Here is a 71,412-nt window from a genome sequence, read left to right on the forward strand (position 1 = left end):
TTGCTAAATAGATTATCATTCAGTATCGAAGCCACTGTCGCCAGTAGGTTTGGAGTCAAAATGCTGAAATTTAAGTTTTCCAAATGCAAATTGTTCATTGGCTGTTCAGCCATTGAATGTTTGACACCGCAGGTGGCCGATGCCTCCCGTCCAGCATCTTAAGGCGTCGTCTGAAATATGTGCTTGGTTCAGAATTGGTCATGTAGTTTCTAGTAAAATGTGACACTTCATTCTACTTTGAAGAAAATATCACTTCATTGCCTTTTAACTCAAGTACAGTGGAAAAAAAAAACTAATTCAGCCAGGTTTAAAGGCCCACAGGTGCTCTTTTAGCTCCAAAAAGCCTTACTTAATAGAAACAGTCTTGTCCTAACCATCTCCAGACCTCAAAATGTAGCTGTATTTTAAGCCTCCCTTATCTTTTTTAGCAGACCCTCTGGCCTTCAGCCAGCAGTGACTTCGAGGTCCTGTGATCCTGTCGGTGTGAAATGACGGTGACCTCTGAGAAAAGAAGACTTGGGTTAAGATCCAAACACTCAGCTGTATTGGTGCTGTGTTTTAAAGCTCATGCTTCAGTGTGCATGAGTGAAATAAACCTGTTTTCTTAAAATAAGTCCTACAGATGCTGGGTCATGCACTGCTTTCTGAAGAAACTACAGCTTTGACCCCCTGCTGGGCTGTGTGTGTGTGTGAGTTTCGGTGTTGCTGCTGCATATTTCTCAACAATCGCTCTTTCAAACAACTTTGCACAACGCTGCAATAGACCTGCCGAGCGTGGAGTGGATTTCATGGGCGGTGGTCTAGAAACTTGAGGGAAAGTCACAAACACAGACGGAGGCTTCTTACATGCTACTTGTCTTAAAACGTTTTAATTCCAGTTAATTGAAACAGTACAATGATCATTAGGGAAATACATGTTGCAGGTGGGTTTTTTTCTATCCTATGTTTGCATATGTATTTTTAGATGCAGCCATGTGTCATAGTATAGTTATTGCTACTGAATTGCCTTTGCTCTCAGTTGTCTGGCCAGCAGTGCTGCCGGCGGTCACAAAGGTTTTCTCCAGCGCAGCAACATTCACACACTGAGCTGCTGAGGCAGCAAGCTTTAGGGTTGGTTTGTCCAGATGGAGAGACAGAAAACCAGACAGAAACCTGTCTTCAATGTAAGTTACAGAGCAGCAAAACGAGATAAACAAGTATTTACCGTGATATTTAGGAGTTGGCGGCATTAAAATGTTTGGTGAATGCAGAAGTATGTGTTTTTTCAGTCAATAATCAAGCGCAATTACGGTCCTGGGGATAGTTTTACAATTTTCTTTTACTTGCATATACTTATTTTAGGAAGGAATTGGTCCTGTTTCATGTTCTCTACCTGAGTTTTATCAAAAAATATGAGAAAAGTACTCGGGGGGGGGGGCAACAACACTCTTGCTAACTGAATCTTGACAGTGGTATTTCTTTGATATATCTTTTAATATAAGTATACAACATTGTTCATGTTGGTACATTTGTGAGGAAACATCTGAAGAGAATGTGCACTTGATGCCTTAAATCATTCCCAACCAGATTTGAAAAAAAAAGACCACTTTTGTCCAGGCGGGCTGTTGAGGCGGAAGAGATAAGAGCCACGCCGAGGCCTTTGAACCTCAGAGCTTCAATGACGATGTGATGTCCAACTGACCTTTTATTTCCCTTTTTTTTTGCATAGAAAGCGCCCATCCTTTTATTTCCTATAGCAACCAATCAGTCCACTCCTAATTTATAGGGATTTCTTTGAGTTGTGTGTGTGATGTTCCGCCTTAGCGCTGGTCTGATGTTCCAGCTTTTTGTTTCTCTGCATCCTAACCCGTCGCTGCAGCATCACACTCGGGTCCATTTGCATCGCAGCCCTTTACGGGGCCAGCTGCCGCTGCCCTTTTCTTTCTTCCTGCTGAATTCTAATGATTAATTTCAAAGGAAAGCCGTCTCCAAAGCTCCTTTATCAAGTGTTTGTACTGGGAGGAGGCGAGCCCGCCGTCCAGCTCCCACTCAGGCTTCTCTTCTTCTTCACACTTGTGTTCTGCAAGCGGGAGCTTTCTGCCAGAAGTGAGCTGCCTTTTCAAGTTTGGAGGAACATAACTTATGGAAGAAGAAGGTAAGCATCAGCAGCAGCAGTAGAAAGAATTATGGAAATTGAGATTATACTTGCAGTTGAAGGGTTGAAGTGAAAAACAAGACTAGTAATAGAATAAGTACATTGCATTCTTAGAAATTGATGCCTTTGTTGTGAAGCATGTTAAGATTAATTATTACAGTTCTCATGCTCTTATCTTTCTGTTTATTGACTCTCATTTCTCCAAGTGTATTTAATTCACTCATCTATTTTTAGCCGAGCTTCAGGAGTGACACATAATACACATCATGTATATCAGGTGTCATGCGTGTTGCATCAGGGTGAATCTGTTATGAATTTAATATTATACAAGTATAATATTTAAGCGTGTTCTTCGTTTTCGAGCCTTTTTCACTGTTCACATTGGTCAGTAAAAAATGACGTCCTCTCTTAAACGTTTATAGAAAATAATTTAAGACTGTGAAACAATTAAACAAAAATAATTTGAAATGATGAATTTATTTTCTCCAAAATATAATGTTTAAAACTGGTAAGTGATCATTCTTTGAGATGTCCATGTCCAGTTTGCTCAGAGGGGAACCACATCTGCTTTTGACATGTTTTCACATTCATAAGCAGCTGAACACAATCTGAGAGAAAAGCAAATCATTGCTTTTACAACAGTGATCATTTTGGTTGAATAAAAACTCCTTATGCAAACAAGCGTGTGTGTTATTAGTCAAATGACTGACTGTTATATTCACAATGTAGTGACTAAGATCTTTATTTCTAAAGCAAAATAACTTGTGTTTCTATGTCTGTGAAAACATCATGAGGTCCTTAAAGTTTAAGATGTTTCTCTGCTGCTTCGTCCATTGCAGCATACGTGTTGCAGCCTTTATACTTATAGCTCATGTATGTTTGTGGCAAACAAAGAAGAAGAAAGCATGAAGTGATGGACACTGTGTGCACATCGCTTAACATCCTGCATTGTATTCAGGACATTTGCTCCATGTCATCTTCATCGTTCTCGTCTTCCTTCTTTCTCAGTTACATGTAAAATATATATATATACATATATTTGAGTGTGATCTCATTTCAGCTCTGCAGTGATGCCATGAGGTTGATTCTGGTTAAACCCACCAACGCAACGCGACGTCTTGACTCAACAGGTGAAGTCTTCCGCGATGGGGACCACAACCGTTGCACTTCAGGAGGGCCGACAAAAGCTCCCGAGGGGGCGCGCGATCGATGCTCAGGTACCTCCGTGGAAGCGTCTTCTTCCCTACAGGAAAGCAGCCCGTGCTGCGTGTCGTCCTCGCCCCATGAGAGGTCTAACGGCGTCAGTCCGCCGAGAGATTCGGTCCAGATGTCGCCAATGAAAACCAGAAACCTCACCCTATCCCAGCTGAGCGATCAGGACTGGCTGCTGCTCTGCGGCCAGGTCAGCGAGGATTCACCGAAAGCCGGCTCCAGCGCGGGACATCCAAACCAGGGTGAGCGGTGTGGTTGCTCCTGTCCTGATGCGCACCAACCTCCAAAGGCTTCTGGCTTTCATCCTCAACCAAAGCAGGGCGCCATCCAGCAGCAACACTGTCTCTCCAGGGTTTCAAACAAGAGAAGCCTTTCATCCTCACCACACACTCAGCCTTTCCCCCAAAGCACCCAGGCCCTGACCACTTGCCAGGTTTTACCGCAGCAAACAAACCAGAGGGATCTTTTGAAACCTTCCACGACCCATCCGCAGGATGATTTCCTGCTCCGCTGCAGTGACCGAGGAGCTCAAAAGGAGCAATCGCAGCAACCGCCGTGCAACCATTTTCAAGTTAAAGACAGCAGCCAAGCAACTTTATTCAACATTCCTCTGAACTCCATTGAGTGTGTTGAGACAAATCAGAAGCTGTACCAGCGCCCTCAGCCCGCCGTCTCCGCAGACTTCAACTGGAAAGAGCTTTTGGGCAAAGAACCACTGTTAGTTCAGCAACGTCCGAAACGAGACTCCGACTGCTCGACGAGCCGCGATCAGACCTGCGAGTCATCCGTAGATCCCTCCGTCGCCCTCAAGTGTCGACACCTCCCTTGCAACCCGTTGACCGGCACGGCGCGGGTGCAGAGGTCGTCTCCTCCGGCCGGTAACGACAGTGTCCGATCCTTCTCCAGCAGCCAGTACAGCTCACTGGAGAACCAGGATGTAGTGGCAAAGAGAGCCAGACAGCGACAGAGTCAGGTACATGGAGCTTCCTTAAAATGCTGTTGCCTTCTGACTTTGTGGAGGAGGACATCTTACCCCAAAATGTATTAAATATCATGGACATGTTAAAAAAAACAAAAAACTTTAAAATATATGTAATATATACTATACATATATATATATATATATATATATATATATATATATATATATATATATATATATATATATATATATATATATGTATATATATATATATATATATATATATATATATATATATATATATTTTCTTTATTTAATTTAAGGTCATTTCTTATATTTATATTTATTTAATTATATATATTTTTAAGGTAATTTTTATATATATTTTTTTCTTCTTTTTTAATATATATATAAATATATATATATATATATATATATAAATATATATATATATATATATATATATATATATATATATATACATATATATATATATATATATATACATATATATATATATATATATATATATATATATATTATTTTTAAATTCATGAAGTTTAGTTACAATGCTGTCATTTTACAAAAATATCTCCATGAGATTTAATACATTTTGGGGTAAAATTACAAAACATATTTTCTTATTTTCTCAGACTTCCGTCTCTCAGCGTTCTCGGTTCTGACCGTCTGACTTTCTTTTGCAGACAAACCCTCAGCAGCTCACTGGATCAAGACTCTCGCTCCCTAAACATCCGCCTCCACCTTCCTCCACCTCAGACACCGGCGACGTCGCCAACGGGGACGCGGTGCGACCAGCGAGCGGCCATGGCCACTCAGGGTCCAGTCTGGCAGATCTCTACTCGGGTCAACAGCCGGTTCAGCTTCTGCACAGCGCCGTGCTGGAGGACGCCTTCTCCAAGGTCATCAGAGAAGATTCCAGTAAGGCCAACAGTGAGAATCGGACCCGAGGAGAAGGCGGTGCACCACCGAAGAAGACCAAGGACATCAGCTACCGGCTGGGTCAGAGGAAAGCTCTCTTTGGGAAGCGCAAGCAGTTGAGCGACTACGCCTTGGTCTGTGGGATGTTTGGCATCATCGTGATGGTGATCGAGACTGAGCTGTCGAGGGGATTTTACAGCAAGGTACTGTCGTCCTCTTCAGAAATACTGTTATAGAAATTATAGAACCTTAAGTTGTCAAAACAGAATCTTAACAACAACTTTCTTCACTTTGAGGACATCGCCTTCTTTTATTGCTTCAGTCTGTCTTCGTGTCGTTAAAACCGGCTCCACTCCTCATGTTCATGTTTTTGTCTCCGTTATTTATAGGAATCCATGTGTTCATATGTCCTGAAAGGCCTGATAAGCATCTCCACCGCTATTCTTCTTGGACTCATCGTAATGTACCATGCAAGGGAAATCCAGGTACGTGCATACACATGAAGGGAACTGCATGCATACCTGTAGTCATCGGTTCCCTTGGTTAACCTTGTTTCCATCCAGGAGGAATAATACCAGGGTATTCTTAGTATTCTGACTGGGAAAACTTGCCACGGTCGGGTTAATTTAATATGCAGAACTCCTCACCTTGAGCTCCCTCTGCAGCTCTTCATGGTGGACAACGGAGCAGACGATTGGAGGATTGCGATGACCTTGGAGCGGATTCTCTTCGTCACATTTGAGCTCCTGATCTGTGCCGTCCATCCGATCCCGGGCCAGTACGTGTTCGCCTGGACGGCTCGACTGGCCTTCAGCTACACGGCCTCGGTGGCGGACGCCGACATCGACATCATCCTCTCCGTGCCGATGTTCCTGCGCCTCTACCTCATCGGCCGGGTGATGCTGCTGCACAGCAAGCTGTTCACGGACGCGTCCTCCTGCAGCATCGGGGCGCTCAACAAGATCAGCTTCGACACGCGTTTCGTCATGAAGACGCTGATGACCATCTGCCCCGGCACCGTCCTGCTGGTGTTCAGTGTGTCCTGTTGGATCATCGCAGCGTGGACCGTGCGTGTGTGTGAGAGGTATCCGAATCAGAATCAGCTTTCATGGTGCATGTACATTTTCACATACATGGAGTTTGACGCCGGATTCTGTGCTTCGTACTTCTTTACAATGCAAAAGATAAATATTTTTTAAAAACAGAAAAACAGTAAACAATGGCCAATATTCTTATTCTTCCTTTTCTTCCCTTAGTACCCGGCCATGGTGGAAAGTAACTAAGTACATACATTTACTTAAGTATTGTACTTTACTTGAGTATTTCCATTTTCTGCTACTTTATACTTCAACCCCAGTACATTTCAGAGGCAGACATCGTCGTACCTCTTACCCCTAATTCCTTCAAGCATATTTAGGCACTTCTTCCTCCATTGGTAACCAATTGCATTGTTTTAATATCATAAGTTTGTGCATTTTCAATGATATTCAAATAGTGGATAACCAAAAATCAGTGGTAAAACATTGTTCTTTGTGTAACTGAGCACAGACCCAACGTCTTCCAGCTTCCAGGGTTCACGTCCAGGTGTCGTGTGTCCGCAGGTATCACGATGCAAAGGAGGTGACCAGCACCTTCCTCGGAGCAATGTGGCTGATCTCCATCACCTTCCTGTCCATCGGCTACGGCGACATGGTCCCTCACACCTACTGCGGGAAGGGAGTCTGCCTGCTGACAGGAATCATGGTGAGAGTCACACAGATCCAGTACAACCGGACATGTGGTGGAGGACTGTATTTTTAACGGTTTATTGAACACTAACACTATTTTACATAATTATCGTAGTGGCACGGTGATGAGTTTCATCTTTATTATTGAACTTCTGCTCATTGAAACTTGAATTGGTTTGACTTTCCCAACAGTGTCATTTAAATAACTTTATAATGGTGAGTGTAAAATGGTGGAGATGTGATTGTGTGTGTTTTGTGTCACAGTCACCGACACCGAGTCTCTCCACGGTCTTTCTCTCAGGGAGCCGGCTGCACGGCTTTAGTGGTCGCCGTCGTTGCAAGAAAATCAGAACTCACCAGAGCCGAGAAGCACGTCCATAACTTCATGATGGACACGCAACTCTACAAGAAGGTCACATTGATTTCTGTTTTGTTTAAATGTTTCAGTCTTTTTCTTCTTTTTTTTTTTTTTTTTTTTTACCTCAAAGAGCATTACAGAATAACCAAATCCACAAAATGATGCGATGCAGAAGACCAAAACCAAACAAAGCACACGAGACAAACATTCCTCACTTTAAGAAAATAATTCAATAAATCCATCTCCTGTATTTTATTCGCATGAATATCTATTGTCCTCAGGTGAAAAACACAGCAGCCAACGTGTTGAGGGAGACGTGGCTCATCTACAAAAACACCAAGCTGGTCAAGAAGGTCGACCGAGCCAAAGTTCGCCACCATCAGCGGAAGTTTCTGCAAGCCATCCACCAGTAAGAGCAGAAACGTGTTCTGGCATGTCTATTCTTACATTTGTCAAGGCCATGATTTAAAATGCTTTTATTTTGTTTGGCACTTAAGTGACTTTGCTTCTTATTCTCAATTTCAGACTGCGAAGAGTCAAAATGGATCAAAGGAAGCTCGCTGATCAGGCCAATACAGTTGCTGACCTCGCCAAGGTTTGATATGCAGCACCCTCGCATGCATGTGCAGAGTTAGACTGAAGGCTGGTTTCATATTCATCCACTAAAGAGAGAACGCGTCTCTGTGCTTACCTTAAATCGAGAGCTTTGCTGCTACGCTCACCCCGATGTGTCTTAAAAATGGACCACAACATCCTGTAAAGTCAGATGTACACACTCTCCTTCCTGTTGCTTTCCAGACTCAGAACATGATGTATGATCTGGTGCTAGAGCTTCAACATCGAAGCGAGGAGCTGGACAGGAGGATCGTAGCTCTGGAGGAGAAACTGGACTCCATCCTCCTCAACGTGCAGTCGCTGCCCGTCGCGCTTTCTCAAGCAATAACAAAGCTACAGAAGGATTTCCTGGACGACTTGGCCTGTCGTGTCCACTTCCTGTCATCCTCCCTGAGCTCTGAGTGCTGTTCAGTCCCCGCCAGGCAGCTCTGTCCAGGACCCACCACCCCAGAGACCCCATACAGCTCATAGGCCTGACACACTGATTTTCTCTTTAGTCTGGAACTTTGTTTCATGCTGAGAGGGATTTTCTCAACATGCACTCTTTTTTTATAAAGTAGCACTCTGCGACTCATTCATTTAGTTACACACATGCACTCCTGGGACTTACGGCTATCGTCTCATACTGAGCAGCTCTAATGAAAAGGGAAGTGCCTCAGTCAGGGATTCTAGAGGAAGGGAAGAGCACTATTCCTTTATTTCCTCTACTCACAGGTCCACAGTTCGTCCGGGGATTCGGTTTTCAGCTCCAAATTTATGCCGCTTTTTTCTCACTCCAGAGGTCCGGGGGTAAGCTTTATGGATAATTACAATGTGATTGTCAATAAAATATACGATTAAAATAGCTTATATTTTATAGTCTAATTGAGTTAATTCCTCAGCAATACATCAGAGAATATTTTCTCCCCAATTGTTTCAGGGAAGAAATGCGCTCACAGATTTCATCAGGATAAGCTTTTCTTGTTTTTACCCACCGATCTTGCAATAATAATTTGTGAAGAAATACTCTGCCTTTGTAGACCTAGAAAATGGTTCTTGGAATATAATGATAGATTTTGAATACAATTGAAACCTCTCAGAAGTGGGCTTGACACCGGCTGGTTATGAAAAGGATCAGAAAGGCTTGCCATACATCTAAAAGTTGTTTTTGTTAGTGCCAAATGCCAGCTTAAAGCAGGAAAGAAACCTCAACTTAAGTTGTAAAACATTAATTTAACAATGCAACTTGTTCACTTCTTTACTCACATCTTTGCTTTTTTGTTCTGCTCATTTGAGATCTAATTTCTGTATGGCAATTGGCTGCTTCTTGTGTCATTTTTCTGTTTAGGTATAGTTAAGTTGTAAACTTGAAAATTGTGCAATAGAAATAAAGTGAATAAATTATGTAGAGCTCAGAAATCTTGCTTTGTGTTTTGCTAGCCTCAGCATGCACACCATTAATATGGCATGTACTTTCAAAAGCAGGTAATAGCAATTTTGCAAGGAATATATATATATATATATATATATATATATATATATATATATATATATATATATATATATATATATATATATATATATATATATATATATATAGCATCCATATACCTACATATAGATCCTCCTTTCACACATACACCCGCTTATTTCCAACGCTCCAGTTTTAACTAACTAGTAAACTAGTAGTTTTTAAAAGGGGATGCACTTTTACATCATTATTAAGCAGCGTTAATAAGCCAATCATACACGTTTAACACATTTTGACGGTACGTTTGAACAAGTAAAGTAATCGTATAACCAAATACCGAAACAGTCGCACATCAGACATGATAAACAGCTTTGCCAGTGAGGTTGTTTACAAGAACTACCATCTGCCTCCCCAAGTTACCGGGAGCTGGGGCCCTTTATAATCTCGCGATAAGTGTCCGCGGGCGAGCTGCACCCACGAGAACGTCGTTTCGCGCGCTGAGGCTAAACTCCAGTCACATTTCAAACTGACGGCTCTCTTAGCCAATGAACTCGATTTGCTCGGAGGAATTCCTCCAATGGCGAAGCTGTATTCTTAGAGCAGGCGGGGTATGAAAGTCTTGAAGAATAACTCATTGATCAATCTCCAACAAGCCATAGAGTTGGTCGCGCAAACCTCACTAAGAAGTTATTTGCGGAAAACCTGTGCGGTACTCCGTTAACGTCAATTTCGTGTTTTCACTTGGACGAACAAACAGGTACAACTCTTTTTTTCACTTATGTTTTATCAACTTTAAAAATTGTTACTCATTGATATTTTGAATCAGTTGCTAGCTCACTACTGTTAGCTAACTTGACAAAGTCCTACCTCGTTTATATTTGGGTTAACGTTACTGCACCAAGTTTTCCAGCCAGTCAAACGGACAAAACCAAATTAATCAACTATATTTAGTATTCGGGACAGTTTTTCGTGATGTTAAACGTACTGATTTCTTTTAGCTAACAAAACGTTCGCAGAAAAGCTGTGTAACAATAAGTTGTAACGTGGTTTGCTCTGGCGTTAAGCATTGATGGGGGCTGAAGAACTTGACTACCATGAGCTGTTATCTTGTGTTGTTGATCTGTAGTGTGGCCACATAACGTGGACCACATGGTGGAAAGTACAATTTAGCTTTGGCACATCGCCGCTTCATATGAAACAAAACAAACACGCTAACCTCAAACGCGTAGCTTTTCTTCTTTTTTTTTTCTTTCTTCATTTTGGCTCGTGTTTTTCGTATATATTTTAAGAAAAAAATGAATGGCGTTGCTGAATGAAAACCGCTGGGGTGGGAGGAAGTAGTTTTGTTTTCGGTGTTATTACTCGTGCTCACTGGTGTTGGGTTTATTTGGGGCAAGCGGAGCGAACAACACCTCAGCTGAGAGCGTAGAAGTAAAAAGACGAGCGGTCATCGAGCTCGCGGCTCAATCCTCAAGAGGAACAAAGCGCGGTCTTTGTGGGCCAAAGGAGTGTTTTTAGTTGTTTGTAATAATCGATTGAAAACTACATGCGAGGGAGCTTTCGGTGTGTTTTATTGTCGGAGAGCGAAGGCACATTGTTTGCTAGTGCTCCCTCCCCTCCGGATGTGCTTGCTTTTAAAAGAACTGGGAGTGGCCTGCAGCTCAGTTTCCCGCACTGTATTTAAATCAGCTTGTTCCCTCCCTTTCTGATGTTCTGATGCAGTGACAGCCCAGTACAGTACGTCCACAATGCACCGGTCAAGGACTGGCTTATTCATATTCGCCGCTGGGATCAATTTAGATAGATGGATAGATATACACGTTATTAATCCCCAAGGAAAAATTTGACTAAAATATATTTATTTTATACCATTATAAAATAACTTCATGGTTGACTGTCTACAAAATGCTCTAAAAGAGAAACTATCACAATTTGCAGGTTCCTTATCAGTAAATCTGTATTGTACGTTATGAAGATATAAGGAAATGTGTCTTTGATACGGTTCACATGAAAACAATATACTATTATATAATAATATTGATTTTTTTTAAACATCAAAATAAAGATGGCTACCTGATAGCATTGCCTGAACAGCCTCAGATAATATCACCATTCAGTTATTGCATGTAAATACATTGGGAATCTTGGCTAAATCCTTATTAGGGTAAACAATAATCATCTGTGGTTTTAATAAAACTTAAAATAAATTGTGCAATATCAGGCCAGCAGAAAATGCAAAAACCAAAATAATTTGGATTAAGAGACTAGACCATATGTTATCAGAAAAGGCCATAGTGGTTATTTATCAAGAGTTGTCACAGTTTATGCATTTAAACACAAATTAATAACAATTGCATCCTGTTGCTGCTCAGCGTGTTGGAGTTTAACAATACTGGCTGGTTTGTGTGCATGCTACCTGCTGGAGGCGACAAAATGAGATGATCCATTACATAAGACTGATTGCTTAAAGGTTCATGCTTTGGCTGTTGACACAGGGCAGCTGCAATGTGGATTCAGGTGCGCACTATGGATGGGAAGGAAACCCACCGGGTTGATTCCCTGTCGAAACTCACCAAGGTGGATGACCTGCGTCTCAAAGTCGCAGAGCTCTTCAAGGTGGAGCCAGAAAGGCAGAGGCTCTTCTACCGTGGCAAGCAGGTGAGGCGGCATGGTTCAAATTTAGACCAGAGATGTCCTTGATGCTGATCCTGGTATTTGTGTCCCAATTCTGAAAAATATTAGACTTTAAAAAATTAACAGTAGAGGATGTATGTGGAGGATGGTCATAGCTTATTCATGATATCTTCTTGGTTCCTCATGAACAAAGCAAAGAATGCATAAATAACAACCTATTCTTTTAATTAAAAGCATGTGATGAATAAAAGGTTCCTGTTATGACAAAGTATATTTCATATGAGTAAGCAGAAACCAGAAGAAAAAAACAAAATGTGTAGTGCTGCCTTTCTCTGTTTTTAACTGTCATATTTTTGTTTATCAGATGGAGGATGGCCATACCATATTCGACTACAACGTTGGTCTCAATGACATAGTGCAGCTGCTTGTTAGGCCGAAAATGTCTGCCGTTGATGTCATCAAAAGCAAAGACAAGGAAGCCGAGCTTTCTGACTCTGATTCTGGTTGTGGCTCAACCCAAAGTGAGTCTGACAAGAACTCAACTCACGGGGAGGTAGAAGTCCAGGCCGCCGGCAGCTCCACCCAGACAAACACCACAGAGCTCGTCGACCCAGGGTTCGGATATTACAAGGTTTGTTTTAACGGTGTTAGTTGGGAGTAAATTTAGTGTTTTTTTAAAAAATATTTTGTGTTTGCAGGTTGCTTTTGCTTTGTGGGGAAGAGGGCAGTATCTGCAAAAAAAAGTTGTTTTTAAAAAGACAAACATTTTTTCATCCACCAGCTGCTTTACTAGAAAAAAAGACATGTTTCCTAAACTGCAACAAACTGTTGCACACTGCATGACCACAATATTAAATGTAAAGTCTCAAAACACAACTACTATTTCTGTAAACTTGCTGCTGGTTAGCTTCATTGGTGAACTTTTGCATGGATATACAAATGCAAGTGATTTGTATAAAGTGGGGGTATAGTTGCTGCAATGAGTTTGAGCCTGTCTCCTTTTCTTCACCCACATTCTTATAGACATTGGGAACAAGTATAGTTTTACATGTTTATTAGTTCTGTAAATGTAAGGATAAAGCCAAGAGTTGAGTTCAGACAAGCCATTTTGCAAAAACTATCTGAACGATCACATTTTTTGAACACTTCATGAGATTATTTTTGTTTGTGTTACCAAATACACTGAAAACAAGAAGTACATTGTCTCTGAAGATCTTTGTTTTCTTTTTCTTTAAGATCAATGAGCTGGTGGACGCAAGGGACTTGAACATGGGCGCTTGGTTTGAGGCCCAAATCGTGAATGTTACTAAGACAACAAAGACTCCCAAAGAGGAGGCCGCTGAGGCGCAGTCAGCAGAAGAGATCCTGTACCACGTTAAATATGAAGAGTAAGGTTTCTTTGATTTGTTTCCGCATGGTCAAGGATGTCTCTATGAAATTTGTATGTATGTGATTATAGTTTTAAACTGTAGTTTGACGTTAAGTGTTTTGTATGTATTTATTCATAGTATACTTTAAACAGTTCATTTCAAATAGTGTGTGAATATAAACAAATAAAAGGCTAGCTGGAAGCATTTTAAATAAGAAGCCACCGTACTAATTTAAACTAACACACCCGATCATTACCTAAGTAACATGACTTGTGTGCTTTCATTTGAGTTAAAATAAGTTTCTGTTTCTTTGCCCTATCTGAAAAGTGTTTCTGTGTTGTAAGTATGTTGTTTGGGGAACATTCCTCTGAGTGCACCAGTAGTTGCTCCTCACCATTCAAACATTTTGATTCACTGCGCTGCACTCCCATGCAGCGCTGTGTAGGAAGCACCTGTGTGTTTGTGTGTGTTTGTGTGTGTGTGTGTGGCTTGCCTCTGAACTGCAAACTGACATGGTTTCACATTTGCTTATCGCAGTTACCCAGAGAATGGAGTCATTCAGTTGCTGGTTAAGGATGTTCGCCCGCGGGCCCGCACGGTGTACCAGTGGCACCAGCTGGAGCCCGGGATGGTCCTAATGGTCAACTACAACCCGGACGACCCCAAGGAGCGGGGTTATTGGTACGACGCTGAGATCCAGAAGAAGAAGGAGACGCGCACCGTGCGGGAGATCTATGCCAAGATTATCCTCGGGTAAGAACTTTGCATGTAAAGCTTTGGTTACTGCGCTCTATTGTAGGTAACTGCCACCAGTCTCATATCGCCTCAACCTGCTGAATGTGACTGACAGTTGGTTTCTTTTTTGCAGTGATGCTGGTGACTCTCTTAATGATTGCCGGATCATGTTCCTGACTGAAATCTATAAAATCGAGCAGCCCGGTTCTCTGGACGAGACTCCAGCTGGATCTGACAGTCCTTTAAAAAGTAGGTTGAAGATAAACATATTAAAGTATGAAAATGTGCGTTAGTGCCGTTTGACGGTGAATCTTCAGGGTTTTGAGTATTGTATTTGTCAACAGTTGATGTTTGATTTTACATATGAAACTTGCCCCTCCTTATTGAAAATGCAGATCAATGATTATAGTATAAATAATTAATGAAATATCTGTATTCTCCAGGATCAAATGGACCAGAGTGCAAGCACTGTAAGGATGATCTCAAGAAAAACTGCCAGTGGTGTAACTGCCATATCTGCGGCATCAAGCAGGATCCAGACAAACAGTTGCTGTGTGATGAATGTGACATGGCCTTTCACACGTACTGCCTGAACCCTCCACTCACCACCATCCCTGAAGATGAGGACTGGTCAGTAGGATCCAATGCAAAACAATCAATTCATATTCATACGTCTAGATATCCTAACATTTAACGTTTTGCAAATACTGCGTTTGAAAGTTTTCAAGTACTTTAAAATCTCTATTTAACATCTTTCTGCAGCTGTTAAACGATTTATTTTGTGACATGGTGTCATTCTTTTGGTCTTCACTTGTGTTGTTATTTGTTAAGCTCGATCTTCACTCTGCATGTCATACTCTCTCAGGTATTGCCCAGGTTGCCGTAATGATGCCAGTGAAGTTGTATTGGCTGGAGAGAAGCTGAAGGAGAGCAAGAAGAAATCTAAGATGGCTTCTGCCAGCTCCTCCAGCCAGAGGGACTGGGGCAAGGTGAGTGTTGGCAGACAGAGAATATTGCGTAGATGTGCAAATAATACGTGAGACATTTATAATTTGGATAAGTCAAGTATCTACCAGATCTGTCTAGGTTTGAAAAATAACATTAACAAACAGCGTTTGTACAGTATATTGTGAGAAATGCGCTTGGAGCTTAAATGCTCTATATACCATTGTAGGCAACTACCTACGATACTCTACTCTTCTAACTATTTACTCATTCCTCTCCAGGGAATGGCCTGCGTTGGTCGAACCAAGCAGTGCACAATCGTCCCGTCCAACCATTATGGACCGATCCCGGGCGTCCCCGTCGGCTCCCTGTGGAAATTCAGAGTGCAGGTCGGTCGCTCAACTGGAGTTGAATTGATGCTGTTATATGTTTGCAACATACGCCAAGTACAAACCATACTGAGGTTTTGTGATAATTGCTTCCAGTGGCCACCAATTTTTTAATTCTTATGCTTTTCTAGGTCAGTGAATCCGGTGTCCACAGGCCTCATGTAGCTGGGATTCACGGCAGGAGCAATGATGGAGCCTTCTCTCTGGTGCTGGCAGGAGGATATGAGGATGACGTGGTATGCTTTTTTTTGTTTTGTTAAAATGTTCCAAATATTAGGGCTTGTGTGATATCAGAAAAGTCCGTGCGATATGAAATCTATACGTTTCAAATTTAATTTGGCTGCTAAACATTTTGTAGTTTTTTAGTGTGTGTAATGTGATGCGTCTTGTGTTGTAGGATGATGGTAATGAGTTCACTTACACTGGCTCTGGGGGACGAGATCTTTCTGGAAACAAGAGGACTGCTGAGCAATCGTGTGATCAGACACTTACTCACATGAACCGGTATGACACGACATGACATCATGTATTTTAACTTCCTTTTTTAACTAACAGGTTTTGTAAATGGTCAAATTTTCCACCTCTTAATTGTTTACTCTGGGCCTCACCAGGGCGGTGGCTCTCAACTGTAACGTCCCTGTCAACGACAAAAATGGAGCGGAGTCCAAGAGCTGGAAGCAAGGAAAACCAGTAAGGGTTGTGCGCAGCTGCAAGGGCCGCAAGCACAGTAAATACTCCCCTGAGGAAGGCAACAGATATGATGGGATCTATAAGGTATGAGGGAACAGTGGACATGTTTCTGAAGTTATCAAACTGAATGATGCACACAACAATCATGCAAACTGTTTTTCATGGGGCGTTAAAATGTAATAAATGGATGAAATTGGTTTGCATCATCAGAACTGAAACACCGTTAGCTCACCATGTGTAATACATAACCTTGTGACTTTGAGTATATATTTTGATTGAGAGTACTTTTGTGTAATTTTCAGGTGGCAAAGTACTGGCCGGCGAAGGGAAAGTCTGGCTTCTTGGTCTGGCGGTATCTGCTGAGACGTGATGACGATGAGCCGGCTCCATGGACCAGAGATGGCAAGGAACGCATCAAGAAGCTCGGTCTCACCATGCAGGTAGAGATGATCTTTCAGGCTACATTGTACCAGAGGGTTTTTTTATATTCAAAAATTCCAAGTTTATTTGGGATGTATATGCATGCATGAGATGTGATCAGCTCTCAATTGAAATAGAATAAACTTGACAGCAGAAAGTTCCTTTTCATTTACTTTATTTAAGCACAATATTTGTAAAAAAAAAATCAACTTTGTCATGTTTCATCAGTTTACTTAAATTTGTGTCTAGACTGCTACAATGATTTGTTAAATAAATAATGGCCTCGTTTTACAAGCAAATCCTCAACTCCTCATAATTATAAAAGTATAAAAGTGTCTAAAAGCCACATATGTATTTATTTTTTGGAGTATGACTTTATTTGAATATACAACATTTTATTCTAGTATCCTGCTGGCTATCAGAAAGAAAAGGAGAACAAAAATGAAGTGGAGGAAGAGGCGGCGACACCCAGCAAGGCAAAGAGAAAGAGGAAATCTCAGGACAGCGGTAAGTCCTGTGGGTGTTTTTTTGTGTTTTAGTTTTTACTTCTGTATAATCTGCCATTGCAATACCCCCACAGCCATGCATTGGTAGACTGTATCACTGGTGGCATGCAGAAAGAGATTTTCAGTAGAAGTGATTTATAATGTCATATTTCAGATGGCAATAATGTTTCACTCAATTATCCTCGGTTACCTTTTCATACTCCACAGCTTTGTAGTGATTTTTCTATTTCCTGAACACAGATACCTCAAAAACCCCTCCAGGCAAGACTCCGAAGAAGAGTAAGGTAGAATTATACAAACTTACCCAGGAGCAGAAATCCCTCATCAAGGATGACAAGACGAACAAGAAGGTGTGGGACGAAGCCATGGAGTCACTGTCTCTTGGACCGGTGAGTGTGGCTGTGTATTTGGTGAAGTCATCAGCTGGATTTCTGAATGCTTTTTTTGGGGGGGAAAATGTTATTTCCAGTACAGTCCTGGCTCGTCTTGACACAGGCTGTTACACTGAGGAAATGTATGATTGATGGTGGAGAGTTGAATAAAAGAGACGGCACAACTAGTTTAAACAAAAGTTCTGTTTCTCTGTCGTATGTGAAGCGTCTTTGAGCATTTTGATAAGTGCTATATAAAATTATGAGTATTAATATCAAGGAAAAACATCACATTGGTGTGGATTCATTGCTGGACTGAAATTGGCCAGAATGAATGAAGAGTTTGGCTTGTTTGTTTAGAAGCAACAGAGGAGTTTAACTCCTCAAGCTTTTAACCTCCTGTTGGTCGAAGAGCCATTTGTAAAGCCGTTTCACATGTTTAATGTTTTCTTTCTGCAGAATTTCTTGAACAAAGTTCAAGAAATCTTCCTCTGCATTTGCTGCCAAGAAGTGGTCTATCAGCCCGTCACCACAGAGTGCCAACACAATGTTTGCAGGGTAAGAAACATCGTCTCAAACTGCTTGATAGTTTGGATCTTTTTGATTTGGTGCAGTATGTACAAGGTACTTATTCATAGTCAGTGTGTTAGTTACAGATTACAGTGGGAATACGCCAGTCTTATTGGATTTATTGCACTTAAGCAAAGCAATGTACTGCTGTGGACAAATCAGCAAACCTTTTTAAAAGGAAATTCTTGACTCGACCCACTAGGAGTGTCACGCACGGTCCGGTGGAGGTTGCATTGACTTTAATTATAATGGGTTCAAGCTCTATTCTGTAAAACCGAGTAGATGAGTTAGGTAATGGTGACTTAATGGTATGTGTTTCACCACAGGAATGCCTCCAGCGGTCCTTCAGAGCAGATGTGTACACCTGCCCGGCCTGCAGGCACGACATTGGCAAAAACTACCCCATGACCGTCAACCAGCCGCTGCAAGATATTCTAAATCAGTTTTTCCCAGGGTACAGCAGTGGGCGATGATCATTGGTTGTGCATGCTCAGTCCTTAAGGAATCGCGATGTAAACTGTAAGGGGAATTTTCAGTAGAGGCAATAAAGAATCAGTTTCTCTTAATATATTTTTATGACTATAAAACTACAATTTTTGTGGACTTCAATGCTACCGTTTTCCCCTTGGATCTGCCATGATGTGTCAGTAGAATAATTGAAAATTCCTTTGTAACTGTATCGTTTCTCCGTTAATACCTTACACCGGGAACTAGTGTTTTATTTTGTTCCATTAACTAATGTTATCCATATTGTAAAATGTTTTAATCAAATCCCTCCATGTTGAGTCTAGAGTGGTTTAGCCGTTTGCTCAACTTGTTTGGATATTCTTTTTACGGCTTTTATTAGAATCTGGATCTTATCTGTTATGCCGTTGGCTTGATTGTTGTTGGTATTTTGGTAATACAAATTCAGATTGTGTAGTCGGGGGGGTTTTAAGTGGTTTACTCGCATCTTACCTGGAGGCCTCAGCTATGGGCCTTTTGCACCGAATGCAGCTGCCGTGCTCTGAAACCCGTTATTTCCAAAGGTTTGCACAGCGACACGACACATTTTCGTGAAATGTGCGCTAGTGCACACTGCGTCCTGTGTGAAAGGGTTAATTTGCGTCTCTTGTAGGGATATAATCTTCTCTACTTGACGTTGGACAACCTATCAACATAATATAGCCTTGACAGACTTCCAGGCCAAATGTGACGTTTTCCGTTTGTCGCGATATGATAAGATGATTTGAAATTGCACCAATGTGGCAAGAGAACAAAGCTGCTCTATACGAGCTGACCTTGTTTTCCTGCTCTTGAGCGCTCTGAGAGGAAGTGTCTTTGCGTGGAGAACGGTGTTCTCAAACGTGGTTGGATTTTCTAACTAGTATATTGGTTCCTTTTTAAATATGTTCATACAGTAACTTTATACCTGTATATTAAGTTTGGCAGACTTGTTTTGAGAGTTAATTATTTGATACAACCTTGAAAGCTAAACATCATACAGCGGGGAAGATTTAAATTGTCCCTCTTTCGTAAAAGTTCACCTTTTGTTAAAGTCCAAAGAAACAAAAGTGCTTAACCAGGAGTGTAATGTCGGAATCCCATCTGTTTAGATCCTTAGACATAGTCTCTGACACCCAAAGCTAACGGAGTCTAGAAACTTTTTGTACTTTTTTCTAAAATTTAAATTTGTACTTTTTCATCTTTTTATAATCCATTACTGCCATCTTTGTGTGTGTGTGTGCGTGTGTCTCTGTCTGTGTGTCTGTGTGTGTTGGGGGAGGGGGGGTGGGGCTGTTCAGTCAAATGTTTGTCTCTTGTTGTCACTTGTAATACTTGACCTTATTTAAAAACAGGAAATGCTTGCATCGAGATACGTTAAGGAAATTCCACACACTGCTCCTGAAATTTTAAATTGAATCAACTAAATTATCTGAATTTGTTATTGACTACTTTTGCCGTTGCCTTTTGTCATTTATGAGTTTTTGGTGTTGAATTTCAACAGCAGTGTGTGACTGTCTGTCTACATGCCAGCACTTTGAGTTTTGATTGAGAGACAAATATTTCGATAGACTGGGAAATGTATATTTTCTGAAATTGTATAATTTGTAGTCCCTTTTTTTAGTTTTGATATGTAGTTTTAAAATTGCTTGCACACTTTTGGTGCAAAAAATTGTCAATACATTTTCAGTGTTATTCAATAAAAAAAGTTGAAATTCATTTTTTTTGTTTTTTTGGGGGGGGCGGTCGGCTTTGATGTAATCCTGAAGGTGTATGACCTTAAATAAACTGTTGATATACATTTGATATTGTAACAAACTGGGCTGCACGGCCATGACAAAAAAATTGGGATACCTGCAACCTTGCAAAGTGTGTGTATATAATGATGTATAGTCTAGAGACAAACAATTATTTTTTAACAACGAGCCAAATGGACCAAAGAGACCCACCAACTGAAACCAGAGAGCCTTTGACACACAAGGCCCAGGTGTTCCCACTCTTCTGATGACCCTCTGCCACGCCCACCTCCAACACCTGCAGGGACAGACAGGGTTGTCACAATACATATATGTATTCATTTTAATTATATACCTGTTGTAACTATCCATTGTAATTGTATAACTGCTAAAAAAAAAAGCAAAACACTTGTAAAGATAGAAAGTCAAACACCAAGATTCAGAACAAACTGGTTATGGATCAAATAGAGCTTGATGAACACTGTTTTGGACAAACATTTCAAAATGTTCAGGCATAACAATATTAGTTTAAATGTGTTTAATTGCCCTGAGTTTATTATTGTCCGTGGATTATTGCGTTCAGTTAACGATCTGAGGCGTGCACGTCGATTAAGTACCAACACAGAGGATGAGTAGTAACGTGCAGCTATTTTCATTGGTTGATTTGTGTGTCTATTAAACAAATAGACCAACCATATAGTTGGGTTTGTAAAGACGCAACCCATCATCTGGGTGATTCCACCAATCGCGAGGCTTAGTTTGTGAGGTGGGCGTGACTCCGAGTAGCCAGTGCTAGCTAATGCTACAGGAAAATCCATCCAGGGAAATTTTTACAAAACGAAACCAAATTGATTGATTAAAACAAGTACGGCACAAAACGTTGCAGCAGCAGGTAATATTTACCAAACGGGAAACATTTTTGTACAATTGTGAAGACTGTATTCTCGTGTAATGCTGTTGAGTGGGGGTTGTCGTCGCGTTGTTTTGTTTTTTCTAAACGAAGATATGGAAGTAGCTACTGAGCTAGTGGGCTAACCAGCGTTAGCTAAGAATACACAAACGGTGTAAATGTGAGCAGTATGGTTGATAATAACTGTTGATTTCACGCATGTGTACAATCTTGGAAGGCGGCTTTGAAGGTTGACGTGAGTTCTACATTTTCTTCGTTTTGATAGGTGCAGATAGGGTTTTTTGTTTGCTGTCTTCGATGACATGCTAACAGGTAATGCTGGTTGTGCATAGTCGCCCTGAGCAACACCATCACCAACTTCATTTGAGAACGAGCAGTGGCGTTTTACTTCGAGTCAGAGATATGAATGAACTATTGTTTGAACAAATGTTGTATATGGATATTTGCATATCATTCAGTTGCTCGGTAAGGAGGTCAGTGTGCCGCAATATTGAAACAAGTTTCAGGCCCAGATACCGTTAAAGGGGCCGTGTAGGCCATTTTTGTTGTGGTTAGACAGCTGGGGGTCATGTGGCCTGTCATGGCTCACTCTATAGATCAGCACTGGTGGGACAGAGGGCCCGACCCATGCTGGTGACACGTTACCAAATGTTGGAGCGAGTGAAGTGTTGTAAATTCTTGTTTTTATGACCACCATTTATTATGGAAGACATGTGTGTGTCGGTCACTGAGCAGGAAACCATAAGAGTAAGTGTATTGAAGTCGCTGATGTATGCTTGAAATTGAACTGTCATTCAAAGCTCACGTTTCCTGCTCAACAGTGTGTTTGTTGTTTGTGCAGATTTCGTGTTGAAATGTCTCTATTTGTGGTTTTATTTATTTATTTTTTGAGGGGGAAGTTAACATTGACAACTATCATCTTATATTGACACTTGCTGGGGCAAGCCGATTCAGGGTTTCCATAAATCTAGATCATGTTTCTGAGGTTGACATGTCATACAACAATTTTCCAATTTGTATTTATATCAAAAACATAAAATGTTTATTCCTACATGCATGTATGCAAATCTTACATTTTGCATAATTCAAACCGCTATCTTTCATGTAAATGAATTCAGGAAAACAGAGTTCTGTATTTTTTTCTGACTAAAGCTGAGCTAAACTAAAGTGTTTTATAATTTTACATTCTACCAAATCGACACATGTTTGATTTCATGAAGTAGGGGAAAAGGGTATCCAAATAGAACCATACATTATATATGCTGCTGTGTCATGTGAAAAGAAAATATTTCGAAAAGTGACCTACATATAAAATATCTGGAAAAGGAAAAAAAACAACAACACCCTGAACAATTATTAAAATAGTACACCAATGTCACACCTTCTAATTGCTTTTTTTGTTGGACCAAAACCCAAATATATGCAGTTTATTATAATACACAATCAAGAAATGTATAATTTTGATTGGATTATAGGTCAACCGACTGATTGCTACATCTCTAAGATGACATTGTCAATATTGTTGTTTGCTGTTGGGGAGTCTCTGTTCCAGAGGTAGCTCTTTCAGTTAGTGTTGGAGATATCCGGGTGGAGTTTGTTGTACTTAGGGTCACATGTTTGTCAAACCCAAACTTCAGGCCAGTTTGTTTGAAGGTCCTATTCACACAGTTAGCAAACACTTGTTGCCAGTAGTATTATTAGGACTATGGGTCAAATTGTCCTGTGACTCAGTTTGAAAGTTTTCGTCATTTGTCTAATTAGAGTGAGACAAAGCAAGAGTTTTAGTAGATGAAAGAAAGGTGAGAGTAACAACTCAAGTCATTTATCAATTCAGTGCTATTATGGTTAAGCACAGCCAGCTATGCTGCTGGATGTGGTCAGGTGTGGTTTGTTGGATCTCAATTTATTTATTTAGTAACATCACTAACATCCTGTTTATCCTGGCCGTGACTTTGTCAGCCTGATCAGCAACCCTGCACTCTGTGTAAAATAACTCTGCTCCTTGCAGTGTAAAATAAGCTGCGATGGACCGAATATGCCCTGATTGCCCATGTTTTCCCTTTCCAGGTTTACCTGCAACCCTGAAAAGACCCGATGGCTACTGACATGCCCATGGAAACGGTGCTGGTTCCTCAGCCGGCCCCAGCCTCACCCCCCGACACCGCCCCAGCTTCTCCTCCTGGTCTCGGCTCTAGCGCAGCCCAAGACCAGATTCCCACCGAGGTGCCAGCAGTTGCTGAAATCCTAGACACAGCGATGACCTCAGAACATGATGCTGCTCCAGATCTCACCCCGGCTCTTCCTACAGACCCAGACGCTGCCCCAGTCCTTGCCCCGGGTTCTGGGCTGCCCCCTAACCCTTTGCTGCCAGTCAGCGCTCAGAACCCCAGCTGCAAGATCATGACCTTCCGGCCCACCGTGGAGGAGTTCAAAGACTTCGCCAAATACATCGTCTACATGGAGACTCAAGGAGCTCACCGCGCCGGCCTCGCAAAGGTGAAGACAGCACACCTGCACTCTTTTACACATGCACTCGCATATTTTATGTCGTCCTTCACCTCTCACAGTGAGGTTTAATTATTTCAGTACATGTTAAATCCCATCAAGAGCTACCGTTCATATCCTCTTTCATCTTGCATTGCCAAGCTTCTATCTAAAATGATTTTTTTACTTCTTACCAACCAGTATTGACAAATTACTATTCCAAGTTATTAAAGCACAAAATTCCATATTTTGTTAATTAACAACCAAACTATTTTACATTATGTACTTATTTGTGTATATTCTTTTTAAATGAAGGAGCTGAATTTGGCAAATGTTTGACAATTTGTGTTATGTTGTTGCAAAATATTGTTCATTAACAGATAATGAGTATCAAAGTTAATGCAGTTGAATTAAATAAGAATTTAATGTCCTGCCCAAATACAGTCCTCTAAAGTTTGGATGAGCTATTTGAAAAATTTAGCTGTAAAAATACTGTAAAAACTAAAGAAACATATTTGAATTTTCATCATATTTCTCTTCTAAACAATTGAAAATAAACTTGAGCAACGCTTTTGAGATGACAGGAACTAAATTTAACCTTGTACATCTTCTCAAACAGTTTTGTTTGCATAGAGCAGTCAGTGTCCATGTTAAAGGCTTGTATATGTGTCCATGTTCAGGCGCTTTACAGATTTTGTTTATCTCTCTGAAGCAGTTTCTGTCCAGCTGAAGACAGAACCCAGTCTTGCACTACTCACACATGCAGGCAGGCTTTTACAGGCAGCTAGTACACTGTTTCCTCCCCAGCATGGCCTCATGCCTGTTCTTCTCCCACTGTCCTTTGTGTCCGACAGGCTCCGTACTAAAAGCGTTAAAGCACTCAATTTGAATGTCGGCGTACTGAATGTAAATATAAATGATATGTGTCGTTCACCAGGTGATTCCTCCAGAGGGCTGGAAGCCCCGGAAGTCCTACGATACCATCGAGGACATGGTCATCCCAGCTCCCATCATGCAGGTGGTGACTGGACAGTCGGGTCTATTCACCCAGTACAACATTCAGAAGAAGTCCATGACCGTGAGCGAGTACCGCAAGCTGGCCAACAGCAAGAAGTGAGTCCACACAGAGGCCTGACTTCTACATATAATTGCTCTTTTTTTATATTTGTAGGCACACTCAGCCTTGTGTTGATAAAATAAAATACGAGCATAATGTCTAAGGACCATTGGTTAAAACAGGGCTGTGAAAAGGAAAAAGGTTTAAAACATACATTTCTCAAAAGAGTCTCAAAGAGAAATTGTTCTGATTTGTATAAATGAGAGTAGATTTCTTTCTGTTGAGCAGCGTAAAAAGTGATTTAAAGTTAAAGACCATCTGAACATCAGAAGACACTGAAAAGCCTTGTTACTTGTTCCTGTAGGTTTGTTTTGGTGTCTCGTCACTAGAGGGCAGAAAAGAGTTTAGTGGTCATACAATGTCTAAATGAACTTAAATGAAGGCAGAAGTAAAACCATATCTATATTTATTTTGGGTTTTGTGTAGGGATGCCATGTATAATAATATAAAATGATAATATTGATCTATTATAAAAACATTGTCGACATGATTTTAATTTGGGTGTTTGTTGCAAAATCTAAAAATGTCTGTATGGCTGTATGACTTCCTTTATTTAAGAGGAAAATTGGCCCCTAATGAAGAAGCTAACATGTTCGTGATTGAACTGCTCATATTGCTGGATGCTTGTTGACTCACAATATAACTCCTGTGCCGTGTTTTTCAAGGTACTGCACACCCCGGCATAAAGATTTTGACGACCTGGAGAGGAAGTACTGGAAGAACCTGACATTTGTGTCACCCATCTATGGTGCTGATGTCAGTGGCTCCATCTATGACGAGGTGAGGGTTTTGTGTGTGTTTCTAAGAAGTGTGTAAGTGCTGGGGCTAATATGTTAACAGTGTTTTTGCTATATGCTTTGATCAGGGTTATTAATTCGGTCTGTTATTCAGTGAGTTGAGGACAACAGTGTACTTTTTTTATTGGATGACCTGGTTACTAAAGTAAAAAAACACTACATTGTGATTAATTAACGCACCATAGTGAAGCACATCTTAATTCATATTTTCTCCTAAAAAAAATGTCCGTTGGCTCCGTTCAGGACATTCAAGAGTGGAATATTGGCCATCTCAACACACTGCTGGATATGGTGGAGCAGGAGTGCGGCATCGTCATCGAGGGTGTCAACACTCCCTACCTGTACTTCGGCATGTGGAAGACCACGTTTGCCTGGCACACTGAGGACATGGACCTCTACAGCATCAACTACCTGCATTTTGGACAGTCAAAGTCCTGGTCAGTCACTTTTTTAATTACAATATTACTTCAATTCTGTTCCAACAATGGCGGCTATACTTTTAGATATCAGCAGGAAGGTTCTGCATGTGACTCAGTGGAGGCTTCAGTATAGGATGGACCAATCTGCTAATTATATCCCATCGGTTGTTAGATTTTTAAATTGTATATTTAAAAAAAACATATTTTTAAAAATGATAAAATAGCTGTAATTTATCTTAGAAGGCCTTGAAGTGTAATGCTGAGGTTTTTAAAAAAAGAGTAACTTCTACATACTAAGAGTGGGTCAGAATAAAGATGGATAGATACAGCAATGTCTTGTTTTATTTTCCCAAATACTGATATTTTATAAAAACATGTCTGCTCTAAACGGCTGCGTTGGGTTGTCCGTCGGTCATCCTCGTCCGTCCTCTTGAATGGGATATTTTGGGTATTCCTGTTGGAAATTTCTTACATTTTTGGTCCGTCTAGAACTCAACGATGAACTCATTAGATTTTAGAGGTCAAGGTCACTGTGACCTCACGTCTGTCCCATTCTTACAGCGCGATATCTCATGAACGCTTTGAGGAAATGTCCTTACATCTGGCACCAACGTCCACTTTCATTGGATGAATTCTTACTAGAACTTAGTAGATAAAAGTCACGGTAACCAATTTCACACAAATGTCACACTGGATAAAATAATGAAATGATGATATTTTGGACAAACACGGATGTAAACTGCAACTTGACTGGTTGGCGGAGGCAAATGACTGAGGCGGTAATTCTTACATTTTTTAGGAGTAGCAAGCCTTAGATCCTCTGCTTTAGACTCTATTACAACGCGTTGTGCTAGTTTGAATCGGCCTTGTTGTGCTCACAGTATTGATTGGTTATTTCACCTTCTGAGGATTCCTTATTAGGCAAATAACAAAAGTTTCAGATGTGATTGCACTCGACATGCTTTTGCTTTCAAATAGATTTTGACCTTTTCGAAATTAAATTTGTTCATCCTCTTCTATCATTTCCAGCTTTTTTTCAATGTTTTCCTCTCTGTTTTACTATCAAACCACTTTGATTTGTTCTCTGAATGTTGAACAAAAGAAAAACTCCATATCATGACCTGAGTTTTGTGTGTTGTGAAATTCGTCTCTTGTGCCCGGGCAAGCGAAGAGCATTTGCTGCAGCTGGGTGGGTAAAGCTGGCTTTCTATTCTGTGCATCATTATTATATGCACTCACCTCTGGAAGTCCTTGGTACCTGCAGAAAAATACTTATTTTTTCTTTTCTCCTTTGCCCCTTGATTTTCTTGAGTGTTTTCTGTTCTTTATATATATTTCTTTACCTCCACATTGTTTCCATCTATTACTGCAAAGGGTGAGCAGTGCCAACCCAGCCTTGAAGCATTCAGAAATATAGTTGTGTGTGTGTCTGTGTGTTTCTCTGTTTGTTCTCACATCTGTCTTCCTTTTTGTCACAGTATGCATCCCTCCAAGTTCCTCTCCTGTCTGCTTCCTGGAGGGGTGTTCGCTGCATGTGTGTTACCAGGTCCTCTCTCTGTGATGTTTGCTCTCATTAAAATCATCTATCTGTCTCGTTTTCACACCTGCGTGTGTGTGCGTACAGCCTGATGTTCCACACACACACACACACACACACACACATTTCTTGACTCAAAATCCCTACCAGGTGGTAGAGGAGTTTATCGTGATGCTGTTTGCCGGTTCAACCCCATTTGGCTTTATTTGTATTTCTTGAAAGACTCATTATATAAATCTTGGTAGTGGTGGATCTCCTCGCACAACTTCTCTTCAAAACAAGCCTCCACTTTGTTATCTTCTTCCTATTGGAAAACCAACTCGAGGTGCATACGTCGCCAACTGGACAGCAGTGTGCAGCGACACTGTAGCATGCGCTGTTGGCATGTTGTGTGTCCAATTTGGTGACTCATTTCTCGCTGAGCGGGCAGACATGAATATATCTAAGTATGAATTGGACTTGGGAGGCAAGAGGAAAAATAATCAAATTAAGTTGTTGATATTTACAAGCAATTGTGCATACTTCTCTCTTATTAAAATGGGACCGATGATTTGTGTATGTGTCACACTGCCTCTATGACTTTTTAAAGCTTAATCTGCTCATGCTGAGTCTGCAGTTTGCCAACACATTAATGCATATTAACATTCTTTATACCGCCACTTACTTTGCCCATACCATCATCCATATTAAGAGTAATTTAGTTTTAGATGGATGGATCGATGCACACCGTGCCCCCCCCCCGCTTTCTTTTAATTCTCTTGCTTGGTTTGGTTCTCTCACTCCCTCAGCGCTCGCCAAGCCATCCCATCCTCATTTTTCTGAAATTGAATCATTTTCACTTTTACACTTGTGTGTGGTGGTGTAATTACATCCCGTTAAACAGAGCATGCCCCCTTAAAACACACACTCTTCCTCTCGTAGTGCAGCCGTTTGTGAAATTAAGTCCATTCCCCCTGCAACTCGACTCCTATCAAAGTCAGACCCCGCCGCAACGCCGCGACTGCTAAACGCATTCGCACGCTGGCGAGTGTGTAAAAGATCTCAGCCTGAGCAGTCTGTCACTTTCTCCTTGTCTTCATCCCTCCATCACTCGTTTTCTCTTTATTTTCATTGCTGAAACTCTTAATCACGCTTCTACTCCAACACACAGCAGAGGCTCTGCTGTCAGATAAAAGATTAACCTCGGAGGCATGAGAGGGAGAGTCAGGTAAAGACTGACAAAAGAGAATTAAAAGGGATGTTTTGAAGTGTACCCCAGCTGCAGCTTCCCGAGTTCATTATGAATTCACCACCCTCATCCTCTGTAGTCCAAAGGTTTAGTCCAAAGGTTTAGAACCATTCTCAGTTTGTTTTTGTCTCAGAGGAGCTGAAGATCTGTATGTAGCATTAGTTGGGTTGTAACTGATGTTTGGTGGGGTGTTCTGGGCTTGGACTTGTTTTACTTGTTTGTAATAATGGAAGGCTCCTTTACAGGTTCCATAGTTGATTTTAATATGTTTCTAGTTGGCTCAAAGAAGGTCTAAGATCAACTGCCGTGAGCGTTCTTCCGGTCAAAGTGTGTGTGTGTGACATTGCACTCATGTTTGATGCCAGTATTATTGTTTGTTTTTGCAGAAGTCTAACGGGCAACCGCCGTTTCTTCTCCCACCACACTTGCCGTTGTTAGCACTGTTTGCACCGTTAGCTTGCTGCGAGTTGACTGTTAGCCACCAGCTCCTGTGCAGGCAGGTAATCACAGCTCTATGTAGCTGTCCGAATGATAAATGTTAAACAAGAGAAACTTGCTTGTCACTATTTAAGAGCATCAACAATTAGTGTTCCTCTTCACGCATGTTAACACATTAAGCATGCCTCCATGTGCTGTAGCATGTGTGTAAAACACATTAAGCATGCCGACATGTGCTGTAGCATGTCTCTAAAACACATTAAGCATGCCTACATGTGCTGTAGCATGTCTCTAAAACACATTAAGCATGCCTACATGTGCTGTAGCATGTCTCTAAAACACATTAAGCATGCCTACATGTGCTGTAGCATGTCTCTAAAACACATTAAGCATGCCTACATGTGCTGTAGCATGTGTGTAAAACACACATTAAACTGTCATGGCCGCTTAATTCCACCAGTCGGCAATGCTACCCCGCCATAGATGAATAACGCTCTCTCAAACAGGTGAAACATTTCACCCCTACACTTGGCGTGTTGTTGTATGTGTGCATTTCTCTCTTTGCTGCCATGGTGACAGACGTGTTGCTGCCTTGGCAACCGTGGCCTTAGCGGGGAGGAAACAGGAGACATGCTGATCGACTGATTTGTTTAGTTTGACGCTGGGACAGAAGAGATGAAACGGGAGCAGATTTACTCAGAAAACTTTACAACCTGATCCCCCTGAAGACGCACGAATCTTTTTAAAAAAGTAATACGCTGACATTTCGGGAAATGTACTTATTTTACTGTCTTACCACGAGTGAGACATGAAGATCAATATTGATTCCACCTTGAGAACAGAGGGACGTGTTAAACCTCCTTGACGCTACTCGTGGCGTAAAGCCCACCTTGTTTTGTCCTTCTGGAAGAGAGTCCCACACCACAGACCAAACATCTCAATGATGAATGCTGTGGGAGTTAAGTCTACTGGATGTGTTGTGAGCCACATTGTTATACCAATGCTACACGCTACTAATGCACACAAGTGTCGGGACCGTTTGCTTTGTTGTTGGGTCACACAAGTGCTCACAGCGTGACATATTTGTGACATATTTTCTAAATGTAACTGTCCAGGACAGTTTGCATAATGTTGTTGGGTCATTTCTGAGTTTCTAAGGTACAGATAGTGTACCAACAGTAAATAAGACGTATATATTTGGTCATATTGGAACTCGCAAGTAGGCTTGTTGCATAACTACTTTATGAAATTGGAACTAACCCGTGGTTTAAAGTAAAGCTGAAGGCTTGTTTAAGTCGACTAATTTGAAATGGTCGGACTCAGAAGTTATTACCACTCTGATCACCTGGTTCATTACTATTGTTACTCATGATGAATGACTTTAAAAGCAAAATGCACACATTTTACAATATATATTTGGAGAATGATAATTATGGTCTTAAGGTAATAACTTGGATTTCAAAACATTTATTCCAAGTACAATTTCACTCACTCGCCTCTGATACTTGCGTGAGTAAATCCAGGCTGGATTAATACGTATTGCAGGAGGCTGCACCTCTCTAAGCCTTCGTCAACAGATGGCAGTGTGGCGCCATATTGGCACCTCTGACTGAATTTGACTTCGTCTGTTACTTATTGTGTTCATCATTTTTGTCTCTCTCGGTCTTCTACGTCTCTCCCTGTGTGTTTCTTATCATCTCTCCATCTTTGCTCCTTCTTTTCTCCTTTTCCTTCATTTGTTTCAAACAGCCTCGTGGCTGTTGAAGCTTGAGTAAGGAGGAAAAAATTGAAGCTTTTTTTTTGTAGCCCCTCCCCCCCCTATATTTCATTGGCTGAGATCTCTGGAGGATTGAGCAACCCAGAGGAAATAATCGCAGTAATAAAGAGCGTGGTAATAACTTCACAAATGAACAGATCAGATTTGAGCTTCGCTGGCTTCCTCCCACTCTGTTTTAGAAATAAACTCGCTTTCTAAATGCAGCGCCTGACATTTTGATGTAATGGCACATCCTTTACAGTGCCTACTTCGTGTGTGTATTAAAAGCACAAGGACTCAGTTCTCTTGGTGACGTTAGTACCGCGTCTCTAAAAACATGAAGCAGGACAATAACCAGAGCCACTTTTTCTGTCCAGTAATAACACAGAAGAAAAGTTGAAATAGGATCAGACACAATCACAGGTTTGTTCATTTAAAGCTCGGAGACGACATCTGTAAAACAAAGACAAACTGGACAATGCTAACAAACCTAGAAGCAGCTTCTCCTAATCACTGATACGAATAATACTAGTTTTTCCTGATATACGCATGTGTAGAAGAGAAGGGAGGGGGTGAGGTGTATGTCATGGGTAATTTAAGTTCTCCAAATGGTGACCGCTGAGGGAAGTGAAATAACCCAGCACTCCCAAAACAGTCATTTCTCCTGGTCCTGCCCTTCACCGGCTATTTAATCTTTTCCCCCAATCTCCCCTTCTTTTCCCCTTCAATTTATAACTTTTTTTTTTTTTTTAAGTATCCAGGCAGCTGTTAGCAAGGGCAGTATTTAGTGATTGATGCCATTGTGTTTGCTTGACCTATTACGATATGTTAAGATTGAACTCAAAGCCAATTTACACACTATTTGTGCAAATTTGATTGCAGTTTGTGTGTTTTTGAACACACACACACGACAATACTTTAGGTATTGCTGAGTGAGATTTCTATTTTGTTCAGTAGCATTAGAGGTTGTTAATGAAAAGAGTGGTGTCTTGAAGGCTGCCCAGTAAAACTCTGAAAGACCTACAATTTCCACTTTGTCTGCTATTTTACTTCCAAATTTATTTTCTCTATTGAAAAGTCTTCCAGTTGATATCATCTGGACAAAACATCCCCGTAGATCATCAGCCGAGGGGCAGAAATAACCCAAGGAGTTCATAGCTCAAATATGCAAAAGTATTATCATTCTAAAAGGATTATATTTGAGAGAAATATGTTAAAAAATATGTGACCCGTATAGGAAAAAGCATGAGAGAAATAATCACAAAGTATTCAGAGGGCATTTGCAGGGATGAGAATATTGGAACGAAACAAGTTGGAGAAAAGGTTTTGCTGCGACTTGTTTTGTTGTTGCACGTTTCAAAATGGTTTCCATCTGGTAATAAGACAATAGCTCAACCTTCCACTAAACTCATCACCCTTTTCTTTCCCATCTGTCTGCAGGTATGCCATCCCACCGGAGCATGGCAAGAGGCTGGAGAGGCTGGCAAAAGGTAAAACCCATTTATTTTTGTTTATTCCACTCTTCTTACCACCTTTGCTTCCTCAGTGAAGAATCAAGTTTAGACTGTTAAACACACTGAACACATACACTGAATACACACCAACACGTATTCAAAGCAGGGCTACCGGTTCTTCACAGCAAAATAGAAAGTCCTCACAGTGAACCGCGAGGTCCATGTTGTGGGTCACACATTGACATATTGTGTTGCATGTATCGGAGGAGAAGCTGCTGGAACTGAAGCCAGCGGCATCAACCTCGACCTGGCTCTTAATAAAGATGAAGCATGTATTCACAGAGAATCTGCCTGTTGGACGTTTATTGCAAGAAGAAAAGTTCACATTTTCAAATGCAGATCTTCCACCATGTCGATCTGAGAAGAGAATAAAATTTCAGAGGAATACTGAGTCTCATTCAGACTCTCTGTCTGCTGGGAAGGGATGTGCAGGCCTTGAATAATTTTCCTTTGTGTCAATAATACCAGTTTACATTTTTAACACCATTCCAGCTTCTGAGTTTTAATATTCAGTTGAAAGAACTTCACATTTTTCAAACTATTAAAATTGTATATATATATGTATTCAATGACGCACACAGTTTTGCTATCATCCCATCTATCTTTATGTCCCGGGTGCTAATTTGATTGCCACCGGGAAGATGGGTCATCTTTAATATCATGCGCTGCATACATGTCACTCAAACCAGTTGTTAAGTGTCACGACTGCATCTCTAATTTGCTTAAAATATTACATATGAATGAACGTTAGTTTTTTCTGACGCGAGCTTCTCAAATTCTGGGTGTGACTCAGATGAATGGAGGCTGAAGTGAAATAGTCTTGAACCACTCTGCCTCGTGTCTCTTCAACCCCCTGCCACTCTCTTTTTGACAGAAGATTTCTCCTTTCGGCTGCTCCCTTTTTTTTTTATTCCCACCACTCGTGTTCGCCTCCTCATTCTATTCCCCGTTTTGATCGATGAAGATTAACTTGTGTGTTGCGCGTCGCTCAGAGGCAGGTATTAGATGCCCCAGTCCAAACTACATTAAATGACACTCTGTTTGTCCTTGTTGTTGTGAATAGCTGAGAACAAATCAATAATCAGCAATGCATAACCCTCGTCACTCGTCCGTTTCCTTTCACCCCAGACCTCGAATAATGGCTGCTTCGCACTCCAGTGAAATACCTGGTGAAAAGCCGACAAAATCTGTATTGGAAATAACCACCTACTTGGAGGGAAAAAGACCAATTTCAAGGCGGACATTAATAACCGTAATGATGGCTGCTTTAGTTGTTTCAGTTCCACGGTTCACATTGACTTCCTGACCCGTCTTTATGGAGGGGAGCCGCCGTTCGTGTCATTACTTCCCCCTTGTACTTTTCCGACAATGGCAAGTCAAATATCTGCTGTAAGAAAAAGGCCTATTTGAAAACTTAAGTCATAATACACCAAATAGAGTTTGCTGCTAAACACTCGCCTCGCAATTGTTGTTAAATTGCCGTACATTTCAAAATGCGGTGCACCGACCTCAAGCAGGTTGCAATTTTCAGTCCTGCGTTGTATGTCGAGTGCTTCTCCAAAGCGCCCTGTTGGCGTCACAGTATTGCAGGTCAACTCGTACATGAAGGGCGAGTCTCCCCTCGCCGTTTCCTATTATTTTCGTTAGCGTATCAACCGATGCTTCTGAATCTGGACTTTGGGTAATCAGAACAAGATGCTCGAGTCCATGAAGCTAACATTTCATCAAATAGCTGAAGTGCCAAATAGATTTAAGATTAAATGTGTTGAACGTTAAGTTTCTATCATTTTTCCCTTTTTTTATATTATTCAAGAGTTGATCAGAGATTCAAAAGGATTCTGAATAGATGGCGAATTCAAGATTCACACATCTCAAACCCCAACCTTGAAATGCACATTGTAGATGTTTTTTTTACTCATGAAACTCTTCATGCGGGCCTTAAGCTCAGTCCCAGTCAGATTGCAGCCTCCCTCTCTCATCAAAGCAGCTGGCGGTGGGAGGAAACCAACGCCAATGTTATTTAACAAGCACCCGCTGTCCTATCAAAGCCATCGTCGGCAAAGCTAGCCAACTGTTTACGAGGTCCTAAAAAGGCAGTTATGAGTGTAGTAGGATTTCCTAATGGGGCTGGGACAATGGTCTTGTTACTTGAAAACTCCTCTCCAAACATTTGACACAGCGACAGCCGTTGGTCTTATCACTCCTCGTCCCCGCATTATTTCAGTCATGGCCTTGGACTTTTTTGTTGAGCGGGGTGGAGGTGGGGGTGTGCAGAGTTGGAGAGGCAGGAACTCAATTTTCAAACTCAAAAGGACAGAATGAAGCCTTTAAGTTAATATTACCCCGTGGATAGCTCAGAGAGCCAGCTGCATTTTAATGGGGATTAATACCCGTGCTCTCTCTGCACATTATTCACCTTTTATCAGCTCCAACAAGCAGGCAGGCGATGAGAGAATAGGAGCCCTCTCTCCCTCCTCTTGCTTTGTAGGGTGGAACAGAGGCTGAAACAATGCAGTGAAAATGAAGGATGAAATGGGTGCCGATTATACTGTCAGTCACATTAAACTTTAACTGGGTGGAGGCTCCGATGGACCCCCCTTTGAGGCAGACGGTGAAGAGTGGGAGAGTGAGCGATGGAGGAGAAAGTTTTTCTTTTGATTATGCTGAGGCCGAGCCTTTGTCTCCAAGAGCAGGAGTGAGTCTTTTATTAGAGTTTTTTTTTGGCTTTGGAAACCCAATATGTCAGAGGGCTATATTATGATCTCAAAGCAGTTAGTGTTTTTAATCCGACTCTTTCAGTCCTCATGGCAATACCCCGGCTTTTGGGGAATGGAGACCAATAGCTAATTAATACATTTGTGTGGAAGAGACTGGATCATTTCTTTATGTGTAAAACAACACCAGGCATGACTTAAACACTGCTTTCCTACCGTAGTAAGACAAAGTGCAATGAATATGTAAATATACATATCCTTAATTCTTTATTTTTACAAACCAGCCTGAAATATCTCCAGACATCCCGATGTGTTTGTTGTAATTTCCGATTATTCAAAGTCTGACCTGCTGTTTTGTCACTTTTGCCAATTCTGATTTTGTTGCTTTCTAAGGATGATATAATTGGCGGTCTTTCAGATATACGTTTGTGACTCTACAGATTAAATTAAATTGTTAGGTATTGGTGCATCCCTCGTTCTTAAAGATGTGAAGCGGTTGTATTCTCACACAGAGGTTAACGCTGCTACGTTACAGCAGCGTGTGTGTTGACGTGTTTGCCTAATTGCTAACGGCTAACGGCACACGCTGCTGTACCTCACCGCCGTTTAGACGCTGCTACGTTGTTTAATTTGAAGCAAGCGGACCCTGTTTGCTGGTGATAAAGTCGTGCTTTACAACTCTTATTTGCTGCATTGAATGTTGACGCGTATCGGCATTTGTGTCAGAACGATGATGGAAAGAAAGACGGTTATACAGCACATATCGCTAAGTTGTTGTCGTAGAGTCTCTTGCTGTTTACATAGTTTTCCATGGTTTTAATCAAATAATTTGGGTTTTAATTGGATTGTCGGTAAAATATGTTAAATTCTCGCTCTTGCCCCTCTTGCAGGCTTCTTCCCTGGCAGCTCCCAAGGGTGTGACGCCTTCCTTCGCCACAAGATGACGCTGTTATCTCCCTCCATCCTGAAGAAATACGGCATTCCCTTCGACAGGGTGAGTGCCAACTAGCAACCGTGTTGCATGACGTAAAAGGACTTTTTAAAAAAATAATAAATAAAATTCTTTTCTGGACCTTTTCTGTGTTACCTGTGAAAGGTTTCTGCATCTTTGCTTCAGCCATGATGGAATAACTTGCTTCAAAGTCGAGCTACTTGCCTACACATGTTTTAAATGGGTTGACACATTACTCAACATTCTCCCCCAAAGAAAGCTGTCATTCCCCGTCACAGGACTACTAATGCGGACATGTTATAATAAAGATGCCTAAAATATATCATGTTTGGAAGAGGAAGTTTGGTTCTGTATCGCTCGCTGCCTGATTGGTGGGTTTTTGCATGAGCTTGGGCTTAATTTGAATGACACACAGGAGGTTAGTGGCTCAGCTTCGATGCAAACATCACAACAGGCTGCACTATCGATACAGTAGAAGAAATGATCTTCGCTCGTGTCTATCATAGGAAATTGATCGGCATGTGCGGTGTGTTTTTGTTCTATTCAGTAGGCGATGTCATAAAAACTGGCTCACAAAGTTCTCCACTGTCGCAGAGGATCCCCCTCTCACCTCATTTATCTTTTCACTCCCCCCCTCAGGACGTCATTATCACAGCGAACATGTTACTCGTTACACACCTACAGTACCTCTCTTGATTCATGTGTAAAAATAACACCGTCTCCTTGCGTTCGCGCAAAGAGTAAAAAGGGACGTTTGATATCTGAACCACTGCTTTTAGTTGAGGAAGTTCGTCTGTGACTCTCAGCCTCGACGCCCCGGTTTCTTCCCCGCATGCCTGTCACCTTTCCTGGCTTGATGTGTTGCTTGAACGCCTGGATCCAGACTTCACAAAGAAGTTGCGATCCGCAGCCAAGACGTACGGGGGCTTAAGTTTTGGAGCAACACATTGGAAAAAGAGAAATGTGCTTAACTTGTCCTCACATTTTTAAACATTCTCAGAATAACTGCGAGCTCATGGGAAGACACTCAACCCTCGGAGCAGCAGATGTGTTCGGCTGAGTTCATTTCGCTCGCGAGTCAGAAAAGCTTAGAGAAAAGTTTCTGTGGTGGTAAGACTCATGAGTAATGATGGATTATTTTAGAATGGGATCAGATGAACAAGACATTTGGAGTCACAGCTGCAAGTAATAACGGTGTTAATCAAAAACACTACTTCATAATCAAGATTTCTGGGATGCTCAGGAGGAAGATCTTGAACGTGCCCTTGAAGAAAACGTATGGAAAATGGCAAAATAGCATTAATCCGTATTGAACGGATACTGTACATTGTTCGAATTTTGAGGTGCTTTACTTGAATATTTCTATACTATTTACCTTTTATACATCGATTTTATAACATCTCAGAGGGACCTATTGCACTTATAACTTCACTAGATTTACGGGACAATGTTTGTTACCATCTACTTTGCAAAATATAAATCAACTAATGAATACTAACTATTAAGTAGTATATCATAATGAAATAGTTCAAATGAGCTCCACTTTTGGCCAGCTGCAACATACAAGTGATGAACACATTAATCAATAATTATAATTAAATTAACCCATACACAGGCTGACATAATGAGTGTACTTTTGGTAGATTAAATATATTTTGACATACAATTAGTTTGTTTTGACTGTCCTCTAGTAAATAGTTGAAGCGTAAACACATTGGTTGTATGAATGGTGGTGACATGGCATAGAAGTCACACTCACAGAGGATGGTAAACGGGTCGGGTGGGTTGCCAACTTTGTCGGCGGTTAACAGCGGCGTCGGGAACAGGACGCTCTGTCGCTCCCGCAGGGAAGCAGCAGTCCGGGGGAGAAGTGTAAAGCTGACACGGCCAGAGCCGCGAGACGCTCTGCTGCCGAGCTACGGGCCGGCCCGTCTGCTGAGACCTGCAACAATATATTCAGTTTATTATTAAACCAAGGCTGCCCTAGTATTATGGGAAACAGTGACAACACAGTTATTGGTGGTTTAAACTTCAACAAAACAAAAAGAAACACCAAAGAAAGTTTTCTGTGTGATTTGTGCCGCCGAAGAACGTCCAATCAAGAATGTCATAAAATGACCAACATCAAAAATAACTGTCTTTCAAACAAAGTGTTTTGCTTTCTTTTACAATAATTGTAACGTGTTTCTGTCTTTTTTTTCTCGCCGTGTGAACAGATAACTCAGAATGAAGGCGAGTTCATGATCACCTTCCCCTACGGCTACCACGCCGGCTTCAATCACGGCTTCAACTGCGCAGAGTCCACCAACTTTGCCACCTTGCGCTGGGTCGACTACGGCAAAATGGCTACCCAGGTAAGATAAGACGAGCTAATTGGCCTTTTTTTTAATTAAATCCTGTCTGTGAGGAAGTCAGTGAACCTGTACAGATGTCCTATTCCACTACCACTACATATTTTGGGTCTTAGAAATCCTTAAGCGATATGGAAAGCTCATATCTAAATCTCCACCAAGGTTGTCATCGTCACACAAATCGCATGCAGGCAAATGTAGACGCTCCACTTGAACGGGTTTGATCCGATGTACGATGCAGCAGCCACTTTACAGCCTTTCTGCTTTGGCTGTTTGGTTCTCCAAAGGAATGAAGTAATAGATCATATCGAACTGTAAGAGCAGCGTGTGCCTCTCTGCTCCACACCATCTGTTACTGACACTAAGCGTACCCCCGCTTTCTTGCATTGACGCAAGCTGCCTCCTCGCCGGCGGGGCTGCTGAGCATGAAATTAACAGGGCATGGGTTGGTTATAGACGGGAGCCCATAGCCAACGTCCTCTGGAAGAACCTTCACCCGTGTTTCCTTTCTTTACATTCCTCTCAATATTCTTGTTCAGTCCCCCCTCCTCTCTTTCCTCATGTGTGAGACCTCTTCCCTTGCTTCCTCTCTACTTGGCTGCATGTCAGATTCATGAGGTGCCAGTTTGTTGAACTACATCTCTGTCCCTTCTCCCTCTTTCTCATTTTTTTTTTGCGCTCCTACTTTACCCATGTGGCCCCCCTTTATGATTTAAGGACCACGGGTCCAGGCTACAGCAGTCTTCCCTCCATCCAGCCCAGTGCTCAAGGGAGCATCCGCACTACACTTGTCTCGGTGTAATAAGAAAGAGCGCGCCGCTCTGCACCGCTAATCCAAGTCGACAAATCGCCAGCGCGCAAGACACACGGTCAGAAATATGGAGGAGGACAGCTTGTGCCAATGAGACGGGCTCGTTCGGCCCATCGACCTTTTCCTCTTCGTCTTCGCCCACAGACTATTTGATCCTCTCTGGCCGGTGTGGTGGCACAGCAGTTACAGAGATGGTCCCACAGCCAGTTCTGCTTAAATTCAGTCCCAACAGTAGTCATTCTGCTTGTCCTCAAGCAAAACCTTCAACCCGTTCAGACTCCCTCGCTCATGAATAATTGAGTCAGGAGGAAGGCTTACTGCCCTTTCACTGAGTTCGGCTGCCAAAAAAGCCACATGACCTTTTAAATTTGGACTCTCTACCTTTTTATCTTATTTCATCTACTCTTTAATTAATAAATGGGACATTTTAGGAGATATGAATGTTCTGAACCAGTTGGATTGTTTGGGCAATAACCAAATTTTTCTCCTTTTTTACATGCAAAAAAAAATTATAGTTTATTGATTTGTAGGTTTTTTAAATGTGCAAATTGGAGTCAATAACCTTCTCTTTGATGTGTTATTCCAAATGCCTGGAGGTCCTGAACATTTCACAAATTGCTTTTAAGCTTTTAAACATAACTTTGAGTACAACTCAGCCCTCGAGTCGGACCGTAAACTACTGAGAAAAGAAGCAACGCCTTCTTCTGATGAAGGAAAAGCTGAATGTCTAAACAATATAATGCTGCCTTGGTCAATCCAATACACTCAAGGGTTTCACAACGTGCACCGCTTGCTCTTTGGTTTAGCATTAACTTGTCTGACAGCCAAACAGCAGATGTTACACAGGTTGTCTTTAAGTAACGCACTGCTGTAATATGAAATATTGTTGTGCCTCTTCAGTGAGAAGTGGTGGGTTTTATATAGCCGGCCTCTGCCAGCCACTTGCTTGGCAAAAAAAAAAAAAAAAAAGAAGTCTTTCGTTCTCTGTCGGTCTTTCTAACTCCCCTCAATCCTCCCCGTCTGTCTTGAGCTCAAACAGTCATCTGTTAACTCGTTTGGCCGCCTCCCCTCCCTCTTCCCTCCTCCCCCCACCGAGCCTTATTCTGTCAGCGCCAAACAGGGCGGTGAACGATGGGGCTCAAGATTGAATTTGTCACCGTTGGGGGCTGCCAGCGCACGATGGAAAGAGAGAGAGAGAGAGAGAGCTCGGGCATGCTTCATGTCAGTCTTCTTAAATACAGGCTTCCCAACTGCTGACCCATCTGTCTATATTACTAAGAGAACACACAGTTGCGGTCAAAGCAGCCCGACTGTCAGCCTCCCCTGCAAGCTGTGTGCGCATCTACTTATACTGCTATTAATTCCGACACTGCAGTCTTAATTAACCTTCTCCTCAACCTTCCTGAATATGCATTAGATTGGGTATAAATCTTTTTTTTGTTTTTATAAAGTAAAGGGATTCAACATCAATTATTATTTGTATTCCTACTATTAACTTGACTTTTGCAGGGATCATACTGTACCAGGCATTAATATCCAGGTACAACAAAATCCCAATAACAATAGATGCAAGGGACATAAGTCCCTTGTTTTTTTTGGACAATATCTCAGAAGTTGATCCCATTTTCATCTGTTCAAATGCCATCATGCATTTAAAAAAACAATGTAATTCATGTAGTTTGTTTGGAATAACCTTGAAGCATGAAAGCAGCTGCAATAGCAGCCACACTGAGTTACATACTTAACTTTAGATGCATTTTTATGTTAATTTGTACAGCATTGAGCCCACTCAAGATGTGAAAAAAGGACCTTGCAGATTATTTCTGACAGTAGTGATGTGTGTGGCACCATTATGCAGCTAAATGTTATCAGTTCCTGTTTTCTGGGCTGTAATATTCTCAATGAAAGCCTCTTTCAGTGCGTTTGCTGCTTCGTCACACTTTGCTGCTGTTCCCTTCAGGCGTCCGCTGTGACGTTTCTCTCTGGAAGAGGAGCAGAAATCATCCTCCCAGTTTCCCGATTAATCACGTCACTTTTTTTTTTTTTTTTTTAAACCTAAAAGTGAATTGCAAAAGGACTCACTCTGTTCATAATAATACAATGTTTGCAGACTTGTCTGGGTTTTCCCCAAACAAGACGTACATAATTTATGTGCAACCTTTGTCCACGATAACCAATCAACAAAATGCATCACTTTAGAGGCGTGGTCGGCTTACTGCCAACGGATAATAAAACATGATTGTTGCTTTAGCAAACACTGCACAGAGCCAAGGACAAGAAAAGAAAAATGTTTCAATATTTTTTGGAGCAAACTAGGTTTTTGTATTTGGTAATGACCGTGACAGGATACTTATTGTCACTTCAGTTTAAGGCAGGCCGTGTAATAGCCGGCCTGCGCCGCCATATTGTAATGAATGACGGTGACTTCTGGCCGCGCAGTGAGATTACTTCATGCTGTTTCATCGCAGTAGAAATATCGCTGACATTTACAAGAGAAAGCATAAACTCTGTGGATGCACCAATGCAGCGCTGGATATATTGTTTGTTTTGCTCACAGCTGCAGTCTACAGTTGTGAAAGACAAACACCACTTACATGGCTTACTGTTTATTTAGTAAGTATTTATATCTCCCCCCTTTAAATTCGGCATATTAAACAGCTGGTGTTGATTGGGGCTGTATATTAGGAGATAAATAATGAGGAAGAAATAGTAATTTAATCCGTATTCAACCCATAGAAACATTTGTGGAGCAGACACAGGCAACTAAAGCTGCAGATATGTTTTTGTCCCATTGCACAGTAGGTTTTAACCGACATTGGGAGATATAAATGCACGCTGCTCAATACATTCTGCATTTGAACTACTTTGAATCGTCTCGCCAATATTTCTTGTTTCTTGGGATCATCATTCTGTTTTTTTCTGTCCTCATCAGTCAAACTGTGATCAAAGCAAGCGTGAATAATTTGGAATAATTCAATTTTCCCAGTAACTGTTAGTTAGGCCAGACTAAAACCCAGTTTTTCTTTTTTTATTCGTACGTGGCAGATCCAATGTGTCCACTAATAATTCATAAAGTCCCCGGGCTCTCGCTCTTCTGTGGCTCCAACGATTTAGCTTCATTAGGAGCCCGAGTGTACTTCAGGGCTCATTGGCTGGCTGCTTCAGGGCCAGTTTTTGTTGTGCTTCTCCAAATCCGTTTCCCTCCTCTAATTAAGTTTTTATATGATAATAAAGTGTAATTTGTCTTGGTCCTTGAGGACGACAAGGATCTCCATAACCTCTTAATAGTTTCATAAAAATAAAATTAGCCTTTATATCCTTTTTTTTTTTTACAAATGATAATGCACATTTTGCCAAAGTACAATCAGCGTTAGAGCAATACTTATTTTGTGTTCTTTTTGCATTTGTCGTCTCCTGGCATGTTGCTGTTTGCACGAAAGGTTTCATGATGGTAGCATCCCCCCCCCCCCCTCTACTCACTGCCCTCCCACTTCCTGCTCCAACACTTTCCACTCGACAACATATTTTCATGTTTCCATCTGTCAAGTGGTGTCTCGATGAGATGTAGGCAGGATATTGTTTTGCTGGGGCGGGCGAGTCGCCGTGTTTCCAGTAATTGAACATAAGGCTCTCGGTACAACTCATGAAATAATAGTGCTATGATTTTAGCATCGAGACACAAAAAGAAAATTATTTTGCCTCTGTCGTCCCCGCCCATCTTTGTTTGTTTCATCTCCTTCTTTGTGTTGCCTTCTCTGCCAAACTTTTCAATGCTTTTTAGCTTATTATATTCAGCACTGGTTTCATTTTACAGCCCCCCCTCCCCCTCCTTCTCTAGTCAGCAGAATAATGAATGGATGCATAATGCAATTATTAAGGTGCAGGCACATTGATGTGTGCGAGTGGTTATAGGATACACAGACGCACAGATGGCTCATTTACCATCTACACACGACCACATTGACCAGTCTTATTACCTGCCATTTTACTCACTGCCCTGTTGGAGCCTGATGCACATTTACATCCCCATGGCACACCAATTATCGGCCACTCAACTGGACATTTACGGCCTTACAGAGACAGATTAAACACATGTATTATTCAAACATTTTGAGCCCACATGCTATTTTTCAGAATAAGTTGCCGCAATAAGCCTTTTGCTCACCAGATGTAGCTCCACAAACTTAGTTTCTGATGAACCTAAAGACTAAGAAGTCGGCACTTTATGGTTTGCACCAACTGTCTTTATGGTTTGACTCTTTGATTCTGACTCTTTTCACTTCTTCATGCACAAAGTGCTCTTTTCTGTAAGATGTACAATATGATTAATACAAATCACCATCATTAGTGAATACGGCTGTCTTCCCCGTTCACCGTCTGCATGAATTTAACTTTGCTATTATAGCTCATTCCCTTCTGGGATGTCAGTCGGGTGAAATCATGGTATGTCATGATTAATGCGATTTGCGTGCGTTATTTTAAAATGCAGAATTGGAGCATATTTATAACGTTTTCTGGTTCATTGCAAAGAGTACAACTTCGTCAGCGGGTACACTCCTGTCATACAAATAGATTTAATGATGTATTAATTACACAAGACGACAAATTCTTCTCCCTGTCGCATGGAATTTCTGTAGTGATGCGATTATTAGTATTTTCTTTCAACCACCCTCGTCAGTACTATTGTCAAATGAAGCACCTGGTCTGTCCATCTGTAGAAAAACACCAGTGTTCCCTGTAGAGGAGTATTCTTGTGTGTTTGTAGTAATTCTCTGTGTTTAACATTGTCATCTCATCCTCCTCTGCTTGTATTTTTCCTGCAGTGTTCCTGTCGTAAAGACATGGTAAAGATCTCCATGGACGTGTTCGTGCGCTGCCTGCAGCCGACTCGCTACGAGCTTTGGAAGCAGGGAAAAGACGCCACCGTGTTGGACCATCTCAAGGCCACCGGGCTCAGCAGCCCTGAGCTCGAGCGCTGGAGGGAGCAACGTGTGAACCACAGAGCGAATGTCCTGAGGAGGTGAGCGGCCAAACTACATGAATGTACCTTTTAAAGGGAAACTTTGGCAATTTTTTTAACCAGCTTTTGTTTTATTACAACATGAGTAGTATATGCAAATGACCAGTTTCTAGCTTGCTGCCAACACCCAGAGCTCTCCACTCCTTTTCCATCAAAAGGTGCGTCATCTGGTGGACTTTTGCCGACTCTAGGGCTGTCGTCTGTAGTTTGAACAACAGCCATAGAGCCAAATGGCAAATACACAGAAAGCCCCGAGGATTTCATGTTGTTTACGCCAAATTCTGACCCCACCATCTGAATGTCGCAGCTGAAATTGAGACCCATCAGACCAGGCAACGTTTTCCAATCTTCTATTCTCCAATTTTGGTGAGCCTGTGCCTCCAGTTTCCTGCTCTTCGCTGACAGGAGTGGGACCCGGTGTGGTCTTCTGCTGCTAGATAGCTCATCTGCTCAAAGGCTCAAAGGGTTCAGAGATGGTATATTCTGCATACCATGGTTTTAATGAGTGCTTATTTGGGCTCCTGTTGCCTTTCTATCATCTCAAACCACTCTGCCCACTCTGGCATTTTGCCGCTTATTGGATATTTTCTCTTATTTAGACCATTCTCTGTAAAACTAGGAGATGGGTTATGCCTGAAAATCCTGTTAGCTCAGCAGTTTTTGAAATACTCTGACCAGCCCATCTGGCACCAACAACCATAAAAAACATTGAAATCCCCTTTCTTCCTCATGCCAATCCCCACGTCTTGATGCCATGTGATCGGCTGTTTAGCTATTTGTGCAAACAAGCAATTGGACATATGAACGTAATAATGCAATGGTCGCTGCGCCTCACCACAGGGCCTTGCAAAAGATGAAGCAAGTCCGTCGGCTAAAGCTGGAGGAAGTGAAGGTGCTGGCGCAGGAAGGCATCGAGTTGAACGCCGCCGAGTACCAGCGTCAGGTGGAGGAGCGGGAAGCCCAGCGGCGGCAGGAGCGAGAGGAGCGTCTCGCCAAGGAGGCCATGATGACCCTGGAGGCCATGGAGCGAGAGGAGCAGGAGGCTGCCGAGGCGGCTGCCAGATTCGCGGAGAATCCAACTTATGAGGGTGAGGACAGGATACACTCAGAAAGAGATTGTTTGTTTGTGTAAACACACAAAATAGGACGTTTAGGGGTTTCATTTCAGATCATAGGACTAGATTAACATGGACGCGAATGCTCGACTCTATCAAAAACATCCACGTTGGAGTATTCCCGATTTTTAAAACTCCTCTCCTGTCTCGGCTCAGTCCCCATACAGTTTATATCATCAGTACTTCATGCTGTCTTTCCCCTTTTCAGCCTCCTTAAAGGTTTTACATGAGGCATCACTACTCCTGCAGGGATTGTCGTTAAGTTCTCATGTGCGTGTAGCCGCCAAAACAAATATAACTGAAGAATGAGAGTATATCTGTGTAAAAGTATAATTTGCAGCTGTTTGTCAACTGTGAACTATTGCCAGGTGAAGACCTCAAGCAGGTGAAGGAAGGGTCGAGGAGAGAAGCTTTGCTTGCGGAGAGCGAAGAGAGAAAGTGTTTTGGTCCATTTTGTAAAAAGAAAAAATAATAAGTGTGAAAACGTGCATGGTTTACGTTTGTTACCACCTTGTCTTTTACAAGTGCCTTTGTCACTTCAAGTGTTAATTGTAAAAATAAATATTGATGTGAAAGGGCACTCCAGAACGTTGGAGCTGTGTCTTGCGTTCTGACCTTTTGATAAGCTCGCACCTGTTTTTAACAAAGTATGACATTCAACTTTTAAGCTGCAGTTCAGCCAATTTCTCTCCAGTCCCATGTGCGTCTCCCGATACATGGAGGCTCTCGCCAGCAATAAATAATGCTTTGGAGTATTTCCTCGCTATCTCGCGTCTAACTAGACGCAGCCATCGCTACCCTTCTGAAGTTCTTGTTTTTCTTCTTCTTCTCTTTCTCTTCACCAAGAACCTGAAGCCAAACCACACAACCTGATAGAGGACCCGGATAAAAAGAAGCATAAAAGGCCGAAGAAGATGTCGAATATCCACAAGGCCATCACCGGGTTTGAGGAAGCGTTTGAGCAGTTTGCCACGTCGAGCGTCAAGACTTCTTCAAACAGCGCGATCATAAAACAAGAGGAGGTGGACCTCCCAGTAAGCAACATGCTGGATGTGAGTGCCACCCCGGGTAGATTGTTCATCTTTAAATTGATTGGATTGAGTGGTTGTATCCAACAGGGAGGCCAATCTTTATCTTTAATCTCAAGCAAGTTGTTGATATTTTATTGCACCAATATGGAGCTGGCTGATCTGAAAATAGAGTTGAAACCTCTACATTTGAATACATTTTCTTGCCGTAGCTTTAGTTAAAGTAGGTTAATAGAAACTTATGATTTGTGATATTTTGACACATTTACAGCTGTAGTAATGGATTATATAAAGTACTTTCCTAAAAAGCAAAACATCAAAATCAACTTTTTAATATATAGAAATACTTGCGTTTATTTTCTGCTGTATGCAAGGTTAAAAACACAGACAAGAACTGTATAAATGACTCTTGTTTAAATGTTTTCTCAGGGATGCTTCCCCAAGGTGAAGACTGAGGTGAAGAAGAGCCGCCGTCACCCGCTCAGCAAGCCGCCCATGCGCTCCCCGCTGTCCATCCTGGAACAAGACCCGACCAGCGACAAAGGTGTGTGTCTGTCATCGCACGCTTGCTTAACCTTGAGGTGTATTGTATGATACAGATCTCTCATTTTAAGATCATTTTATTTCTCTGCTCTGAGCCGGTCCCGTCTCTGTGATGGGAGACAACCTCACCCGACGTGTGTTTATGTCCTTTTAACTCCGTAAATTAGACCTTCATGTCCAGTCTGCTGCTTCATTCAAACCCACTTCAAAAAGACAGGATGGTAAAAAATGGAGGCAGGGTTTCCGGAGCTTTTTTTTGTTAATCTCAAGGATGCTCTGCCTTGATTTTAATCCAGAACACTAAGTTGAAAAAGACGTTTAAGTTTCATTTTTGGGGTAACTATTGCGTAACATGTGTCAAGAGGTTCGTCTGAGGTTTCGTGCAGACGGATGTATCCGGTCTTTTTTCAAAATCAAACTTTTTTCTGACCTTTTTTTTTTTTTTTTAAATTTAATTTTAATTTTTTTTTAATTAAATTTTTTTAGCCCGGTGGTTGGGCACCACTGTTTAAGAAAACCTAATTTTACTGGAGCAGGGTCTGGACTGGGTCTCCAGCTACGTGGTGTTGGTTCCCTAACACCTTGACGTGAATATAAATATAGTAGAATAGGTGAACTATAACAGAATAATAAAAAAAAGAAATGGCTAAAGATGGAGATTATTCCCACACATGTATTAAAAACATTTCAGTTGAACCCAAGACACTGACCCTTATTCAACTGTCGTTATTCCTCTCGCTCCTTAATTATTCATCCCACTCGGCGTCCTATCCATCAAGGTACTTAAAATGAAGAAGACACCATTTCTGTTTTGATTATCGATCCGGAGAAAGAAAAACAGACGAGACCGAAGCTCCCTACGGGGATAATGAAATCAAGACTGCAAAAGGCCTCTCTTTGCCTCCCGCGTCCCTTCAGTCTTTTGCTTTTTCATTTTCTGATGGACACTTATTGATCAGGGGATCATGACTTCCAATTACCTGCTTTCAAAGTCACTTCGAGTCTGCAGCGGGGGACCCGACTCATGTCCTTCAGAAGGGTGGATGGGCAACAAGGAGAACAGGGGGAGGAGGGGGGGAGAAAAGAGAAAAGAAAGAGTTAAATGTAAAGCTCAGGAAGAGTTCTTCCTGCCTCTTGTCCAGGATTAACAAACTGCCTGGATCAGTAGCTTCAGGGGGCTTTCACTGAAAAATTGATTCCACGCCGACAACAGCGAGTTGTTGACGCCTGTGCTATTTGTGTTCATCAGCCAATTATACCAGCAGTGATGTTGTTATTGTCTGGGACAGAATGTGTGTTTTTTTTGTCTCTCTTGGCAAAAAAAAACAACATCCTTGTGCTTTTCCAAAAATGCTTCACTTGCATTTCAGATAGAAATATAAATAATTACCAACATCTCTCCAGTGTGCAGCCCCTTACTTCTAATTCTAATCGTGTTACTTTCCGCCCACAGAGCTCGACAGCGACATGAAGAGACAGGAGCACCTGTGGCAGAATCACTCGCCCAACTTCCTGGCGGAGAAGGCCTTCAATGCTGCGGTGGCAGCGCTGCAGCCACACTGCGCTATCTGCTCACTCTTCTGTCCCTACACAAAGGTACAGCCGCACAAACCGCGACTGCATGCGCCGGTGTGATTTCATAAGTAGTAGTTGTTCGGTTGAGCAGGTTGGTGAAGTTCAGCCAGTATTGTGAGTGTGTTATCTTCTTTTCTCCGGCCTTTCCAGCCACACCAGGACACTGTGGTTGCAGACGACACCCAGCGGGGCTCCCTCCCCCGCCTGACGCGCCCGCTGGTCCCAGAGATGTGCTTCAGCGTCGGCGCAGGCAACACCGAGCCGTCGCCCACCAACTATCACATCGGAGAGGATGGGACCAGCCCTCTGCTGTGCTGCTCGTCCTGCCACATGCAGGTTCATGCCAGTAAGTGTGAAAGCCTCAATTGCTCAGCTTAGTTCGCGGTAGAGTAATGAACAAAGCGGCAACCTCCAGCGCTAACAAAACTAAGCCAACAGGGAAGCTGCAGTTCACTTAAGGTCGCCTCCAAAAGCAAAAACAATCCCCGTATCGCTAGCTGCAAGCTAGTCTGCTCTGCTCTGGACTCGGGTTTGGCTCGTGTCCACCGACGGCCAACCTCTTTGCCCATTTTTAAAGATAAAAGGTCCTCGCTGTCAGTGTGGTGATAGCAGAAGCTATCACAGAGGTTCAGAGAGGCGCTTCTGTTAATGTCTTACCCATGCACATCGACTTTTTTTTAAAGATGAGCAGTAAAAATGTATCTGAACAAAACAGCTCAAGAATGCACTACTTGTATTTATCACATAAGTCATTTGACTATGAAGAGCTCGTACAAATTTTTAACAAACATTTTCAAAACATGTTCTCGTTGTTAGAGGATGTTTGCTTCTGTTGAACCTTCTCTTCTCAGCTGAGGGCACGCTGCAGCGTCTGATTCATAAAACACTCCATACACAGACCGACGAGCTTCACAGACAGACTCTACTGGGCATTTATCTACTCTTTTTTTTTTAAACTTTATTTTATCCCTGAACCCCTGAGAATAGTGTTGAAAAATAGGAGGCACAGAAAATGAGACTGCACTGCAGCGGCGCAACAATCCGTCTGCTCGATCCCCCTGTTGCCCCGCTTGGTGAGACTTCCTAGTTTAACTCCCCTTGAATCAGGTTAAACTAGCTGAGAGGCTGCTGAAGCAACGCAAAGGCCTCTCTGAAGGCGACACACCAAAAACTACTCCCGGCTCTTATTTGCTCTGCTTTCTGCACGAACCATTCCTCACAAAGAACGTCAACTATTAAGGGAATATGGCTTCTGTCAAAGCAACGCGGGGAAAGGACAGGCAGCTTGTTAACTTTGTGTATGAGCTCTGGGAGCTCGGGGCTCTTGGCTCTTCTTCTCGCTGCTAAATGTTAACAAACAGAAAAAAGGATCTTTTTGCTGGGTTGTTTATACATATGTGTGTTGGGGGATTGGTGGAATATTCGAGTGATTGGCTGAGTACGTCGCCGTTTTGGAGGTAGACCATTAAATTAGCTCAATAAAATGAGAACTGCTTCAGGCAGACATTGAACGGCATGTAGAGTCAGCATATTTTAATGAAATAAGGGTTTATTTCAACCGAACCAGAGTTGACGATTGGTGGAGAGACTAAGCGAGATCTAATCAATTGATCTACTGAGTAAAACGACAACATATGCTTTTTGAAATGTCTGCACTTGTGGATGTTTTGTGTCAGGCAGCACATGCAATCAGATGATCAGATTTGTGACATGTGCTCAGTCAGTAACACACACACGCACACACACATACCAAACCTCCTGGGTTCTTATTATCCCTAAAGCTGGAGTGCACCTTCAAAAAGAAAGGCCAGTTCATTAGGGATCCAGGAATAAGCTGAACTCAGCTGGGAAGCAGCGCTGCTTTTGATGCGAGGATGTGAAGCGGAGAGGAACTCGTGTCAGAAACACCGGCTCTGCGCTCCATCTCTTTTTGCGCCTTCATTGTTTGAGTGGACGTTCAACTGAAAATCATTCAGACCTGTCAAGGTGCGACGTTAAACGCACGCGTCCGTTGATTCGGAAAGCTCAAATTGGAGAACGCGAGGAGAAGATTGAAAGTGAAGAAATGTGAAGCCTTCAAAAGAAATTGAGCAAAGTTGCCATCGAGCCCGCCCTCGCTAAAAACAATGACATCGAAAAAGGTGCTCGGGAAATGTAAAATGTTAAAGTGAATGAATCTCTCCTGTTTCTACAGGCTGTCATGGTGTAAAGCCAAACTCTGTCAGCGACTCCTGGATGTGCTCCAGGTGTGCAGCGGGAGCCTGGACGGTGGTGAGTAGCAGCGCTACCTTTTGTGCAAACCAAAGATCGTAGGGTTCCAACACAAGACTCAAAAAAAAAAACAGTTTGAAGGTGAAAACCTGCTGCGGCGCGTCGTGCATCAATCATCAATCAGCAGCCACGGCTCTAATAGGAAGTGTCGAGATGCAGAAGACCGCTCGTAGCACTGGGAACGCCGACCAGCAGCCTCTATTTCTGCACAACTTCTACTAAAATCTGCTGTTTTAAAGACTTTTATAGACATGGAGGCAGATGGATGGTTAGCTGATTATTGACCCCAAAACAAACCAATCTTGGATTAAGATTTAATTGACTAAAGTATGAGGGTTCAAAAGATCGTTGTCTTTAATCTCTGCCACCACTTATTCTCATTTGTTTCCTGTTTTCTAGGAGTGTTGTCTCTGTAACTTGCGGGGAGGAGCTTTAAAGACGACCACAGACAACCGGTCAGTAGTTTTTTTTTCTGCATGCAACACGTGAACAATTCTAGCTACACTATTTACATGATTGACTTCTCATTTCCGAAAGGGTTTCTCGCGATTGTAACATTGCGTCTTGCTCTCTTCTTCCTCCGTGACCAGGTGGGTTCACGTCATCTGTGCCATCGCCGTAGCCGAAGCTCGCTTCGTCAACGCCATCGAGAGGGAGCCGGTGGACGTGAGCGCCATTCCAGACACGCGCAAGAATCTGGTAAACTCCATGCATCCATCTCTCATGGTTTAATGTGACGGTCGTCTTCACAGTCGCACTCTTTGTCCTCTCCCTTTAGTGACTAACTAACTCACTCGCAGCAGCCGTTTCATTTCTTTTCTGGTCTCGTCGTTTTGTGTGATTCTCTCTCCTTCCCCGATCTCCTTTCCTGACTCCTTCGGCCTTTTCTCCACATTCAAGCGAACTCCCGTCTTTTCCGCTCGTCTCTTCCGTATCCGTCGCTCTCTTCGTCGCCCCGGTGGATGGACGGATCGCTTTTTAGCGAGCTCTGGAGGATCACGGGGAATACGTGCGCCGAGGGCGGGAATGGCTGAATATTCAGCCGTCATTTCTCACCGCGCCAAATGAGCTGCATCGATCCCTGAGGCAATTTCCTCATCGCTTTCCGTGTCTCCGAACACAAGTCGCCTCCGCCTTCCTCTCCAGCTCGGTCTCTGCGTAGCCTCCAGTCTCGTGACGCCACCTCACAGACGATGGCGTCGCATGCTGGTGCATTACAGCAAATCTACACATCGTGTCACCTCGCTCCTTTTACGCATCTCTCCGCTTAATCCATCACAGATCAGACGTCTGTGTCGAGTGCTATCAAAGCGGGTTTCCTCCTCCGTCTCTTCTTAAAAGGCCTTAAGAAGAAGCTCCGCGGTCTAATGATTTGGAGGACTGGGCTGATCACACGCACAATTGGAAACCAGTTAATATTGCAGTGTGGTCAGCGTTCTGTGTTTTTCCTCCATCTTTAAACAAAAGCCGCTTTTGTTTTGGCTGTTTTTAGTGTTTCTCAACACCGTGATTTCTCGAAAATGGACCTTTTTCCCCCAAGGGTAGTGTAGCGTCTTGCGCCGAGAGGCTCTGCAGTTTCTGTTCTTGTAAGAAAATTGCCTCAAGCTTGGAAAAAGTAAGCGGCTTTAATAAATCATCAGACGATCTTTAAAACAGTTTTCCACCTGCTACATGCAACAATGACAATCATTTGTAGTTTGCATTTTACTTTAGAGGCTAGATTTAGTGTGCAACAGAGAATAATGCTAAAATTAGACACTTCGGCGCTAAATGGGAGCTCGTACGGTCGTCGTTGCTGTTTGGCTTCTTTCAAAAGTTACAGATTTTTTAATTTAACATGCAACATGCAACTAATGCTACTGAATGTGAGATTTCTTGGTACCAGATGTCGTGTCACCGCTTGCTTGTGTTCTCGGCTGCGGAAAAGTATTTCAGCCTTTTGAAATATCGCACAACGCAGCTCTGTTGAGAGCTGTGTTTCCTGCACAAGTTCAAACGGGAAGTATTGACACGTTCAAGATGGAGTGCTGGCCATCTTTCATATATGAATGAATGAATGAATGAATGAATGAATGAATGAACATGCATTACATTCAAGCTAAAGAAGGTCACACAATGCACACTTATCCGTACAGGAAGACTTGAGCGCTCACCTTCAAAACGTACGTCATCAGCACCAGTGTGTGTGTGTGCGTGTGCGTGTGTGTGTGTGTGTGTGTGTGTGTGTTTGTGTAATTACTTCTATGCCAGAGGGGGGAGCCAAAAAGTCCCGCATTGCAGGTTTAATAAAGAATTTTTATTTTGTATTGATCGGCCGTGCGCTGCACTACAGCTGCTCGCGGTGTCATGTGTCAAATAAAGGAGGATGAGAGAGTGAAGGATGAGAGAGTGAAGGATTAGGGAGACAGAGAGCTGGATGATAACCCCAATAAAACAAGTACAAAGACAAGTACCAGTCTCTTATGAGGAAGCTGTCAAAGCTGGTTGGTAATAAGTTTGTCTGTTGGATCTCGGGTTGTTGTTGTTATGAGTTATTCCACTTTTCTTTCTCTCAGTTGTATTTCTTTGCAGAGGATTTCTTAACAGATACATATTTTGAACAGAGAACGTTTCTGAAACAAAAACAATGGTGCATAGAGAGGATAACGCACCTCGACAGACCGCTCGCTGTTACTCTCTTTCCTGGGCGCGTCCCCACTTTTCCTCTCTCGTCCTCTCCAATTGAACTGAATCGAGGAAGAAATGAGGTTCGGGGAAGGAAAGTGTAAAGACAAGGCAGGATGAAGGATTCAAAGTGAGTTAAAAAAATTAAAAATGAACGCCGTGTTGGAGGGCGTCTCAGCGGAGAGGGGACCGGCTTCCCCGGCCGAAGGCAAAAGATTTGGTCGACTGCTGGTAATTTCACACTCAGGCTGCGGGGACGAAATCAAGGGATTTGAGAAAAGGAAGTGGTTTAGGAAAGGAGGAATAGAGGATTCCTCGTTTTGATTGTGCTGGAGTTGAACAAGTGATGCAAGACGGCGAGGGAAAAGTAGAAGGACGGGATATTTATTTATTTTTTTAAATGTCACCGCGGTCGGTTCAGGAAGCTGTTATTAACAAGCTGTTCTTCAAGAAAGTGTTGACATTTTCAGTCTTGCCTCGAAGAGAATCTCATAACACTCCTCACACCGATGATTACACAAGCATGTTTTGTGCATCTTTTTTGTATTTTGATGCGCTGTCAGTCATTACTATGATCAGCGAGTTCTGCCCTCGACCCTCTCACATAAAAAAATTGCAGAACAACAAACTACTCGAGTCGATCCTCCTATTTGCAAGTGTACATTCTTATATATATATATATATATATATATATATATATATATATATATATATATATATATATATATATATATATATATATATATATATATATTGCAGACACAGACATCTGTTGGTAGATGTCAGCTGTGTCTATAATATTGGCGATTATAGATTCATATTTCTGTGTGAGCAGCTGCACGATGTAGTTTGAAAGTCATTTTTCAACAGACTGTGTGAAGTCTGTATGTTTTTAACACAACTTCAGAGACTGTTTGAATCCACATGAGCTGAAATAAAGCCACAGAATACTGTAGAGCCAACACCCAAATGTCTAAAATGGAAAATCTACTGTATTTTAACCTTTTTAAATCATATTATTATTGGCTCAGATGGAGCATTTTTAAAATCTTAATTTGCTTGCTGTCAGATTATTGCTGCATAAATACATTTAAAGTGTCATTTAAGCCAAAGTCTAATGCAGTCAGACTCCACCATGTTATCATACAAACAAATAAAACAGAATAAAACATTGTTTTCCGTTATAGACACTTTTCCCTGCTCTAAATCACGCTTTTTTTTTATTAGTATTAAAGATAAATGTGCATAGTTTGCACACATGCATTAACATTTCTACTCTGCATCGGTTTGTTAATCCTGCTGTTCTGACTCCATGAGAGAGAATAATCTGCATCGTCGACCAACGTCTGTCTCTTCTGTTTTTATTGCAGAAGTGTATTTTCTGCCACGGCAAGACGGCCAACAGGAACCAGGGCGCCTGCATCCAGTGCTCCTACGAGAACTGCGCCACCTCCTTCCACGTCACCTGCGCCCAAATCGCAGGAATCGTCATGACGCCGGCCGACTGGCCCTACGTGGTGTCCGTCACCTGCCACAAGCATAAAAGGGGCTCATCCAAGGTAAGGAGGCGTAGTCGGCCATTAAAAGAGGTAATTGGGTACGGTTAGGACGAAGATGCTCCGCTCCCCCGTTGCTGCGTCGTGCACCTGGAAGTGTTCATACTTTTACTTTTAAGATGTCCTTTTACAAACAAAGTGTTTTTAATGGTGTTAGTTTTAAGAAACCTTCACAGTTCATAGATTAATGTAATAAAGTAAAAAAGCAACAAGAGAGCGACTTGTTTGACTTGATGCATCATTCTTTCTTCGTGAGGAGTCGGACAAAACAGTCACAATTTCCCTTCAGAGTTTTTCATCTTTGTTTTTTGGAGCCTCTGCACACATTAACCCGTTAAACTGTGGAACCACTTTTGTCTTTAAACCTCTTTTGTCTTAGGAAAAACTTTTATGTCTGCAAAAAAAATCACTTTTAAAAGATATTTTGATCGTAACTATGAACATCCAGCATGATATGAGCCAGATGCCCCAAAAATGCCTCCTGGAGCGTCAATAAGACACCTTTTTGGAAAGATTAGGACCTAAAGAATCAGAATCTGCAACAAAAATCACAATTAAACAAAACCTTGGCCTGTTAGGAAGGAGTTTCAGTCAAAAAACTGTGTCGTTCGGTTCAGAAGTGGAAAAATATTGTGTATTTTATGCCAAAAGATTGTCTGAATGGGGCATGCTGGGACTTAAAATTGGCGCAGGTGGATTTTCACGCAGTTTCCCGAAGCTTAACATGTATTATTTTACAACTGAATTTGTTTTAGCACCACTTTTTGTTTTGTGTTAATGCAAAACGTCAGATCATCTGTTTTCCTCGCTGCAGCCTCGGTCGACGCCCAGAGGCTCGCACAGCTTGACCTTGGGCCAGAAGGTCATCGGCCGCAACAGCGACGGCTGGTACTACCACTGCACCATCATCGGCATGGCGACGCAGATATTCTACGAGGTCAACTTTGACGACGGCTCGTACTGCGACAACCTGCACCCCGAAAACATCCTGGTGAGTGACAGCTCAGCGAGACGCACGCAACGCACAACACAGACACACAACGACAACACGTTCAACTCCTTCTGTTAAAGCCGGGAGGAAATATCTTAGCAACTGGTATTTACACTTAAATACTGTGAATACTGTGAATTAAAATACACATTTATGAACCACTGCCACATGTCACATGACTGTGATGCGAGTGCACTTTAGAGAGGGAACCAAACAAATATACAACGACTAGATCAACTGTTTTGATATTGTTGAGTAACACAACATAAAAAAAGCAGTTTGAATTGTGAAAGAGTGTCATGGAAGTGAGGTTTAAAGTCATGGGAGTGAGGTTTAAAGTCATGGGAGTGAGGTTTAAAGTCATGGGAGTGAGGTTTAAAGTCATGGGAGTGAGGTTTAAAGTCATGGGAGTGAGGTTTAAAGTCATGGGAGTGTGGTTTAAAGTCATGGAAGTGAGGTTTAAAGTCATGGGAGTGTGGTTTAAAGTCATGGGAGTGTGGTTTAAAGTCATGGGAGTGTGGTTTAAAGTCATGGAAGTGTGGTTTAAAGTCATGGAAGTGTGGTTTAAAGTCATGGGAGTGTGGTTTAAAGTCATGGAAGTGAGGTTTAAAGTCATGGGAGTGTGGTTTAAAGTCATGGGAGTGTGGTTTAAAGTCATGGGAGTGTGGTTTAAAGTCATGGGAGTGTGGTTTAAAGTCATGGGAGTGTGGTTTAAAGTCATGGGAGTGAGGTTTAAAGTCATGGAAGTGTGGTTTAAAGTCATGGAAATATGAAAGAGTGGCGAGATCATGCCAAACGTTTTACTTAATGTTCTTTAATCCGTACATTTAATCTATTTGCTGCCTCAATTTCTGGCATTTTTTTAAAAATCCGGTTGCTTATCACCGTTTAAAAAGTGTTTATTAAAATGAGAACTGCATGCGTAGTGGGCGGGGTTACAGGAGGTTAGTGTCCAGATCATAAACGCTGTTCCTCCTGTGCTTTTCTCCTCTTGGCGCCGTCTCGCTCCTCGTCCTCCTGCAGAGTCATGACTGCTTGCGTTCGGGTCCTCCTGAGGTCGGGGAGTTGATCGTGGTCAGCACGCCCAAAGGTCAGGTGATCAACGCCTCCCACGTCAAGCAGCACACCCACAAATCCTACCAGGTGAGGAACGACGCAACTATTAGATGTTAGCCTTCGCTCATTTACTCCCTGTGGTTGCATCTTCTTCTGCTGATAAAACCCTCAAAGCCATGAAACGCTGTCTTTTTAAATTAGACTTGACACATCATCAGCGTCTCTTAAATCCTTTCTAAAAACCTTCTTTTATATGAATATGTAATATGTCGCTGTGTTTAATCATCACTCTGTCCATTTTAGATGTTTTTCTTTTGCATTTTTTATCCTTTAGTATTTCATTTCATTGTTGTTGGATTGCTCTTTTTTTCTGGAAGGCACTTATTATTATTAATAATATTACTTTTATTGGTCAAGTCTGAGCAGCTAATCCAGAAGTAATGTGATCTCTTTGTTTAGTGTTTGTTGCTGCACAAGCTGCAGCTTTCTGGATCTACAAGAGACATTTATTTCTCTTATTAGACTTATTAGAGCTCGATAAGGACTTGAAGCAGAAGGAACACATTAATGTAAAAAATAAGCTCTCAAAACTAAAATTTGCTCTTAAAAAAGAAGAAAAAAAATGCTCTAAAAAAAAAAAAAAATGCTTTAAAAAAAAAGTTTTTTTTTTAGCAATTTCTTTTTTTTTTTTTTAAGAGCATTTTTTTTTTTTTTAAGAGCAAATTTTAGTTTTAAGAGCTTTTTTTTTTTTTTTTTTTTTTTTTTTTTTACATTTTTTGGGGATTTTTCAAATTGAGAGCAAAGATTTTGGAGATAATTTACTTACAAACTAGAAATTTTCTCAGTTAAAAAAGACACAAATCTAGCTTCATAAAACCACTTTGAATGGTCAGTTTCTTGACGGTGTTGTGATCTGCACAGGTTGAGTTTCAGGACCAGAGCCAGCTCATACTGAAACACTCAGAGATCCACCTGCTGGAGCACGAGCTGCCCAAGAGGGTCCGAGCCCGACTGGTGAGTGCGTTACTGGCTTCTTACGGTCATGGAAAACAAATAAAATAATAAAAAAGTAAACAAGGAGTGACTTCAGAGACACGAGGAGTTTCTAAGTCTGTCCCCTTTTGTTTGAAGGCCATACCTGTGCCAATGGAGGAGGTTTCATCCGCGGACGAAGCCCAAGCCGCCAAACGCCGCTGCCTGCCCTCCGACTCGGCCCCGGCGGCTGAAACGTCCATGGAGACGACCGCCGCCGCCGCCGCCGCCGCCGCTTCCTGCCGCCTGGCCGCAGCCCCCGCAGCAGAAGATCACAGTATTCACACACTGCCGACCTCACGACCTCTACCCCAGCCCGGCACTGCCGCCACCGCCGCCGCCCCCCCCACCAACGGTATTCAGATGGACGCCGAGACCCCGATGGACATGTCGGTCGCCCTCAGCGACGCCCTGACGGAGTCGTCCCTGGCCTCGGACGCCACGCCCACGCCGCAGTCCACCCCTTTTTCAGTCGACGTTTCCTACATGGAGCGCCTCCTCCAGTCACATTTCACTCAGGACAGCAGTCAAGGACCTCTGTATTAAAAAAAAATGGACCCCGCTATATCGTCGCCTCGGCCAGTGGAGGCGGAGCCGTCGGGAAGCTAACGGCGGCGGAAGCTAACGGCGGCGGAAGCTAACGGCGGCGGAAGCTAACGGCGGCGGAAGCTAACGGCGGCGGAAGCTAACGGCGGCGGAAGCTACTGAGCGCTGTATTATCGGACAGGAACATTTACTCCACCGGCTCTAAGAGTTCAGGGCGGGAGCAGAAAAGACACAAGCACTCTTTTAATGCATGTTAGTTTTCTATTTTTGAGTTAATGTATTTGCAGTGGTGCTTTAGCTCGCTCTGAAGCAGCAGCTAAGGAAAGATTTTTTATTTTAACATTATTATTATTATTTTTTATGGCCTTGTGGGGTTTTTTCCGTTTGTTTCGGTCAGCTGCTGTGCTTTTTTCTCTCCTCCTTGATATGAATATGTCTCTTGAGTGGTATCAACTCCATACCTCGTTGCATTGATTCAATGACGGCACACTCCCATTTCCTTTTTTTACAGGAAGCTAATTATTACAACAGCCTCTCGGCACCGAGGCCCCCGGTGGATTCAGCCCTTTTCTTTTTTAAAAATCAAATAACCAGCAACAAAATATCTATTTTTCAAAGCAGCCACTCGTGGCTTTGAAGCCGTTTTTGGTGGAACTCTAAACGACGACGTCGTCCATCTTTAGGATATTCTCACTACGTCGTCTCATTGGTTGCAAGAGGGAAATGTGGAGAGTGAGGTAAAAACAAAAAAAAAAGTGTATTGTAGAGGGAACTCAGTATTTAAATGTCTTTAGTCAAATATTGAATCAACTATTTGTAACAGAACTATGTCGACTGCTCGCGCTGTTCGGTTTGTCGCAGGATGCGCGGTGACTTTGTGAAGATGTGTCATGGTAGTTCACGAACGAGACCTTTTTAATGTGTCGGCGCCATTCAAACTGTCGTTGGGCAGCTTCCACTTCACACCCAAAACTGTCTCAGGGTTCCTACATTAGGAAAATAAATGTCGTTATATTGTTCGTCTTCACAGGGACGTGAGGAGCGGCCCGGAGGACGTTCCTCGGTCGTAATTTAAAAATAGGAATTTGCTTATATTGTCATATTGCTACCGTTTGTCCACTATAATGAATAATATCTTTGTTTCATGTCAGTTTTCTCCTTTCAGCACATTCACTGTGCAAACTGTGAGGCCGATTTTAAAGGATCGAAGTCAAGTGTTTCCTATTTGGAAGAAGAGAAATATGTATTTGTAGGAACCCTAGAATCTGGAAATGTTGTCATCATTCTCGGTTTAAAGTGTACGTACAAGTCAATATTGTATATTATGTTTATTTTCCTTCTATTTCTCTATCTTTTCTAAGTTAATTTATCTTCTGAATTCATAAACTTGTCCAGTCTAAAAAATATTCTTTTTTTTTCTTTTTTTTTGACAGATTTTCCAAGAAATATAATTAATTTTTTTCCCGTTGAATGCATCCTTTTTTCCCCGGATGCGATCGTTTTGTGCTTAAGAGGTGATTCTACTGATGGACTGAGTTTCCTGATACTGTCACCGTGTACATACCACCGGCCTCGTGTATCGTGAATCAAATGTGTAAATATCACACATACTTTTCTTTTTCTTCTGATATTTTTTTGGCCACAAATGTGTTCCTGTGTCCAAATGATATTCATAAAGGAAATCTTATTTCATAGGGATTAAAGTGGGTTGCTAGTCGACAAGCGCTTCAGTGTTTTGTGTCTTCAGTAGTTTCTGGTCAGAAATCTTTGGACTGCTGATGGAAAGATGATGAAAAAGCTTCGTCTGTATCTAATAATCAACTTATTAGACTTTAAAAGACGCTGAAAACACTGTAAATGTTTGTGACACCAGTCAAGATGGAGGACGTGTTCTTTCCAGTTAATAAGCTACAGAATGTTATGTCACAAATCCAAAATTAAATGACAAATTGGCGAAACTAGTCGTGAATAAAAATGCATTTTCTTTAAATGGATTAAAATGTCATAGTAAAAGTTACCAAACAAAATGTATTGTATGCCATAAATAATGTAATATCACATAGAAAACGTAATTAATGAATGTGATAAAAAGTAATGGCAGCATGTCATAGTACCTCAAAAGTATGTATGATGATATGTAATATGATAAAGTTATTAAATAGTCACAGTATTCTTTTGTGTAACTGAAGGTAAATAAACCTTTTATGGTGCTTTTCTAGTCTTCCACTTAAAGCCCTTTAACGAGCAGCTCATCAGGACTAACACACACACACACACACACACATTCAGTAAGTGTCTTGCTCAAGGGCACATCAACTGGGCTCGCAAAGCCGGGAATCGAACCATCGCTCCTGTATTTGAAGGACGACCCCGTTTACCACTGAGTTATTTATAATAAATGAAATGTTCTGCCGACGCTCTTCCTCACAACTTAACCACCCAAACTCTGAACAACAAGGTTTAATACACTTAAACAACTTAATAAACAGAAGACTTATTGTAACTTATATATAACTTTTTGTATAACTTATATATAGCTTATTGTTTATCTTGTATGTAAATCCAACCTTCTCTTCTGAAAATCATGTTGCATCTTAAGAAAATTAAATTTACTATTTAATTCACATCTAAAAGAGACTGAAATATTGTTTTCTCATTTATTATTGTGATAATGATCACATGTTATTAAGGCCGTCTCTCTTGCAGGAATTCTGGATCTGCACTTAAGTCTCACGGCGGGTTGTGTGTCTTTGTGCGTCGTTGATGGATTTGTCATCACCGTTGTTTTAAAATGTTTAATTAGCAGGAACCACCAAGAGGAAACCAAACAACTTCTACATTTTATATTCTGGAAACTGAATAAAGTTCTTTGTGAAGAAACTATTCTATTGTCATTATTAAACATCTGGATGAATTATTCAAATTCCTTATTGTGCATTTATTCTTTCCGTCATGGAAAACCTGGACAGGTCATGGAGTTTTAAAATGGTTGTTTCCAGGCCTGGAAAATTCCTTGAAAAAAAACTCATTTAGCTGAGTTTGAAATAATGAATCTGCTTTTAAAAGAAAGAGGCTCAAAATATCAGCAGCAAGCATACAGGCATCTATATGAGTGTTTATTACTTTAATCAAACTATTGTCTCATTCATTTGAGTTATTTAAGGTTTACTGTATGCTTTAAATCCTCATTGTTAGATTAAATACTACATTTTATCACTTTTTACTGTTTACACACACATTTCCATGAGCAAACATGGTGTGAAATCTGTATGTAAAGTCATGAAAATATGGTTTAAACTCATGTAAATATGGTTTAAACTCATGTAAATGTGGTTTAAAGTCATTGAAATATTGTTTTAAGTCAAACAAATCCTGGAAATGTGGTTTAGTTCTGAAAAAGTCCTGGAAATATGGTTAAAAGTCATGGAAATGGGGTTCAAAGTCATGGAAAAGTCATTGAAATCCACCGGTCAGAATGTTTATGAACCCTTTAATATAATCTTTGAGAAATGTTTCATAAAAGTTTCACAAATGTGTTTAGAAAACGATTGAGCGGCTCATGTTGCAGATGTTTATTATTTAAATGTCTCCTCCACGATCCTGATAAACTGACTCCATGTTTTGAAGATTCGCTGAAGATTTGTCTCTTGAGATCCCGTCTCGCTGCAGACGGGATGAAAACCCTCGTCCACGTGGTCATGAGCGGGTTTCACAGCGCCGGTGTGTTTTCCTCCTGCGTGTCGGCACACTAACAAGATTCACTTTGACTTTTCAGTGTTAAGAGCCTTCAGATCTGGAAGGAGAGAGAGAGAGAGAGAGAGAGAGAGAGAGAAGAGAGAGAGAGAGAGAGAGAGAGAGAGAGAGAGAGAGAGAGAGAGAGAGAGAGAGAGAAGGTCAGTGGGAACAAAAAAATCTGTGTCTTACGGAAAAATCGTTAATGTGAGCATGTTCTCTCTCTCTCTCTCTCTCTTACAAACTCACACACACACACACGCACGCACACACACACACCCTCGGCAGCGCCCTCGCTGCATCAGGGTGGACATTAACATTCTGAAGTGCCCGCTGTGTCTTTGCAGAGGAGCTGGGGATGCGCCAGCTCGGCAATTACTTTAACAACTTCAGAGTTTGATTTCTTTATTCGGCTGAACTCAGCCGGGGGTAAAAACGGAGGAGAAACGCGACGACGAGGACTCTGAAAGGAAAGACAGAGACGCCGACCCAACTGCAGTTCAGATATGGGAAGAAACAGGGAGACTTTGAGGTTTAAATAATGTCGAACAATAACCATGAAGGTCATTAAAGGTCATTCAGGACGAGAATGAAACCTGGAAACAAGCAGCTGAATGTTTATTGTGTCTCGTTTACAAATAGTTTGTACACATGTGTAGAGAGAGGATGCACCTTACTGCCTCACATCACGATGAGGGGAGTGAGGGGAGGAAACAAAGAACGACTGTTTGTCACCGATAAAAGATTTAAATGTCTTGTGATGCTCCTCACTTTGGGTTTTATTCTACATCCTCTGGCGAAAAATGTTACAAGAACCAATCACAAGCACCACCGACTTATCTTCATATTTGAAACACTTAACACATCGTTCCACGTGTGTGTTCGTTGTCTGTTTGTCTTTTGTCGTCTCAAAGTGAATCGTCATGTTTGCGAAAAGGAAAACGTCTTGAACGTCTTCAGCTTGGTGACGCGGTTATTTTTGCTCTGCTGATGGTTTTACTGCCCCAAAGATGAACTTCTGTTGCTCAAGAAAGAAGGAGATGAAGAGAAAGAGAGAAGAGAGGAAGAGAAGAGAGAAGAGATGAAGAGGAAGAGAGAAGAGAGGAAAGAAGAGAGGAAGAGGAAGACAAGAGAGGAGAGGAAGAGAAGAGAGGAAGAGGAAGACAAGAGAGGAGAGAGGAGAAGAGAGAGGAGAGAGAGGAAAGAGGAGAGGAGAGAAGAGAAGATAGAAGAGGAGAGAAGAGAGAAGAGAGTAAAGGAGAGAAGAGAAGAGAAGAGAGAGAAGAGAGGAGAGAAGAGAGAGAAGAGAAGCGAAGAGGAGCTTGTTGTGTAAGGAGAGGGAAGAACAGAACAAAGTGGGTAAGTGCCGGCTCTTATTAATGAAGTGAATCTTCATCCAGTCACACACGACAAATAAATGGCCGCCTCCTTGAAGCTCTTAATCGTCCCATTAGTCTCGGAGCGACCGCAGCCCCTCCCCCCTCCGCTCGCCTTGTTCCCTTAAACAAGACCACACACATCCATCACGGCGTATTTGCATGTCGACCACACACACACACACACACACACACACAGAGCCGAGAGCCCGGCTGCAGACGCTGCATCATAGTTAGTCCTTCACTTGTGCGATAACACAGATCTCCACATCTCCGGCGCGTCTCCTTCCTCTCCCTCCATCACTTCCACACACTCGCATCACTCGTTTACACAAGTAACCTGTAAAGAGGCTGTGTGGCATCCAACACCGCCCTAAACACACATCCTGTCTTGTTGTAATGTTCATTTGAACGGCGCTTCTTCACCACACACACCATCACTTTTCTTTCCGCCGTGACTTTTATTCGCTGATGTATGAATTTAATCTCATCCTGTGACTCTGCTCTGCAGGAGAGGGAGAGTCTCAACGACTGAAAGATGAATTTGCTCTGACGGGGTTTTTGCGCGTCTCAGTCAGCCTAATGAATCACCAGCCGGTGTTGTTCCTGCTTTAAAGAGCCGCACAAACACACAGTCAGACTCTCAGAGCGCCGGCGTGCTTATCTGTATGTGACCTGCCTTCATTTCCTCTTCCATTCCTCAGCTGCACCTTCTTCTAATTCAGCCGCTTAAAATCTCATTTCAGACACAATTAGCCTTTAGCCCGTCCGCGTGCCGTCGCCTGAGCTGTTTCTTCCCCCCCTCCTCTTTCATCCTTTGTGAACATTTTCTCTTTGGCTTGTAGATGAAGATCTTTATTGAGGTTACTGAAAAGGAGTTTTGATCGTTTACAGGCAAAAACATATTAGAGGCCCTTTTAGCGGCCTATTAGGAGCCGGTTCCAGCGCCTGCTCGTTGCTCCTCGGGGTCGTCGACGCTGCCGGGAGCTTTCATTCATTTCATGAAGTTTTTTTTAATTACACTTAAAGGGAGAGAGTTCACTGCGGCAGAGCTGCTCTTCTGCTGTCTTTTCTTTTCTTTCCTGAAACTCTTAACTGCAGAGCTTGCAAATCGAGGACGCTTATCATTTTCACTTTGCAGGCTGTGCAGCCGGCTCTCAATGGGTTTTTCTTTCAAATGAACCTTTTGGGTGATTTTTGTTCGTCTCAGTGGACAAAGTCTCTTGTTTCTTTTTGGAGACTGTGAAGTTTGGGAGAAGTGAGGCCTTCAGCTGGTTTGAACATCCTGAACTCAGGATCCTGAAGTGAGGTTGATGCTGTTGTTTACAGGTTGTCCTTCAAAATGTTTTAATCAGAATCATGAGCAACAATCCAATAACTCAAGTGACCATACTTTAACCCATAAAGTTGGTCAGACGTGATCTCATTGGACACAACCTGCACAACTCAAATGGTTTAAACAACCAGCAGCATTTTCCTGCACGTTGACTTCAAATTCGACGGACATGAAGCCGAAGCAACGGACTGAATGTTGTCCCTTTGAGTGACAGCTCTCATGCTCCTCCCTCTGAAATAAACCTCGTCGTGTGAGGAAGAAGTCGTGAACATCGTCTCTGCAACGGCCGCTGAGCTGCGCTGACATCATCACAGCAGTTAACGTCAACAAATTAAACTCTTAAACTCTGTAGATATATATATATAAATATCTACGGTCACTTTACAAATGGAGCCGGGCGTTCGAATAATTAAAACCAGGATGCTGGGACATCGTTCTACATGAAGCACTAATGTGATGAAGTGTGAGCGGGACACAACTCTCCTTTAAGGGAAAGGAGGCCTCTGCAATGAGGTGATTAATGAGTTACATGTCATTGGCTGGTCTTCCCTCCCAGCTGTGGAGCAGGAGACATCTTCAAGAAAGAGGCTTCTGTTTCAACAAACGCCTCCATCTCAAAGAGTCTCATATTCTTAATATCTAAGAGACGGCTTAGCGACAACGTGTCCATCAGGATGCACCTGACTACAAAGACACAGCGGCATACAAAGCAACACACAGTGTGGTGTCGCCTGAGGAGATGCCCGCGAAATGCCCGACTGTGCACCCAGAGTTTCATTTTGTTAATTACATCGTCTCCCCGCACGTCAAAAATACAGATTTCAACCTCAACGCTGGAAAGGATGAAGCGGCAACAAGAAGAAAGATGAAATAAAAGATAAAAGACGTGCAGGCTGGAAGTCCAGAGGCAGGAAGGAAACAGGCAGGAAGCTCATTCACAAGAAATAAACCCAAAACATGAGTAAATTAACAGACTGAATACACAAGGGAGCAGGTTACACACAAGTTACACACAGGTTACACACAGGTGAACACACAGGGTAGAAAACTTAAAGTTTATTTAAAATGTTTGTGCGTTTTTTTCTGGATTTAACCACTGCGATGCTTTCATAGTTTCATGTTTATTTAGGCTACGAATAGAAATATAAAACACAATTCTCCTCTATGCTCAAGTGAAAATGTTCTTCATCATCCTGCTGGAATATCTTTTGCAGCTTTCATGGGAAGCAGAAACCGAACAGATCCGGCCTTATGAAAGAACAAAGGAGCTGAATGTCGCCGCCGTTTCTTCCTGAATGTTTTTGGTGAAAGTAATAAGCTGCAGGATTTGTAGAATTTTTCCTCCCCATCGCAGTTGCTTTGATATCGTTGTATCCCGAAATCTTACCTGCAGAGTCTTTAAAGTCTTTAAAGTCAAACACAAGTGGTGAACTTCAAGGAGAAGCTCCGCCTCTTTAACCACCCGCCAATATTCCCACAAGGGTTTAACAGTAATATAATTTGTCTTAAATCGTTCTATTCATCTATTTTAACCTGTCTATGGTTACATTTTACACATATTAAGGTGTGTGTGTGTGCGTGTGTGTTGATCGTGTTGAGATCCAGCTGGTTTCAGATTAATTAAATAGCATTTACCAGAACACCCTCCTCCTACAAAACTCAACTGTGAGGGGAAAAGTCTTCAAATTGGCTCATTAACAACTGCGTCTGCAAAAATGATGAGAGGTGACATCATCTGGTGGAGATGCGCCTCTCAAGGTGTCAGCAAATAAAGATGCTATGATGCAGCACGACTCCTGAAAAGACTCGTTTATCATCACCGTTGTGTAGCGTCTCAGTGCACTACTTTGCACCATTTGCATTGTGCTTCAAATTAAGTAAATCGTACTGTTTTCACATTAATTAAACCCCCGTTAGTTGTAGCCAGCCAGTAAGATCACAACTTATTAATCATCTTTAAATCAACACTGGATAAAAGGATCGGAACAACGTCTTTGTGAATAATATGAGGTTACTAGTTTTTACTTTCTGGTTTCAGGCAGAACTAAATGTTCCTTGAACTCGCGTCACTGAAGTGGAAGCTCGCTATTGTATCTGTGTAATTGCTGCAGACACTTGAAATTTGCATAAAGATGAGTTCAGCTCCTCTTTCGGCACCGCACCTCAACACTCAGGATGGTTTGACGCTCACTTCACCTTCCTAGAAACCTCTGCAAAACGTCTGCATCTGCTCTCATTCAATTACCGCCTGCGAGCTCCTGAATGGACAAAAGGAGTGAAGGAGTGAAGGAGTGAAGGAGTGATGGAGTGAACACCTGTGAGCGTCTGCTGCTCCTCAAAGTTAAAGGGTCGTCAGCTCCTCTGTGTATAAATCCCTTAAATGGAAAGTCAATGTTTTCATCTTCCACCTGCTGGTTTGTTTGGGAGGACTTTTTTTATTGTAACGTACATTTCTGACTCACTTTGTTTTGTCTCGTTCTCCATCTCTTCTGAATTCAACCCTTTTCACCTTCTGTTCTTCCTCTTGTTTTCCTCTTTTAAGCGCTGGTACGAAGTAGACAGAGCCGGATATCACATGCAGACAGTATTTTTTCTATTAAAAAACAACATATGTCAGTTTTCAATGTCCTGCACTCGTATCCACACAGTCTTTTACTCGGTTGCATGTTTTTTTTCACCACGCAGTTTTATTAATGACGATAAAAATCTATATTTCCTGAACAGGTCAGTGTAGCCGTCTCTCAAACTGGAGAAACTAAATATTTTTGCCAAACATTCTTAAATTTGAGAGTTGGAGTCAATATTTACCGAAACTATTTCAAGTTCAAGCCCAACACTCTTCTTAACTTCCTTTAAGTCCTTTTCTATCGTTTCCCAAGTACACCCTCTCTATCTTAACATATCTCGCTTCCATCACTTGACTTTAATTAATTTCTTGTACTTTTACTGTAACATAACACACAGCCAACCTCACCCTAACTTTAAACCAAGACTTCACCCTTTAACGTCATGATTTATGTTATGGGGACGTTCATTTTGTCACCAGTAGAAAGGCACTGTTGCCACACCATTGTTACATAAGGACACACACACACACACACACACACACACACACACACACACACACACTTCATAATTGGTGAACTCTGTCCATATGTTGCCACTGGGAGGCAGTAAAACTCCACATGTTCACCCATGATAACATTAACTGATGTTAAATGGTGTCACACACACACACACACACTAAAGTTTCTGTCCCGTGGTTTTACACGCACACACTTCTATTTCCATCATAAACCATGAAGTCAAGCTGTGTCAGTTCTGGAAGTGTAAGATCACCATTTCCCAGCGCCGTCTGGTCCTCTCGGCTCCGTGAGGCTCAGTGGCAGCTCGTCACTGGAAAGAAACCAAACCACGGCGTCATTATTTTACACTACAGTTGGCAATGCATCTCCACTCAGTGGTGCAGTGGCTTGAACCGTCACCTCACAGCAGGAGCAGCGTGTGAATCTGAGTCTAAATGGTCGTCTGTCTCGACCTGTCCAAGGTGAACCCGTCGCCTTCACCCGACGTCAGCTGGGATCAACAAAAAGGATCTTTTGAGCAAAATCCTGCCACAATTTCTAATGGTGGACCAATGCAGAAACAGAATTATTCACCACGAAGAAAAGCAGTTTGTGTTTGTCCTTTTACAAAGCCTGCAGTGATTGACAGCGTTATACATTAGTCAACTCCTCCTTAACTTTATTCATGATTAGGAGTTAATGAGGAAGCATCCAGACTCAGTTACTAACTTGATGTGGAAATGTTTTTCTTCTCTACAGGGAAGTCAGTGGAGTCGGCTCTACTTCCCTAACAGGTAAAATGTTTTTACAGGACTTCAGTCACTGCAGACTCTGGATGAGCGTGAACCTTCAGAAGCTGGTCAGTCCTCCATCTGCTGCCCTGACAAGAAGGACTCAGTTCCTGATGGACGGATCAGCCTGGACATGAAGCCCGAGGCTCCACCAGCAGATCCTCCTGAAGGTCCCAGTTCAAATCCAGTCACAGCTTAAGGTCCTTCAGGGATGCTACAACAAACATACATGTTGCATCGGTTAAAGCATGCATCGCACTCCTGCTTGATAAAAAAAAGGGACATTTTACACAGACGGGACAAATCCTGCAGGAATCAGGAATAAAATCCTGGTCTGTGAAAAACAGGCAGACGTCAAAGGAACAAACCGCTGAGAAACAACACTAAACCTCTTGACACCGAGGAAGACGACGGACCGGCACAGAGATGAAGAAACACAGGGTTAAAATACACTGTGATTAGCCACAGGTGCATTCAATCAGGAGGGGGCGGGACAAACGAGCCCAGTGGCGGGAAAACACACAAAGACAGGAAGTGAAAGAAGAGGAGCGGTGAGTAACACAAAAAACACAACTGACAACATCAGGAAAACACAACTTAGGAGACAGGACGAGACATGACGGTCTTGTTTTTGTTTATTGTAATAAAATATAGTACAATTTTATAATATGAATATAGCGTGCACTATGTTAAGAAGTTTTAACGCCAATTAAGTGAAATGTGTATCTTTCATTATCTAATATATAAACAAATGTCTTCTACTTTTCTATACCAAACAATCACATATATTAATAGATGGTTGTGTGTGTGTGTGTGTGTGTGTGTGTGTGTGTGTGTGTGTGTGTGTGTGTGTGTGTGTGAGTGACGTGAGCTGCATTCTCTTTGGTTACGGCACAGATCTTATTTCTGGAGGTGGAATTAAAACCAGCTGAGACCTAATCTGCATAATTCCCCTTCTTCTCTCCTGTTTTATGAAGCAGGAGGATGAGGAGGATGAGGAGGGTTAGCAATGAAAAATAAAAGGTAATTTGAGGAGTAGAGAGGTGATTAAAGAAGGTGATTGGGATGAGAAGAAGAATGGAGAGACATGGACGTGACGTTCATAGTTTTGTCTCGACTCCAGAGGGAATATTCTTGATTTAATCACAGTATCACGAACACTTTTTAATAAACTACATCACAATGAAATCCAATCGCCCCAAAACTCCTTAGTATTCATTTTTACCGTGCGTTTGTGATAAATGATTGTTTCACTCTAATGAAGTCTCTCCTAATTGAAATTATTTTTTGCCATCGCTGACTTTTCATCTTCTACCACAAAACCTATGATTTTCATGCTAATCCAGCACGGGGACATACGCTAACATTAGCATTATGTCACATTGCAGGTACATCTTAATCCTCATAATGTCAGATAGAGTACTAATTTATTTTAATTTCAATTTATTTACGTTATATTTTGGCTTTCAGGGATGAGAGCCAATCAGAGGGCTCTAAAGTCATCACATGACATGGCAGCACGAGCCCTGTTGAATCAGCCGCTATCGGACGAGCAGTAATCAGCTTAGTTTAGCCCCAAAGTAAATATGCAAATAGTATTTGATGATTAATTGAGAGAGCGAGAGAGAGAGAGAGAGAGAGAGAGAGAGAGAGAGAGAGAGAGAGAGAGAGAGAGAGAGAGAGAGAGAGAGAGAGAGCAGTGTTAGATTTTACTGGTCATTCCCTGAAGAGCCTGTTTTTTCAAATGATTGTATGTTGTGTCAATGAAACTGTGTGTGTGTGTGTGTGTGTGTGTGTGTGTGTGTGTGTGTGTGTGTGTGTGTGTAAAAGACCAATGAAATATGAGATAGTCACACAAATAATGTAAGTCAACCTGCTACTACCTACCCTCCATTTTTGTTGCACCTGTAACCAGAACCCAACATCCTCGTTGTGTTCTACGTTTGCGTTATCGAGCGACGCTTGTGCTCACACACACACACACACACACACACACACACACACACACACACACACACAGACAATGTGTATATTCAAGTCAGTTAGAGTTTGTCCTTTCGTCATTTAAATAAAATATTTTGCATTATCTGCGTGTGATCACGGGGACGCGGGGGCGTGTCCACGAGTTTGGTGGTAGAAGTAAAAAAAAATAGATGAAAGCAAAAGTTGACAAGGATTTAAGGAAGAGAAATCAACACTGCAGCTATATGTACACACATACAGACACACACACACACGCACAAACAGGGCCCCCACCCCTTGGGCTCAAATGTCAACAAGGAAAATTGGAAATGAGTAATTCTTTCAGAGTGTGAAATAGATTGCTTCTCATATACGTTCGTCCCTGAATATGACAAATTGATTCTTGGGGAGAGGCGAGCGGCAAATCCACTAGACAATTCTTATTGTATATTCTTTTGAATTATGATTATGTTTATTTATATATTTAGTTTTTTTGCCAAACATGACTCTCCATTGTAA

The 71,412-nt window shown here is 41.9% G+C and overlaps 3 protein-coding genes across 7 annotated transcripts; all 3 read left to right on the top strand.

Moving 5' to 3' along the window:
- The first annotated feature begins 3,198 nt into the window (after positions 1-3,198).
- kcnn1b (potassium intermediate/small conductance calcium-activated channel, subfamily N, member 1b) lies at positions 3,199-9,260 on the top strand. 2 transcript variants are annotated; one of them, XM_068589942.1, is made up of 9 exons: positions 3,199-4,319; positions 4,973-5,410; positions 5,597-5,692; positions 5,873-6,291; positions 6,809-6,950; positions 7,236-7,346; positions 7,574-7,701; positions 7,818-7,887; positions 8,091-9,260. In XM_068589942.1, the coding sequence occupies exons 1-9, from the start codon at positions 3,210-3,212 to the stop codon at positions 8,376-8,378; spliced, it is 2,802 nt and encodes a 933-aa protein (XP_068446043.1). In that variant the 5' UTR covers positions 3,199-3,209; the 3' UTR covers positions 8,379-9,260. The 2 variants fall into 2 exon arrangements, with proteins under 2 accessions (XP_068446043.1, XP_068446044.1); XM_068589943.1 differs by lacking the exon at positions 3,199-4,319 and having other exon boundaries at positions 5,173-5,410; positions 5,873-6,318.
- A 707-nt stretch (positions 9,261-9,967) lies between these two features.
- uhrf1 (ubiquitin-like with PHD and ring finger domains 1) lies at positions 9,968-19,743 on the top strand. The gene is given in 18 exon segments (XM_068590019.1): positions 9,968-10,050; positions 10,052-10,114; positions 11,853-12,015; positions 12,356-12,622; positions 13,228-13,379; positions 13,899-14,114; positions 14,230-14,345; positions 14,540-14,726; positions 14,962-15,085; positions 15,323-15,430; positions 15,562-15,666; positions 15,828-15,934; positions 16,042-16,204; positions 16,423-16,560; positions 16,945-17,047; positions 17,287-17,435; positions 17,877-17,975; positions 18,314-19,743. Coding segments are annotated over 18 exon segments (2,490 nt in total). The 3' UTR covers positions 18,461-19,743.
- A 1,239-nt stretch (positions 19,744-20,982) lies between these two features.
- On the top strand, positions 20,983-58,735 carry kdm4b (lysine (K)-specific demethylase 4B). 4 transcript variants are annotated; one of them, XM_068589716.1, is made up of 22 exons: positions 20,983-21,098; positions 23,184-23,612; positions 24,538-24,713; positions 25,383-25,497; positions 25,758-25,951; positions 32,333-32,382; positions 36,011-36,114; positions 38,289-38,426; positions 44,058-44,254; positions 45,095-45,342; positions 46,216-46,421; positions 46,827-46,941; positions 48,394-48,536; positions 48,666-48,861; positions 50,710-50,786; positions 51,186-51,241; positions 51,377-51,485; positions 54,821-55,009; positions 55,821-55,997; positions 57,021-57,140; positions 57,975-58,067; positions 58,185-58,735. In XM_068589716.1, exons 2-22 carry the CDS (start codon positions 23,211-23,213, stop codon positions 58,629-58,631), a joined length of 3,552 nt encoding a protein of 1,183 aa, XP_068445817.1. In that variant the 5' UTR covers positions 20,983-21,098; positions 23,184-23,210; the 3' UTR covers positions 58,632-58,735. The 4 variants fall into 4 exon arrangements, with proteins under 4 accessions (XP_068445817.1, XP_068445821.1, XP_068445818.1 ...); XM_068589717.1 differs by lacking the exon at positions 20,983-21,098 and adding an exon at positions 21,493-21,589; XM_068589719.1 differs by lacking the exon at positions 20,983-21,098 and having other exon boundaries at positions 23,237-23,339; positions 23,425-23,612.
- Positions 58,736-71,412: the final 12,677 nt, after the last annotated feature.

The sequence above is a fragment of the Clinocottus analis genome, unplaced genomic scaffold (genome assembly GCF_023055335.1).
Source record: "Clinocottus analis isolate CAN_PGR_092001 unplaced genomic scaffold, fCliAna1.0.p SCAF_23, whole genome shotgun sequence".
In the NCBI taxonomy this organism is placed as follows: Eukaryota; Metazoa; Chordata; class Actinopteri; order Perciformes; family Cottidae; genus Clinocottus; species Clinocottus analis.

Bases quoted from the DNA above. Each gene is read 5' to 3' on its own strand.
- kcnn1b (XM_068589942.1), top strand. From the start codon at position 3,210: ATGAGGTTGATTCTGGTTAAACCCACCAACGCAACGCGACGTCTTGAC. The intron at 5,411-5,596 runs GTACTGTCGTCC...CGTTATTTATAG, and splicing joins CGAGGGGATTTTACAGCAAG to GAATCCATGTGTTCATATGT. The intron at 6,292-6,808 runs GTATCCGAATCA...GTGTGTCCGCAG, and splicing joins ACCGTGCGTGTGTGTGAGAG to GTATCACGATGCAAAGGAGG.
- kdm4b (XM_068589716.1), top strand. From the start codon at position 23,211: ATGGCTACTGACATGCCCATGGAAACGGTGCTGGTTCCTCAGCCGGCC. The intron at 55,010-55,820 runs GTAAGGAGGCGT...TCCTCGCTGCAG, and splicing joins ATAAAAGGGGCTCATCCAAG to CCTCGGTCGACGCCCAGAGG. The intron at 57,141-57,974 runs GTGAGGAACGAC...TGATCTGCACAG, and splicing joins ACACCCACAAATCCTACCAG to GTTGAGTTTCAGGACCAGAG.